Source organism: Caretta caretta, chromosome 3 (genome assembly GCF_965140235.1).
Source record: "Caretta caretta isolate rCarCar2 chromosome 3, rCarCar1.hap1, whole genome shotgun sequence".
Classification (NCBI taxonomy): Eukaryota; Metazoa; Chordata; order Testudines; family Cheloniidae; genus Caretta; species Caretta caretta.
The window spans coordinates 200,356,807-200,428,895 of NC_134208.1; the positions used below are offsets into that span (position 1 = coordinate 200,356,807).

Consider the following 72,089-nt stretch of genomic DNA (forward strand, 5'->3'; position numbering starts at 1 on the left):
TGTGTGACTTACCTGTAATATAATTAGCTTAAACTCTGATGCTGTTTGCATGTGACTTGCTTCATTGAAATTAGATCAAATGGGAGTTTGTCCTTATTTTTTTCATGCTGTGCACACAAAAAGTGTAATCTTTAAAAAAAAGGAGTACTTGTGGCACCTTAGAGACTAACCAATTTATTTGAGCATGAGCTTTCGTGAGCTACAGCTCACTTCATCAGATGTAAGTGTACATCTGATGAAGTGAGCTGTAGCTCACGAAAGCTCATGCTCAAATAAATTGGTTAGTCTCTAAGGTGCCACAAGTACTCCTTTTCTTTTTGCGAATACAGACTAACACGGCTGTTCCTCTGAAACCTGTAATCTTTAAATTCCCCTGCCTCCAGCAAATCAATTTTAGAAACTGCTGAAGAAATTCACGTTTGCCTGCTAAATGGTCAGGAACTCAGCAGTCCTGTTTGCAGCAATACTGAAAGCTGCATATTGTAGAAGGAGCAAAAGTCACATTTTAAACTGATTGTGCTGTTATGGTGGCTGCTTAGGCGGACCATGAATCTTAGACAGCAGCAGTGGCTTTAGAAAGAGGCAAAATAATACTGGTATCAGCAAAATAATACTGGTATCAGCAAAGTGCTGTTTTCCTTGCAAGTTGTTTTACAGATTTTTGGGAAATGTTATTCACTTTTGCTTCCTGATTTTAATAGTAGAGAATTGCACAAATATCAGAATTTCTATAATTTTCCTCTTTTTATATATATCTGTTTCTTTATACTAATATCAGTATTTGTACTCTCTGCTCATCAGACTCTTCTTCTATTGAGTTACAATCTCTATACATTCTGTAGAGAGTGATATACAGTAATAACCCACACTGAGAGCCCCTCCCTTATGTGTCAATCTTTATTCTATTAACTCTCCCTACAGCAGTGTTGCCCTTTTGTAGGAGCTTTTTCCCAGCTTGCTTTTCTGTGAGCTGGCCCTTTAAATTTGGCAGAGGCAAACAACTGCTACCATAAATTGGCCATTTTGCAGCCAGCTCCTGCTTGGTATGGTTCTCTCTTCCAGCTAGTTAAATAGGCTCAATTCCTGATCTATTTTCACGGTCTTATTCCTAAAGGAGATAATACTTATTCTCAAAAAGAAAAGGAGGACTTGTGGCACCTTAGAGACTAACCAATTTATTTGAGCATGAGCTTTCGTGAGCTACAGCCAACTTCATCGGATTCTGTAGCTCACGAAAGCTTATGCTCAAATAAATTGGTTAGTCTAAGGTGCCACAAGTACTCCTTTTCTTTTTGCGAATACAGATTAACACGGCTGCTACTCTGAAACCTACTTATTCTCAGTATATCACATATCCACAGACAACTAAATTCTGCCCTCAGATATCCACTGAACTCACAGAGTTCCCTAGAATTTGTGAGGACTATCAGAGGAAGGAATTTGGCCCCGTGTACTATCTATGCCACATGCTAGTCATTAAAATAATCACCAACGCCTGTGTTTCATGAACCAGGATGTAAATTCCAAGCCATTATAGAAACTGACTTTATGGTGCATTTGCAGAGGCCAAGCGTTTGTTACTCTGCACCAGAACTAGAGTGAGATCTTCTGAAACAGGAACTCCACGCTCTTCCTTCCTGTAGCAGGACCGGTCCTATTGGGAGATGTATTATAAGCAAAGCCAGCTGTGCGCTGCAGACAGCTTGACCTTATTCTGAGGATTGATTTCTGCATTGTGTGTCATCTCAGTGCAGCAGACTGTTGATCCTCCAGCAGCTGCAGATAAAATACAAAAGGTGATTGCCTTCAGAGGAAGGATGCTCCAGTGCTTAGGGTACTAGCCTGGGACTCAGAAACTGAGGTACACCACAGACTTTCTGTGGGCCTCATGTTCTTCTGTGGTCCCTGTTCCCACAGTATCTTTAACCTCAGAACACCCGTGTGAGGTAGGAAAGTATTATCCCCATTTTACAGATGGGAAAATATCAAATTAAATAAGAAAATGAATCATTCACTAGAGCAACCCTTCTGCAAGTTGACTATTACATTCATTTTATTTTACACTACTCCAAAATTTTAATTTTCAACCTGCTGCAGAATATTGTATTGAAAATGCACAGCTGTCTTATAGAGAAGTTGTCAGGGGGAAGCTAGCATTTCTGTAGCTGGATAGGAAACAGGGTTTGTGAAACCTGCAGAAAAGGTATGGGGAGACAGCTAGGGTCAGTGAATGAAGCTCACTAGCTGGATGTTAAAATGATCAGCAGTGAAATGTTGACAGTGAAATTTACTTCATTAGATTTCAGAGTGAACACCCAGTTGAAATAACCGAAGGTAATTTGCACTTCCTTTAGGACTATCGTTCCAAGGTAGCTCCAGACCCAGACTAACCACACTGCACGGCTTTGCATTCTGGTCACATTTGAAAGGTTTCCTTTTGAGTGAAAACCAAATGTCAGCTCTGACCAAAGCCATAGGTGTTAGCTAAGAATGGACAAACTCATAGCTGGAAATCAAACCAGTTCACCTGTATGTTAGTCTTGTTCAAAATAGTATGAGTCTTATAAGAATGTATTTAGTGTTTAGATTCTGTGGAATGCTTGTGAGCTGCTACATGCATGAATTTCAGTTGCAATGACTGTATCCCATGCTATAAGGAAATATGTAAGTTTTCCTTTATAGCTTTAAAAATGTCTGCTCTGAACTTGTGAACCCAGGCACATGAATGGCTGGAGCAGGGAGGATGATTCAGGACACCTATCAAGATTAAACAGGCCATGAAGAAATATCACAATACAAAGGATTGGTGAATGGCCCTATCACACCTTGGAAATGCTACATGCAAGGAAGCTTGTCTCATAGACTGAAGGCCAAACAGGGTCTCAAGAAAATTTGTCATCTCTTTGCTGTTTGAACTCTCACAGGGACAGAGTGAAGCCAGAGATCTCCAGAGGCTACCCCAGGATCCTCCCTGAAAGATGTTTTGAATTGACAGGTTTCAGAGTAACAGCCGTGTTAGTCTGTATTCACAAAAAAAAAAAGGAGTACTTGTGGCACCTTAGAGACTAACCAATTTCTTTGAGCATAAGCTTTCATGAGCTACAGCTCACTTCATTGGATGCATGCTGTGGAAAGTATAGAAGATCTTTTTATACACACAAACTATGAAAAAATGGGTGTTTACCACTACAAAAGGTTTTCTCTCCTCCCACCCCACTCTCCTGCTGGTAATAGCTTATCAAAAGTGATCACTCTCCTTACAATGTGTATGATAATCAAGTTGGGCCATTTCCAGCACAAATCCAGGTTTTCTCCCCCCCTCCCCCCATACACACAAACCCACTCTCCTGTTGGTAATAGCTTATCTAAAGTGATCACTCTCCTTACAATGTGTATGATAATCAAGGTGGGCCATTTCCAGCACAAATCCAGGGTTTAACAAGAACGTCTGAGGGGGGTGGGGGGGTAGGAAAAAACAAGGGGAAATAGGTTACCTTGCATAATGACTTAGCCACTCCCAGTCTCTATTCACGCCTAAATTAATAGTATCCAATTTGCAAATGAATTCCAATTCAACAGTCTCTCGCTGGAGTCTGGTTTTGAAATTTTTTTGTTGTAATATCGCAACTTTCATGTCTGTGACCAGAGAGATTGAAGTATTCTCCGACTGGTTTATGAATATTATAATTCTTGACATCTGATTTGTGTCCATTTATTGTTTTACGTAGAGACTGTCCAGTTTGACCAGTGTACATGGCAGAGGGGCATTGCTGGCACATGATGGCATATATCACATTGGTGGATGTGCAGGTGAACGAGCCTCTGATAGTGTGGCTGATGTGATTAGGCCCTGTGATGGTGTCCCCTGAATAGATATGTGGGCACAGTTGGCAACGGGCTTTGTTGCAAGGATAGGTTCCTGGGTTAGTGGTTCTGTTGTGTGGTATGTGGTTGCTGGTGAGTATTTGCGTCAGGTTGGGGGGCTGTCTGTAGGCAAGGACTAGCCTGTCTCCCAAGATTTGTGAGAGTGTTGGGTCATCCTTCAGGATAGGTTGTAGATCCTTAATAATGTGTTGGAGGGGTTTTAGTTGGGGCTGAAGGTGATGGCTAGTGGTGTTCTGTTATTTTCTTTGTTAGGTCTGTCCTGTAGTAGGTGACGTCTGGGAACTCTTCTGGCTCTATCAATCTGTTTCTTCACTTCTGCAGGTGGGTATTGTAGTTGTAAGAATGCTTGATAGAGATCTTGTAGGTGTTTGTCTCTGTCTGAGGGGTTGGAGCAAATGCGGTTGTATCGCAGAGCTTGGCTGTAGACAATGTAGACCTATTTCCCCTTGTTTTTTCCTCCCCCCCACCCCCCGACGTTCTTGTTAAACCCTGGATTTGTGCTGGAAATGGCCCACCTTGATTATCATACACATTGTAAGGAGAGTGATCACTTTAGATAAGCTATTACCAGCAGGAGAGTGGGGTGGGGGGAGAGAAAACCTTTTGTAGTGGTAAACACCCATTTTTTCATGGTTTGTGTGTATAAAAACATCTTCTGTATTTTCCACAGTATGCATCCGATGAAGTGAGCTGTAGCTCACGAAAGCTTATGCTCAGATAAATTGGTTAGTCTCTAAGGTGCCACAAGTACTCCTTTTTTTTTTTTTTTTGAATTGACAGATCACTACAATTCTGTCACTTAGGAGTTAGATTGCAACTCATTTGTGTGTATATGTTTGCATGCTTTGACTTGTAAATAACTCTCTTATTTCTTTTTCCTAGTTAATAAACCTTACATAGTTTATTACAGGACTAGTTATAGGCTTTGTCTTTGGTGTAATATATAGGGTACCAATTGATCTGGGGTAAGTGACTGGTCTCGGGACTTGAAGCAACCTGCATATTTTGTGATTTTTGGTGTAAGTAATAAATGGTCACTTACACCAAACTGCAGCTTGCCTGGGTGACAAGATAGACTAGAGAATCTAAGGGGACTATTTGTGACTCCATGGTAAGACTGTTACAGTGATCCAAGAGTTCACCTTTGTCAGTGGTTTAGTGAATTCTAATAATCGAAAATACCACTAGTTTGGGGGGCGGGCTGGTGTCTGCCCTGAGCTCAGCACTCACAGTCTTGAGCCACTCCAGACAGCGTAACACACACATGGAGGAAAGAACTGAACAATATACAAGATATGCATTGAACTGGAATCCCCAGGTCAAGACGCCAGGGACAACTTAGAAACACATAATAGAAGCAGAACTAAAAGCATCAAAATGACACGGGAAGAAGGTAAGACTGGAGCAAAAGACAGCCAAAGATGGAAGGCAATGGGGAAGGCCCTATGTTCCACAGGCATAAATCAGTAAGTCAAATTTGCAACCCTTTGGGCTTAGAAACTTAGGGTCAGAAACTGAGATGGTGGAAGCTGGCATGGCCCTGCTCAGTGAAACTACACGGACTTATATCAGTTGAGGATCTGGTCTGTAATTTTTTTTTTTAATGGATGCTGGAGATCACTTCTGTTGCAAAGGTGGATTCTGCAAAAAAGTCTGTGGCTCCCACTTTTCAGTGTACATGGAACTCTCCTTACTTCAGGGTATAAACTGATCACTAGGTAGATTGGGAAGAAATGTTCTCATGGGATCGTACTGCACAATGTTCTCCCTTTAGTACCACGTGTGCATCACAAACAGCTGAAAAATACATTTCATATGTGAATGTTCTTTCCACCATGGGTTGGTAGCTCTCTGGAGATCTTTCATTACCACAGCTGTAAATAATGCAAAGGTTCACAAATAGTTAACAACTCGTGCAAGCTTAGATTTGACACCTTTTCCCCAAGATTAAATAGGATACTTGCAGAGAAAGACAACTCACCAACTTCAAAGCTTCCTGTCTTAGTAAAAAGGAACAAATTGCTTCCCCAGTGACTTTTCTGAAGGGAGCAACTGAAGGATAAAACTGTGATATTTGCATTAATTCCTCTTTAAACATAAATCTTAGGAGATTTCTTTAAAATATTTTCACATTATTTAAAAAAACAGTAATATATTTGCTATGGGGATATTTTTCATTTTGTATTTACTTTTGGGCAGGCCATTCATTCTTATAAAAAAACAGCTGAATGTAGGTGATTAAGGATTACAAAGATTTTAGAAAGGATTTCCACCTAAATCCACCTTCTTCCTGATTTTCAATAGGGCTAATTTCCAAGGTTTAGTGACATCTGCAGTACTGCCAACTTCAAGAGATGAAAAATCAAGAGATTTTTTTTAAAAAAGATGATCTTGTGTTTTTCGGTCGGTCTCTTGATTTTTGACCTCCCCCTACCCATCCACAGGGTGTGGGCATGTGACAATTAGTGTTGCCCACTCTCCCGCGTGTCCTGGATAAGGTGATTTTGGCCCGTGCTGCAGGAGTTCACTCCCATATTTGCACATCTCTTGCCCAGCAATTAATCCTGTCCCCCATCAGTTCCGTCCCCACCCAACCCCCCTCAATTCAGGTCCCCCTCGGTTCACCTTCCCAGCACTCATCCAATCTGCTCAGAACCCACCATCAATACAGTCCTCCCACCCCGACAGCACCCAGCCTCCTCACGTCAGTCCCCCTGCAGACCCCAATCTACCAACACCTCTGCTCCCCCTAGGGTTCTTCACCCTCCCCAAGTCTGGGGCGGGGGGGGGGGCTGCAATGGGGTCCCCTCTCCCACTTCCCAGGCTGGCAGGGGAAACCTGGCCACCTGGAGCTGACAGCAATTTCTTAGTAAAATTAAGCCTCACTCATGATCTCAGGATAGAACTCTCAAATGTCAGGATTTTTTTTTCACCAGTCTCTTTCAGGCTCAACGGAAAGAGCAATCCAACTCCTTTACGTAGTCAAGTCAGCTGTAAACAAAGGAGGCTACCACACAGAGACTAGACAGGTCAAAGTTAAGCTGTGTGGACTGATGGGTTTCCCTGGTAACCAACCTAGGGGCTAGGATATTTGGTTGTGTGTGCTGAGGGAGAAAGCCTTGCGAAGAAGTTGTGAGCATTATCCTGAGAGGAAGCAGAGGGAAAGGGCTGCTTGAGCACAGAGTTCGCCGAGCGCTTCCCATGCAAGGAAACAGGACTTTGGCCCGAGTAACCTTGCAGGGTTGTATCCGTCAGGATGAGACAGGTATATTCTTGGCGTAATCTTGCACCGATACAAAGAACAAACACAAAGAGGCAACAGGGTCTCACTGGTTGGGATCAAAAACGCCTTCACCTTGGTACCATCCTGAGCACTTGATGCTTGTGTTCTGATTTGAACGGTGATGGTACCCTCAATGGTAATATTTATCATTCTCTACACAGCGCCGCGGATGGATCAGCACTCATGGGTGGATGCATTGTTGAAGCGCCAGCCCTTCATTTTCTTTAAGACAATCATGAGACACCAGCTATCAGACAGAAATCAGACTGTATGTATGCTAGGATCAAACCGTTCAGCATGAGTCAAAGAGGCTGTTCATGTATATTAGGATCTCTGCATTGTACTCAGAGAAGGTGGCTTGGTGATTGCTTATTGTGAAGTGTCAGAAAACAAATAGTGCCTTGATCACTGAGCCCTGGTCTACACTGTGGTGGGAGTGCGAATTGATCTGAGTTACACAACTTCAGCTGTGTGAATAACGTAGCTGAAGTCAACGTACTTAGATCGACTTACCGCGGTGTCTTCTCTGCGGCGAGTCGACTGCCGCCGCTCCCCCCCGTCGACTCTGCCTGCGCCTCTCGTGGCAGTGGAGTACAGGAGTCGACGGGAGAGTGCTCTGGGGTAGATTTATCGTGTCTGGGCCAGACACGATAAATCGATTCCTGCTGGATCAATCACTGCCCGCCAATCCGGTGGGTAGTGTAGACATACCCTGAGTAAAAGCCTTGAGTTCTCTATTGTCTTTCAGATTTCCTGTTTAGCCACTTTGATTCCTACCATGTGCAAATGTTTCCAGTATTAACTAGAGAAGAGTGATTTGTAGGCAGGGAACTGGAAACATTACATCAATTTAACTGGGCCATTTGGGGTTAGTGCAAAATGACAGAACAGCAGGAAGCAGTTAAAAGCTTCCCCTCAGCAATCAAAGCGTTGCAATTTTGTGACTTTCCTCCAATCAAGTGCTGTATTGACAAGAAACCATTTCTGATAATGACCTTTGAAAGACCTCTTGTTCTGGTCTTCTGGGGTAATTTGTTTTTCTCACTAGGGTGCCATAGCAGAAGCACGGGGAAAGCATGTTTCATGTGTTCACTCACTCGATGCAGCAAGTCACACAGCACGGACCTGGTTTATTAGATTCCCCCCACCCTCAACTGTCCAAATCCATTTTTAAAATTTATTTTTATGTGCCCTTATTTGGTCCTAGACATATGATGTTGCTTTTTCTGCATGTATCTCCCATAAGTGATACACTTAACTCTCTGTACTGGGTCACAGAAAGTAGAGATGGAATAGACTTATGAATTCCTCATTTCTGCTATGCCATTCCCCCATCTCCCATGCATGGTTGTTCCCTGCTGTATATTTTTTTTATTTTAGTTCTCTAGGTATTATTACTACAGGACTGTTTCCCAGATCAACTCGTGCTCATGTCAGCATTTCATTCCAAAATTCATTTCAACTAATCCAATTTTCAGGATTTTTTTTTTTTAAATCAGATTGAGTTACTGAACAAGGATGTTGCAGACACACTGTTGTTAAAACAGGGATCCCTTAATATCCACCCCACTTTCTTTTACCAACAAAGCAAAAACTTTGGATCATGAATGTCTGAGCTAGCTTTTCTCTTGGTGGAAGGTGGTAGGTATTTGCTATTAATCTCAGGGATGCTGGCATTCAGGATTTTCTTCACACACCACATTAATGGAAATCAATATTCACCCAACGATAGCACCAATTCATTCTGTAGCTTCAGACATGCAAAGAACTAGAAAGGGTTAAATAATCCAGTGTAATAATCTCTCACCTGATTATTAAGCACACCCCAATTAGCTTTCTAAAGCCACGTTTTTCAGGATGTGCCTTGTCATAATACACTGGAGCTGATGGCATCAGTGCTTAGCATGACCACAGAGCAAATGCAAAGGCCAGCATCTCCCTAGATGTTGGACGCTGATGCCCACTGCTAGGCCAGGCTGAGAACTGCAGATGCTATGTGTGTTAATGTAACATCTGTGCCAGGAAGAGCAAAGTGTATTATTTCTTGGCTGACAGAGACGGGAAACAGGAGCCAGCAGGGTGCATGAGACTGTGGCTGCTGAAATTGCCTACTCAGGGTCTGCTCCTGCATCATGTCACTGAGGCCTTCAAGTCCAGGATGCTGTTCCTATTGCCTAAGGGAGGAAAAACTGTCCTGGCGTGGAAGGCAACAAACCAGCCAACCAGCACCCTCAAAAGAGGAACCAAAGCTGTTCCTGAAGAGTGAGGTGTAGAGCCCTCCCAGGCAGGGGAAGGACCATTATTTCAATGAGCTTCACCCTTCCAATTCTTGGGCCTTCTCAATGTCCTCATCAGATACCAGTCTCCAGGAGAGAGACTCAAAGACTGCAGTACCATCCTATGGGGTGGCCAGGTTGCACTTGGCTCTGCAGAGGGGTTTCTTTTTAAATTAAAACAAAATCCATCCCTGGGTGAAAGGAGGGCGGTGTCCTACCATTGAACGTCTGCGACGGAGGAAGGGAAATCCTCCTTCAGTTGCTGCTACATGACTCCACCCTGCCATCCTCTTCTGGGGACCTTCTTCACTGAGGGCCACAGTGGTTGTGTCTGGACAGGGAGGGTGGATGCTTGGAGTTGCAGTTGTTCTGCCAGCAGCAGCCTGACAAATTCAGGTTACAGCGTCTTTAAAATTATTTCCCAGCAGGCTGAATCTACTGGGCAACAATTCTGGCAAAGAGACCTGCTCAGTAAATCCACCCCACATGGTTTCAAAGAGCTCATTTGCCACATTTTGGGAAGGAGCAGTTAGGAGAGAGAGAGGGAGAGAATATGCTGTTTATTTTAAGAGGCAAAACCAATCTCCACGAAGGTCTCTGTGTCCCATCAAGCATGAGAAACAGGGCCAAAATGATCAATGGTCATGCCTTTGTAGTCTTTACCTTATGTCAGGTTATTGGCTCCTGAAACGCCTGAACGGCTCCTCTGAAGCCAGTGTTTTGTCTATTGTTTATTGTCTGTAACTGACAAGAGCTGCCGTTAACTGGTGGGATACATTTTTTCTTATTTCTCAGTTTCCTCCTCCTTCCAGCTCTCTGACCTTCCTTTCTCTCCAGCACTTTACCCAAAGCACTAATGTTGTTGGACACAAGTAATGCTGCTGGCATTGTCCCCTGATAAAGAGAGTGCACCAGGTTGTTTCAGGAAGAGGGGAGGAGGAAACATAAATAAATAAAAAAAAGCACACATTGGCTCAACCTTGCATGCCAAGGGTCCCAATCCTGCAACCTTGCATCTTTGTAATGTGAGAATTGAACCCCTGAAGAATATCATTCAACACCCAGATGAACAAAAACTAATCTGAACCCCTTAATTATAGTTCCCTTTAAAAAAAAAACAAAATAAAAAACAAACATTCTTTTAATTTACTAGAGTTTAAATTCCTGTGAGATGACATTTGGCTTTAGGCTGGGAGTGGATATTTTCCCCCCACATTTGAAAAAAACCTTGTAAATTCAGTTTACTGCATTGTAAAGTCCTAAAATCAAGGTGCTAGAGAGGAAGGCCCTGATCCTGAAAAGACAACTTTAAACATGTGTCACCCTGTTGAACCCATTGAGTTTATTCATGGGCTTAATGATAAGGCATGCATAAGTCTTTGTAGGATCAGGGCCCTCACACCCTATAAAACTTTTGTCCTGGACAGTATTGTAAGAGAGAATCAATTGTGGATCAGTTCCTCAGCTGATGGAAACTGGTTCCAATGGAGCTATGCTGATTTTTTTTCTTTTTTTTACATGAGCTGAGGATTTGGCCTTGTGCCTAAGTGTACAAAGCTAAATTATTTTATTGAGGACTGTTGCATCTTTCAAACAAACGGCAAGAACTCTGCATCCAAGGACAGGCCCGGCTCTGTGGAAGTGAGGTGATGAGTAATCCCATAAAATTCACTTAGATAGCAGACATCTTATGTGGTTGGCTGGAGCCTGAGGAAATTAGTCCTATATCTCATTTGCATAGTAAAATAAATGCGAATGAGCTCTGTAGGAGATAAGCGCTCTAGCCAGGAAAAAATCCTGACGGAAGCCCCAGAAAAGACATGTACTGAAGCGAAGCTTATTTTCTTTGTTTTTACAGTAGTGAAACGTTAACAGAGCTGTGAGAGTCCTCTCTCTTCCACTGGACTGTTCATGGGAATCCGCCATACCAGTCTTCTCTGCCTGAGGTGACGATCTGGGAACATGAGGCCTATCTCACTAGGTTTTCATCACTACCTTCATTTAGAACCTCTCTTTCTGCTGCTTAAGTCCCTTAACACTCCCCCTGTACTACTGCTGTACCATATATGTGACTTTCAGCCTGCTGCTGAAATTAACCATGGGATGGTGTGAAGGGCCACGCCCTCACACTGGTATGGAGGAGACTAAGGAGCTTTTCTGGCCTGTTCACCCCTAACGAGGTGCATCAGCAACGCTTGGTCAGCCTGGAGTGGGAGGAGCGTAAAAGAAGAAACTTACCCCAGGAAGAGGCAGAGAAAACGAAGAAGGCTGCCCCACTCAAAAACTGCTTTTAATAGAGGCAATCCACACAAGGAGGAGACAGCCGCAGGCTCCCAAAACTGCCCTGAATGGTGGCAAAACAGTACCCCCCAGGAGGAGGGACAGAAGGAGAACCCCACAAATTCCACAAAGGGCCAGAGACTCTGATAGACTAAGCCCATAGGGCTAAATCCCCTGGGACTGCCTGAGAGACTGGCCATCTTTCCAGATTCTCCTCTCTTGCCAGGGGAGAAGCCAATCCTTTGCTGTGCGTTTGCCTCAGAGTTCCCCAAGTGCTGCCAACTGGGGGAGGGGGCAAAGAGGGTAAACAATGGACAATGGGACTGGGGTGGGGGAGGAGGATCCAGGAAGCCCCTGCTTCCCCTGCACCAGGTGGTGGATAAGACAACACAATAAGGAGTGTCCACCCTAAGGGGGACAAAATACCTTGTCCACAGCATTTCCTTGTGGCATTGCTGCTGAACTCATCCCCCTCTTCCAAGTTCTAGCTTGTTTAGTCTAAAAGCCAGCCCGTGCTCTTCTTGAACCACTGGCTCTCCCAGAGCGGCAGCTGAAGTAGCTAGAAAGCTTTAAAGTGAGATCTAGAAAACACCACCGCAGCAAAACATAGGATCCCCTGATGGCCAACTACACTATTGCTGTCTCTAGCAACCAATTAAAAAGTGAATGTTAAAATATTGTTGTTAAAGGATTAATATAAATGCATTCCTGACGCTGTTACAAACTAAACGGACTTTAAGAGATTCTTTTAAAAGGACTGAACCTTGGAGCAAAGTAGCTAAAGCCTTTCTATGTTTTTCCTTCACTTTGAACAGGTCTTTTGAGCACATGAAGCTTTGCAATTCAAACATCTTCTAATGGGAAAATTACTATACCCAGGCTAAACCTTGTGTGCTATGAATTCTAAGTACTGCTTGTAAAAATGTACATAAAAACATATGCGAATATCACTGTGGTTTAGGATAAATTATTTCATGTTATTGTTTGCCATATGCCCTGGAGGGTTATTTTAAGATTTATTATGGGATTTCTATCCTATCACCTGTGTTATACAGGGAGTCAAACTAGATGATCACAGTGGTACCTTTTGGCTTTAGAATCTATGAAGTTTTGATGGACTTCTAGATAATCAGTTTACAATGTGGATTTTAAAATTTTCTATTCCCTCAGCAATGGTACTGATGTTATTGATGTTAACGGAACTCTGTGGGTGAAATCCTGGCCACACTGAAGAAGAGGCAAAACTCCCATTGGCTGGGATTTCACATTATGTATTTATAAGGGGAAGTCTTGGGAAAAGGAGGTCCATCTGAGGCAGAAACAATGCAAGGAGAGAATACCTCTCTGGGCGAAAGGATAGCTTATTCTTCACACTCATTCAATGCCGAGTCTCAACAGAGAGGCTGAAGGTGCTGGTTTTCTGATGCAGTCAGTTAGTCCAGTTAAAACTGGACTGACACTAATTTATACTTTTTGTAGTTGATAACATAGATACCGTATGGTATGTCTCTCTAAGTACTGATGCAGTTAGCATAGAACAAGGCATAGACAGACCCTACTGGAAGAGCTTACAACACAGCTAATGGGATGCAATGGGAACACCAGCAGAGGAATAAATTTGAAATAATTTAGGGGTTTTTTTGTGGTTTTGCATCTCAATGTGCACATCGTATGTTTGTGGATTAACAGTAGTAAACGATTTTAGAAAACCCATCACAAGTGATACTAGATGGAATGTTTAAAATGTATTTTAGTTTGCATTTTAGGATCAAGTTAAGAATTCTCTCTTTTTCATGAGGGTGGACTTCTCCAGTTCTCTTTAAATGTCCCTTTCTTGAGTCTTTCCTAACCCTCTCTTTAGCTGGTTTGTTATTAGATCCAAAATTCGCAGAAAGGATCATAGAAGGGTAGATTCATCTTCTTGGATGATTTTCTGTGAAGAAATATAATGAACTGATATTCAACTCTGTTGGGAAAGAAATGGTTGAATGAGAAGACTCAAATTTCCAACAGGGAACAACCTCTTTCCACTAAGCCTGCATGATAAATCTTTCTGAATTCTATCAGTGTATCCTGTTCCAGAATCTTAAGGACTGACAGCGACGGTCACTTTCAGTACCTACTATCTTTTAGAACAAACAGAATGACACACCAGCCCCCCCACCCAGCTTGGTAATAGTAATAGAAAATATTAAAATGCTAGTAGACAAGAAATTTCATAAAGCATATAAATTAATTCATTCACTCCATCTCATTAGCTTAATCGTCACTCTTAACAATGTAACTGATTAACATATTCATTGTTCTTCCTTGGTTTTGCCTCAGACTTTTACTTCTTTTGGGTTCAAAAGATCCCAGAATACCTAAGCTTAACAAATACTCTCGCACAATTATGTGGAACAATGGAAAACACTAAAAAGAATAGCCAAAGTAAGGATTTCACTATTTATTCCATGGATGCTTCAAAAGTACCACAGGAAACAACTATATAAGAACCAGTTTTATTTATGTGTTTAATGTGATTATACACATTCATGTGTCTAACAAGATCTGCACTGTTACATTAAAGATACAGTACAATAACATTCAACATGAGGTACTTCATATTTATATATCTGTCCTTCATAAATAATGCTGTAAGCCTAAGGTCAAGCATAACAGGCTGCTGTGACCTGAAATTAGCTGACTTTATTACAACAATTAAAAAAAAACAGTTCAGTGCAATAAGTATGTAGAAATTAGAACATTAAATACTATTTCATATCTGCTTAAAGCATATTACATGACAATGCCCTATCTTAGTTCCCCTTACTAGCAAAATCAATATACAAGTAGTAAAGACTGCCATAAAATTCCATTCACATAATGTTCTTTTTGCTGAAGTTGTATTTATGTCGCAGCTTGATACATTGGGTGCTTCCAAAATATAGATCAATATTTTCAAACTTGGATACCTCAAGTTAGTTGACCAGACCTAGATCCATATTTAGGCACCTAATTAAGTGGCCTGACGTACAAAAGTATTTGGCAACAGCAGATTCTATTTACTGCAATAGGCTTGCTGGTGTCAAGCACCTCTCAAAATCAAGCCACTTACTTAGGTGTCTATATTTACTGATCCAAGCTTAAATAGTTTGACCGTAGGCAACAACTTTAATTTATACCTAGAACAGATTAAGAGGAATTAAGCAAGAAGCAGAGCTTTCATTCCACTTTGTCAAAAATATTCAAGGGATAACAAGTAAAAAAAAAAAAAAAAAAAGCTAATTTTCTACATATCACAGCTGTACATTAATTTGATCCCATAACTATCTGTTCCAGCCAGTCAGTTTAATAGATGCTAAGCCTTTATTTGTAGATAAATTAAAAGCACCAAAAAACTAGAGCCAATCAGAGACTGGCTTGTCCATACTAATAGAGTACACTTTTTGTCCCACTGTGAGGCACGTAAGTCTGTTCTAAACGAATCAGAATGCAGCTATTTAACAATGTTACAGCAAGTAACTGTCACTCTACCCCGTAGCATCATTCAGACAGGGCCATTATGTTCGTGTCAACCATTTCATATACAGTAACATGGCCAGTCTTTGCTTCAAAGTTTATTTTAAATAAATTCAACTACTGTTCAGATAATGTCTAAAAGTAGATGACTATTATCCCATGACAATCTTACATTCCTTCGTTGTCTCTTCAATAAATATTTCCCCAATCCATAAAATTATACTGCACGTATATTTTTGGTTGCAGAGAGATCTAAATATAATTAACTGGAGCTTTAAAAAAAAAAAACCCTTCAGTTTTCCAGGGAGCATACTGTCCAAATCTCGCTAACAGTCTGGTTTAGGTACATCTGTTATAAAAAGCATTTTCTATATATTCTGAGGGTATTTAATACTTCAGAAAGAACGTATTTGCTCATATATGTAAAATTGTAACCATTACAGTGAATAAAGAACATGGTACTTGCAGAATAGTCTTCCCCTCGCTCTTCTTTTCATCATCCACGGGACAGGGAAGAGACTGGCTTTGGCCTTCGAGTTTTTGATGCCTACTCCAATCCAGTTATCATTACTCCAGATCATGTTTTGGCCACTGCAGAAACATACCAGCACTTGAGATGGCCAGAGGCCAAGATTCCAACAGTCAAGGAGTAGGTGGAACAATAATATTAACTGATAAGTAACCATACGGGAAAAGCGGTTCCGTTGTAAAACTGATGATTACATTTAGTGTAGCACAGACATTAGTCTTTAGCCTGGCCAAAGACTCATTTGGTCCTCTATTTTAGCTTAAAATATGGAAAGCAAGTATAACCAATTCAGAGATATTATAAAGGTGAGACAAATTACCTCGGCAGTGTCCTCTTTGTAAGCAAATGTTCATAATCTAGTGACTAAGGATTTTCTTTTCCAAAGAGTGGATTTTATAAAGTTTAAATGGTTCTTGGATCTTTAGTTACACTGATTTCCTTCCCTCTTAAACAGCAATGAGTCTGTAGTCCCTTCCTGCTAAAAATAGACAGGGCTACAGAAAGCTTGAAAAGTAATTCAGAAAAAAAAAAAAAAAAGCTTTTGGACCACACAATCCTCCATTCCACATTTAAATTAAAACTAATTGCAACAGATTAGACATAAGTTTCCCCTCACTGTATTACATTTGGTGCTCACCACCAGACATAATCCACTCTTGGGAATTTCCTTGTTATCATCTATTTAATTATCTGCTGAGTCAGAGTGTGTAGCAATAATATAATAAAGCTCACATTACAGAGAAAGAAAATGTAAATCAGGACTAGTACGTTACTCTGCAGTGATATTTATTTTCATTTTTACAGGGGAAACCCCCGCCCCCCTCCAAATGCTGTAGGACTATATTGGATAAAGAAATGTAAATTAACCTATCCTTTGTCTCATGCTGGATATCATCACCCAGCTATTTAGTAGTGGGCCAAATGAGAGCAATTTTAAAAGCATCTCAGTATAAGTATTGCAACATTTGGTTAAATGGGCAAATGCTTCAAAGCCACCTACACAGTTTGTGTGTACACACAAGTATGTCCCAGTCTTAAGGGAACGAGTCAAAGGAGCTCAAGAGGGTGCTGATGGGAAAAGCTGCATGAGCCCAGTTCATCCTGGCTGCAAGTATGATCCTGCAACTGTATAAAGCAGCGTGTAGCTCCTTGAATGTTGCCTGCCAACCCTCACTCTCTTCTCTTTCAGCCATCCCCAATACAGCTGGCCACATCCAGGACTGGCTTGCCTCTATGGGGCTTCACGTTCACACACAAGCTTCTCTTCTCTTCTCTGCCTCATAACACTTGACTCAGCTGTAACAATTAAAGCAGCCCAGCCTTGTGGAGCCCCTTCCCTGACTGAGCAGCATGTAGCCTTCTGGAGAGTTGGGGAGCAAAAAATAATGAGAAGCAGAGAGAAAAAGACATGAGACGGAAAGAGAAAATGGACCAAAAGAGGCAGCATCCAGTGTATTGGGGGGCACAGTCCGTAGGAGATATGAGGGAGAGCATCCATCTGCTGATCCATTGCAAGTAAGCGCACACCAACAAGACAGGCTGGGAATCATGGACGTAGGTATATCTGACTCAAACAAAGCTTTAGGAACTTCCTTGCTCTTAAGAGATTCCAGTTAAAGTTGAATATTACATTTAAATTTCATCACCAACAAGGCTACAAGTCCAGCAAGCAGTAACTATCCACAGCTTTTAATTACATATTCTCTGTACTGATCACAGCTGCAGATAAGAAGCTAAGCAGCAGTGGGTCTGAACCAGATGTGTACTTCAGGTCAAACTCTTCCTCTGGAAACACTTTTGCTCAGGCGTAAAATATGAGTTCTGGAATCTGCCCTCCCTGCACTCCCGTGCCATTAGTACTGTCTGAAGAGCACTGGAATTGAACAGTTACCTTCCCACACTGAACTTCAGTCATTCCTTCTTGTCCAAAATAGCTTAGTTCATTGCCATCCAGTATCACACTAGCTGTATAAAAAGTATCGGGCTCAATCTGCACTGGATACTCAAACCACACTGGGAAAGTGTTGCTCGATCCATCTGAGAAATACTTGCTCAAGTTCTGGCCTAGGATAACACCTTGGCGCTTAAGTTCGATCTTTGCACTGTATTCTGCTGATCCACAACTAGAACCATACAGCCCAAAGCCGGCAATGAAAACTCTCTTATCAACAGCAAACTGGATGCTGTCACATCGACCCCTGTAACGCCACTGGTTGCTGCGGTAGGCGCAAGACTGGAATCGGTGGCAACGCTGGGGGACAAGGCCTTTTCTGGCATTGCTCACAAACTCTAATTCTGGCTTTTTGGCAGCTGTATACCAAAGGAAGATATCATTGGTTTCATTGAGCGTCAGCACCCCGGACTGAGCAGCACCATTTGCAAAGTCGTCGAGTGCCATCGTAGGGATGCGAATCAGGTAGAGAGCTTTCCCTAGAACCTTGCGTTTATTTTCTATGCTAACAGGTAAATCTTGCCGTTGACACTCAACTTCAGCCCAGTTAAGTGCAGCTTCGAAAACAACAATTTCTTTGGCATTCAGCGTCTCCCTTCGGAGGATGCTTTCAAGCGTCTGAAAATCAATATCACAGAACCCCTCAGATTTCAAAGCCAGCTCTGCTTGGGCATCAATCACTTCCCAGCAGCGCTGGGTCAGGTCAGGTTCCTCAAATAAGCAGCTCTGGGATAGCAGCACACAGGCATTCTTTGCACTTAGGCTCGTCTCTAGGAAGTTGACACACGCTCGGGCAAGATGAGGAACGATGTACTTCTTGGCAGCATAAAGAGTGGCCAGCACAGTATCAGCAGCTAAGTCAATTTCATCACAATAGATGTATCTGAAATAAAATATGCACATGTAACACTGCTCTTTAGCAAAAAGACATTGACTGTCAATAACACATGAAAACTCGAAGCACAGGGCACTTGAATGGTGCAGTGCAGTCTTAAAACTAAGAAATACCTTCTGGAAAAATCAAATCCTGCTTCAAATTACACGATAAAGAAACTACAGGCCAAAGTCATCCATGGGTTAAGCTCATCAAAGTCAGTGGGCTTATGCTAACGATGAATTGGGCCTTTCATTTGGGTCACAAAAAAACTGATAAAACTATGAAGTGCTACCCCTTCAGTCCCATTTTCTTCCAAGTTCAATAACAGCTGCTTTCAATAATGAGGTAGATAGTGCACTCTAAACAGTCAATCAGCAATTGCAATATGGTAGTGACTCTAATGTATCCATATCCTAGCAAACTTGGGTGAACAAATTCCAAATAAATGACTTGATTAATAAGATTTTTTCACCCCCAAAAAGGGTTCATGTCAATCAAGGTTCTTGAAGAAGGGTTGGTTTATATGGCTATAACAACAGTTAATACTGTCTAAGAACTTCAAGTGGGCATACATTGAACTTCCTTTTGTGGTGAACTATATGGTGACTTTATTCAGACACATGTGCAAAGGAAAAGAAAAGGGAAGTTTTCAGCAGTAACACACACTTCACATCAGACATGGGTGCCAAGACAAACTGGCTGAATATCTAGGCTCTCAGAAGTGTAACACTGTCTAAATACATCAAATACCATGCATCATCACGCCATAGCCTCTAAGAGTTGCAATCAATTGATGAAACCTCTTAAGACTAACTAACCTCAAATGGTAAAGGGAAGGATTTCATGTGTTTATTGATGCTACAACATGCTAGCTTCCCCAGAAAAAATGTATTCTCACACTTTCCTAGGGAAGAAAACTTGTTAAGACCCACTGCCATGTCAAAACAGAAGAGATTCAGCTAAAATCTGTTTACATGATAAAATTCCTGAGGTCCACTACTATTGGGGAAGTAATGAATTAGGCACTTTGTTTTTAATCTCTCACACATGAGGTCCGATCTATTCAGGGTAAATGCATTCTGTTAGAAACAATGTTAAACATAAGTTTGCCTTTATAGTGAACAAGGGAGTTACGTTTAAAAATATGCTTGTTGGTTGTGGCTGATGAAAGTCCTTGTCCACACTAAAGGGAAATTGCATTTCATGCTAATGAAAATGTGTTAGTTAACTGGTTTTCTAAAAAGATGCATTTTCCCAGGATATACAAGGCCTAGGAGAATAAATGATAAAATGACATTTACTGGATTAGTATCAACCCTGATCTCATTATGGCTGTTTTTGTTTTTACTGTAAATATGTATAAATCTTGTTTTGTTGTTTGGTTTTCATGAATCAGGATATGGCAGATTCAACCTGCCTGGGCAGATTTCCAGTTAATGATGGAAAACTAGTAATGTACAACATGTAATGGGGCAGAGAATTATGAACTCAATTATGAGTTCTAGAGAAATTGGGGTCAAATAAAAATTAGATATATTTTTCATAGTAATGTGCCTCTAAAAACTCTAAGTCACACTTGAAAAATTCTATTTAGAGTATATAAACACCAAGGTGATGCAATGAAATATAGGAAGTAATGAAGAAAAATATTAATATAGGACTGAATCTTGCGACCTTTAGTTCTTGACTTCAATGAGACTACTTGCAGGAGTAAGAATTACTCATGCAAACATAAATTTCAGGTTTGCGTCCCTAAGGGTCTATATATTTTCTTGTTTTTTCTACCATAGTCTCTCCAAATTTGTTCCATTTTATAATTCTCCTCCTCAATTTCCAACTTCTTCTCCTTTCTATTCTCCTTCTCTGCTTGTTAATACAAAAAAGTAGGGCAGCATCTGTTTTAAATTTAAACAGTACAAAAACTGCGAGTTTAATATTCATGGAAGTGGAGAACTAATATCACTGGTTTAAAGCAGCCATAGCACAGATAGGCTGTCTGTAGCATTCCACATTTCTCATCCTGTCAACACATCTCTATCCTGATCTGCAACTGCAGATATTCCAGTCCTAGCCTATTCCTCAGCAAAGTACGTTACAGCTGTATAAATTGTGTGATGTGCACAGGCTGAGATTAGAATGAGACCGTGAGTCTAATTTTAATTTATTATTTGAATCCTGGTCTTCAGTGTTAAAGACACTAACTGAGTGTGCCAACCAGGATATGCATTTAACAACATGTAATTGTTTTGCATTTGTAAAACTACAGTGAACAGCTAATCGATTTTGCTGGGGGCATAATTACTACATGCCAATAATAGACACTACTGAAGATTCTGCATCTAATAATAGGTTTACTGGTGTTTGTCTTCCATGTGTCCACTACAAAATTAACCAACTAAACTAATACACTAATCTGTATTTGTGTGTATCACATAATAAGAGTTCGTCTTAGAAAAAGATGAGTATTTCTAACTCTTTCTTTTCTTACAAAAGATTACACTGTACTCCTCCTGATTGTTGAAAAGGGGACCTGGTGAGAAGACGGCTCAACTAAATGCTCCTCTCATTCCTGCTTTGCAGGGACAGGTGCAAATTCTCTTCTACTCTTCTTCCTGTAGCCTAAGTGTTTTGGGCCTTCAGTCTCAGGCTGCTGCTTGGAAATGTTTTGAACATCAGTAGAGATACTAGAGCTTTCTGCAGATTCAGGGAGACAGCACCGCATCAAATTCTCACTTGGAAGGTAATCTGCACGACCATAATAACTAGATCTTTTTTTTTTAATGAAAGCTTGGATTCTGAAGAAGTTGATGATGGAGTCCTCCCACTGTTCAGAGAAAGTTTCCTAATTTGCTATTGTCAAGAGAATTCATCAGGCATTGGATTTCGGTATTAAAGTTCTCGTTTTTTGTTGTACAGTTTGCCCCACTGTACAAATCTCTTCAAGCAGATTTCAAAATCCATTTGTTCTTTAAATGATAGGGTTAATGTAGCAGTAATAAAATTATGTAGAAAGAGTTGGTGTTCCAATAGAAAAGAAAAATTCAAGTACCTTATATTCGCCCCTTGCAGAGAGAAAGTCTAACTACATCTCACTCTGTAAAGTTAAAGTATTAACTGTATGAAAAACATGTTTTAAATAGCAATGTGGAAAATAAAGATTGTAATGTATCTATTCACATGTGGTGGTATATCATAACTTTGTCTCAATTCCATATTAAAATTGCTGAGTGACCTTTGAGCTTCATGGAGAAGCTTTTGTCAACATGCAGCCCAAATATTTCTGATGTGTTCCTGCTGACAAACTGAAAAGTCTGCATCTGCATGCAACTTTGTTACATTTCAATGGTATGATATAGTGTTCAAAGTAATTGTTTGCAATCACAAGCTAATCGAGGCAATCCATGAAGTATATTTATAAAGTTGGTAACTAGCAATTTCACGACTGCATGCAACAAAACCAGTAGCATATTAAAAAGGCCTGGATATTGATCTCAATTAAAATGAGAAACAACAGGGTCCAGAAGTAACCAATGACAGTGTTAAATACTGGAGGAAAAACCTCCAAATTATAGAGTTTGATTTTCAAATGGAAATTACATCATGCAAAGTTTATAGTCACAGTCCAAGGATAATTCAGCAGGGGAACAATTAGTATTTCATTCCGTTCCCTTTCATCCAGTGAAAAAGCAACCAAGTTCTGATTCACGCTGACAGAAAGAAACCAGATATAGAGGGAAGGGAATAAGTTCATTTAAACAGCCCTTTTATTTTTAATACTTTCCAAATGCCCCAATAATAAATAAAATAAAGAAAGCTTTTACTTTTCAGGGCTGCATTCAGTAACTCAGAGGTGTTTTGAACAGACAAGAACTCTGTACAGTAAGCGTACAAAAGAGCTAACACAATGTCAGTGTATGAACCCAGAAATTCCAATTTTTTACTTTTCACTATACTTTAACAAAAAACCTATTTTACGCTGAGAGCTGACAATTCTTTTTAGTAACTCCCTTCCTTTGTGTAGCAAGTGTAGGGACAAATCAAATCAATAGGCATTACGATATACAATGTGCTCACAGATCTCCTGTCAGTCATTATTTATACAACTGCCTGCATTAGCCTAACGTTTCCACGTCTAGAAATAGAGGGTGGGAGAAGAGTTCAGTGAAAATAAAAGTTTTAAACAACAGAAATATAGCTGAAGGCATATTTTTGAACAATTACTTCATTTCTAGTTTTATGCCTCTGTTTAGATGGCTATCCGGTATTTTAACTGTGACACTATTGCTGTGCATACACAGCATAAACAAATACATTTCCAGCAGAAGAATGATGCTTACTTCAGCATAGCGAGAAAAGCAGCAGGCTCAACATCTGGTATACGAATTTCATCTTTGTCCTCAGCAAGCTCTCCGTAAAACATTGCATGGAATACAGAGCTCCCAACAGCTAAGACATACTGTTGAGAAAGGGAAATCTTATTTCATGCTATAAACTTCAAGCATTGCCAACAAAAACAACGAGAGACAGCCACTACCACTACGAGGATACTAGCTTCATGGGCACAGAAATTCAATACTATTATGTGAGAACGAAGACAAACTTACTAACAAAATTACATGTTTTCCTACCATTTGCCTCGTACAATTAGATGTTTTATCTTCAAAGAAACAAGTGAATTTCTGAACTTTATTACTTCTAGAAAATCTTCACAATGCTAACCATAAAAAGTTACAAAAAACAGTCTTCCCAACTTTACATAAAGCCTCTTTTATCACAACACAATGTTTAATTGGAAATACAAAGAAAAGTAAAGTATTTCACTGGACAAAGGCATTTCAAAATTTATGACTGTCACAAAGATTTGGAGTCTCCCACAGTAAGTTACAATGTTACAGTTGAAGTTACTCTTCCTATTCCCACATCTGAACTGATAATGCAGCTGTTGCTTACTTTGTGTCCTGGCAACCGCTGGGTCCCACCTGGTGGCCCAACCACAAAATGAACATCTGCCATCAAGTCATTGTTGAACATCACTGCATTTCTACAGACAGAGGCAATGTGTTAATTTATGTAATCTGGCATCCGATTCCCACCCCAGACCCATGAGATTAAACTGCTTAACATCTTTAAGTAGCATTTCAGTAACAAACCCGCTAAAGAACAAGAGAACAAACAAAAAAACATGTCACACAATTTGCGATCACTTTGCACATGATCACACACAAATATACCAGGGGAAAACAGATCCAAGAAAAACTTGTGAAAACTTTTCAAAAAGTGAACATTAAAATCAAGAACATGTATTACTAAAACAAACAAACATGTAAGTCTGCATGCAAATACCTATCAGTTTAAAGTACTGCAGCTTACAACAATATTTGTACTACTTCAGGAAAACAGCTGCACTGTCCGGAAAGAGATACGAAAATTTTTCCATGACCAAATACTTGCTTTGGGGAAAGGAGTAGCATGTTTTATTCAATGTGTATAAATGAGAAACTAAATTTAACATTGCAAACCCCTTTTGCTACAATTCAACGCTTCATTTAAACATCAAAAATCAATTCTCCTCAACTTACCTCTCTCGGATGGTGGGATAAAGCCCTTGCCAATTGGGGGCAGGGATAGTGTTGTTGTTGTTGAGATTTTGTTGGTGGTATTGCTGGACAGCAGTTGTATTAGGGTTGGCTGGTTTCTTTCTGGGAAAAATATCAGCAGCCATCTTCTTCTTCTTTTTGGTCTTCAAGGTAATGATTTCATAGCAAACTGGAGGCAATTTACTGCTGCTGCTGCTGCTGCTATTTCCTTTCTTAGAGCTTTTCTTGGACCTGTTCTTGACTGTCTCTGGAAGCATCAAGAAGAAGGTGAGACATTTCATGTTCTTTCCCTTGTCATCTACCATGAGTATCCTTGTTTGTATAGCTAGATAGCCTAACTAGGTAAGAACATGAAGAAAATTTAAGTGGGAGGCAAGCTGTTAAATAAAAAAGCAGCAAAGCTGAGATTTTGCTTCTTTTCCAGCAAGACAAGGTGACCTTTTCAGTGTACTGAGTAAGAAATTGGCTTTAAGTTTGATCCAGGATTTGACTTGTTAAATACATCTCCATCATGACTCCCAGTTTTATTTACTTGCAAGCTCTTTTCCAAATTCCCTGAAACTGAATCACCTCAAAGTGCTACACTGTGCAAAGAGAGTATGCATCTAGCTATCGCACTGGCTTTTTGAATTAGGCTAGCAAGATGTGCCGTAGCACTGCTAGGCTGTTCAGCTGGCTGAACTTGTGTGTTGAATGGATCTAAACAGAGTAGGTATTACAGCCCTGCAGATGGAGTCAGACAACCAGTGTTTTGAGCCAATAGCTGAAGTCACCGATAACGATTGGACCCAGCAGCACAGTGACACCTATTGTAATGTGCATAGCTCTAATATTAAAGGGAAAGCATTTCATGTGTAGTCTATGTAATAAGGGAAATTGCAGTTACATCAGGGCATGACTAGACAGGAATGTATAAATTCTATGTATCTTTTAGTTGTCCTTGATGGTACTCAGATTTTCACAATTGTAAGAAGAGCCCCACATTAAGTAAAAAGATGAATAGCTTTCTATTTAAATATTTCTGTTCGAGAGACACTTTGTGAAGTAGTGAATATTCCATGGAGCTCTACTATGTATTTCTGTTGAATTCTCCCAACCCATTATTACAAAAATATAATGGTTAATCAGAGAATGATATTAATATCAGAAGTAAATTAAAGCAAATTAATTTGCAGCATAAAAGAGAAAGATGAAGTTAAACAGTGCCTTTTGGTACAGTTTATACTCTGGTCCAACATGAATAGAGAGGAGGTCACAGCTTTAGCTTTAACTCACTATGTTTTTGCTAACATAAGAGTCTTTGATACCAGTCCCAAATCACTGAGCAGAACTAATTAAGCCAAGTTACACCAGACATGGTTGCACTGCATCAGAAGAAAACTTCTAGATGTGCAAATCAGATTCAAACAGTATCCATACATTTTAATCATTGTTTCAAAGCTTTAGATAAAAAAACTTTGCCTTATCTAAGGAGTCTGTCAAAATCATAGTTTTAGGTGTGAATAAATGCAGATTTCATTAATAAACACATTCTGAAATAACAGGAGAATTACATAACTAAGCCTACCTAAGCCAACCAGTTTTATTATGAAAGAATTGTACTTTTCAGCTACCGACTTGCTCAACAATCTAAATGTAGAGTTGGGCGGCCTTAGTGTTGAGCTGAGCATCATGAAAGTTGACAGACATAACTAAAATTGTTTTTTTTCCCCAAACAGAAGGACCCCAAAATATCACATTAAGCTATTTATTTTTTAAATGATCCACTACTCATAGACAATTTCACTATTTTCTTCACGATTTTTTAGAAAATTAAATCTAGTGATTTTTAGGCCAAACCAGTTTCCCAAGACAATAGTACAGCTGTGGAAGAGGGAGCTAAAAAATAGAAAGTGAGATCCTGGCCCCATTGTAGTCAATGGAAGTTTTACCATTGGACTTCAATGGGGCCAGGATTTCACTCAAGGTATTTAATGGAACCTGGTTACAACCCCAATTCTTGGAGTCATCACCATGATTCTATAACAAACATGTTCAAAATGTCTTTAATTCCCATTAATTACAAGAACTAGCTGCAGGTTGTTCATTGACTGTATGTTCTCCCTGTCCCACTCCCTTCTCCAAAAGAGTATAGGCTGCATTAATAGAATGGCTCTGTGTTTGCCTTAGGCCAACAACAGGATTGCATCCCAGCAAAATGACAGAAATGTAGTAAACTCATGGAAAGTATCACAGATGCTAAGCCTTTTCTCTTTAGTAGGATAATACTACTACTTCACACTTACATAGTGTCTTGCATCTTAAAAGCACTGTACAAACATTGAGAAACAGGTTACGCAACCTCCAATGACAGATATATCCTAGCAATATGGTTATAGTCTGCCACAGATGGAAGATTGTCAACAGAAAGATTGGGGGGGGGTGGAATTGATAGTCTAGGTCATGTTAGTCGTCAATGAAAAAAAAATACACTCTGCAGAAATTTCTCACTATAACCCAGATTTAGGGAATTTATAACACGGGATAAGGGGCAGTGACTTTTGCAAAATTTGAGATTTTTTTTTTTTAAACAAAATCTTCTAGACTTTCTGGTTGTGACGATAACCTTCTGGATGTGCACTGTCTTCTTCCAAAGTCTCCCTGGGAAACACATTTCACAGGAAGAAGGTTTCAAGCTTTTACAGATACAACTAAATGAATGTTCTAGCAAATATTGCAATGATCTGGTCTTCAATGTATCAGTCTGGCAGAAAGGGAAAGAGAAAATAACATGCATGGGGAGTCAGAAGATCTATAGAGGAGATTAGGTGTGAAAAGGTCCCTTTTATAAAACAATATTCAAATACACTATAATTGAAAAAAAAAACCACCCATGAAAATCCTAATTTATTTGCCAAAGGTAATCCAGAAGTTATGCCCAGAATTATTTCCAGTACATTTCCAGCGGCCCTGTCTTGTAACTGTTTATGTATTTCTTAAGGCAAATAGAACAGGCAGATCTAATGAACTCAGTCTTGGAAAAAGAAACATTAAACGCAAACTGGCTGGAGTCAACCATACTTCAAACTTCTGGAAAATATAATGCATGTATAGTAAGTCTAGGTGCAGTCCTATGCCACACTTTCTTGGGAAAAGAGGAAGAAGAAAGAGCTGATGTATATTCAATCTAAATAAATAAACAATCAGACAAAACCCTATTAAACAAGAAGATAATATCTAGATAATAGCAGAAAGCCCTATCACAATATACAGAAAATATGCCTACTTTGACTACTTTCCTGCCATACAGCAAAAGCTGTCATGTGGTGGCTGGAAGAACTGACGGTACAATAGAGACCAAGAGCTATGACAGATTATGGAGCTATGACATTTCTTTGTTTTTCCAGCTGCCATAAAACTGGTTTTATTTACTTAAGTATATAAAAGTCACATGAGGGTCACTCTTGTGTAAGATAGGAAACCATAGCAAAGTTATGAACGAGAGTACGTGATCTAGGAACAGGAAAAACTAACATTTAATTTTGGGATTTGCAACCATTGGCCTCCAATGCCAGTGGAACAGAACAATTCCAGTCTGTCCAAGGACAGAAATACGATCTGTGCACAAATTACTAAGGTAAACATCATTAGCATTCTGTATAACGCTGACTGTTCTTTCCCTCTTCTGGGGCTGTTTTAAACCATGTTCTTCTGCAAAGCTGTACTTTTCTAGCCCACATACACGTCAGTAACCTCACAAAGTAGTACTTTGACCATAATTAATACAAGTTACCTCTCAACTGCTCACTATTGAACGACTAGTCGAGATCATCACAACAAATCAAGAAGTCTGCCTCTGGTGACAACATCAAGCAAACAAACTGATTATCTTCCACACTCTTCTCTGCGGAATCTAAGATGGTTTTCTAATGTTCTAATAGCTTTTCTTTCTTCGTTAATTCCCTATTTTATATTACCAGAGTGGAACATTCGTTTTAAAAACAGATTTATCTTCGTTTCAGGAGCAAAGCATTATAACTAGATATAATTTTAAAGTTAAAATATGTAGGAAATTCACACTTAATTCTTCAAGCACAGGCAGGCAGAGTCCAAAACACCAGATGTTAGAAATAAGGAAGAAAACGTTTCAAGACTGAGATATTGTGCATTACACAATTCCCTTACAAACTGTTAAAGGAGAGTTATAAATCTATGGAAATCAGCTTCTGGTCACAAGTCAAAAAACTAAAGGCTATTTTAAATTCAAATTTAAGTAATATATGTGCAATGCTTTTTTTAAAATTAGCTTTTTAAGATTATAAAGTGCCTTGTGATTATTGAGAAGGATGCCAGAGGGGCGTACTACGCTGCAAATGTTAATACAACTTTAACTATGTTGGTGCCATTATAATGACATCATTCAAAAGTCTACACATGCTATTAAAAAAATATTTTCAGGGACTGATGGCATTTTTCCCGAAAATCTGTCATGCTGTGGTAGCAGTGATAACTAAGATTTCTAAATCACCCTCTCTTATTAGGCTGTAGTTTTATCTCTGTTTTAATAAGCAGGACCCTGAATCAGAAGTAAAAACAATATTTCATCAGATTTCGCAGCTCTCTATCACCACAAGATCATGGTCACGGGAAGATAATTCTAAGTGAGTAATGAGAAAATTCATACTTCTCTTTTGTAAAGTAGCCAAGCATCTCCTCATTTGGTGAAGTAATTATTGCTATGCATTATTAAAATTATTTGTTCAAATTCTACATTTCCATTCACAGGCAGCATGTCCACATTAAAAGGTACATCTTGATCTATACCGTGAATGAATACTCAACATCAGTGCTTAACAAAATCTGCCCACTGCTACTTTTCGCACAATGTCTGCTGAATTTAAGCTTTGATTTTAAAACAATGTGTAAAATTTGCCAAAGTACCTAAGTGGCTTAGGATCCTAAAATCCATTGATTTTGTCTATACTACAGCAGCTGCAGCGGCATGGTTATGGCACTGCATCTGCGCCACTGCAGTGAAGACCCTTCTTACACCTACGGAAGGGGGTTTTCCCACTGATGCAGTTAACCCGCCTCTCCCAGAGGTGGTAGTTAGATCAGCAGAAGAACTCTTCTATCCACCGAGCTGCATATTTATGTTGACCTAACTACAGCACTCAGGCAATATGCTTCACAGTCCTGAATGATGTACCCAGGCTGATCTCATTTTTAAGTGTAGACCAGACTATAGACTCCTGAACCACGTACCCAGTTACCTTTCCCACCCTTTTTATCGTGAAGGCCACGTTTGAAGATACCTCCTGCAGTGTCACCTTTTTGAATCTGAAGAGAGAGATGCTTGACTTCCCCCAAGTAGCAAATTTTCAAAAATCTTTCAATTCCACAGTTCTGAACGGCTGCATGGAAACTGTCCAGAATCACGCAATTTCAATCTGGTGTTGCACTGGAGAAGTGGCTCTGAAGCTGTATTCACAAAGGACCCTCCAGAAAGAGAGGCTACAGAAAAGGTAGAGTAGTCAAGACCTCTGACACCAGCCAGGAATGTGGGGTAAAATAGCAGAGACCATTCCTATCTTAGAAAGGTTGAAAAGTTGGGGGAAAGGTAAAGTAGCACAGGAAAATGAATGGCAATATCAGACCAGCACAATGGTCCATCTAGTGCAGTAGTTCATCTTATGAGGGCCAATACTAATAATATATCTACTGGGAAAAATTCTTCCTAACTCTAGTTAGCAGCTGTCTTATGTCGTCAAGTAAGAGCTGATACCCCCTTATAAATTCTATCCTGGCTAGTCTAATTGCAGAAGATATCTTCTCTGAATCCTCCTAAGATCTTTTCTTCAGTAGTAACCTGTTGAACTCACTGCTCAGCGTAACACAAAGTTGTGCTAAAAAATTATCAGTTTTCAATTAGTTGCCCTTGATTTTCCCATTTTTTGTCCTCTTGTACTTGTATAGGGAGGGTGTGTGATATCTCTCTCCATGCCATCTCTTACGGGTCTCCTCACTAAACCAGGGTTAATATTTTTAACCTGCCCTCATACAAAACTTTTCCCAAGCCTCTAGTATTTTTCACCACCCTTCTCTGGATCTTCTCTCAGATATCCTTTTTGAGATGGAGTGACCAAAACAGAACACAATATTTAAAATGAGGGAATAGCATCGATTTCTATAATGACAGGATATTTTAAGTATCTTCTGGTTTGATTTCAATCAGATTTTAAATGCGATGCAAGTGTAAGGTGATAAAGTGGGGGGCATATGGGTTTATCAGTTTAATCACATACCTACTAGTCAGAGGCTGATATGAGCCCCCAGTAGGTTCAAGGGACATGATGAATCTGGTAGGGATGCTAACACCCAGGTGGAGGAGAAGTCATTGTAATGCACCCCCTCCCGATGCTTTCTATATTAGCTTCCGGCTAGCAGTTTTAAAGTTCTCTAGCTAGTAGTCCCCTACATTTTCAAAGCCCTTCTGTACATGTTAAAGAAGACCATTACAAATGGAGGGCTGGATTGTGCAACTACTGTTGACTTCACTGGGAATTACTCCTATTCAGTGGCTGCATAATCGAGCCCAGAATGTGACATAGCCCCCCCCCCTTTTTTTTTGGTAGTTGTAGCTGACAGTACACAGTGGAGCAATTGTTTTACCATTAAATTAAGAGCTATGGACCCATTATAGGTATTATGCTTCGAATCAGACCAGATAGTTGACTACCTAGCCACATTAAATCTACACTATGAATGTTTAAAGCTAGCCTTGTGTGCTGATTTTAATAGAATTTGCTGCATGAATGTAGTCTGTCTGGACCATAGCTATAATGAGCAAGGTTTCTGATATCATGTGCTACAGGGATGCGGTCCTCAAAGTTGAAAATACTGTTAAGACTTCTTAGCCCACAAACATTTTGTTCCATCTGCATGTTGTAAACGGCATAGAAGAATATTAAAAGTTATCGCTACGCCACGTACAGTTTTCCAGTGTGCTGATACATATCATCTACTGCCAGTCAGCCTGGGGAATATAGGTAAGGAATATCCCAAATACAGTATTTAGAATTCAATCTATAAACACTAATTTGTTTCTTAATGGATCCAGGCAAAAATGAGTGACTAAAGACTACAGTTAATCTTAGACAAATTCTTGGATGAGTAAATCTGCAACTACACAACCTCATGATGAAAATTTACTTCAAGGTCTATAGAAGCTATAAAAAAAGATACAGTAATTTAAAATACTTAATTTCCAAATTGAGCAGAAAAAAATAATTCCTCTTTATGCATCCCCAACCCCCTCAGTCACTGGAGTGTAAAGATTTTGGTTTCATTTAACCTCAAATTTTGCATAGTACCTTGAAAAACTGTAATTTTCCTCCACCAAATCTGTTGGGTCAAAAAGTAAGTTCTCTTCCTTAGTGATCGTCATTTTTGTTTCTAAAAACAGACCTGATAACATTCAACCCTTTTTGTAGTAAGTGACAAACAGATCAACTTTAATTCTATCTTGCCTCTTACAAAACGGATGTATAAAAGAGAGACTGGATAGCTCAGGAAATTGGTAATGAGATACAGAGCTTTTCATCTCTAGGTCACAAATTCTAAATTGACAGAGGTCAGTAGTAATCAAAAGTCATTAGCATTTAATGATTATTCAGTGCCCTATAAGAAAGGAGCTAGTGATCACAGCGTACTTCAGTAACTCCACCATTACAATTAGCACCCTTTCTAGAGTCTCAGTGGAGAGGCTGAGTACTGAATGTCTATTCAGACTGAACTTCCCTTCTTTTCTTAAAGATAGGTCTCATCAACACAGTTTTATATTGATTTAGCAATTTCAGTTAGCGGTGTGATTTTTTTTAAACAAAATAATTACATATATGTAATTCCAAATAAAGGTGCCTTATACTGATATAGCTTATCCCTTCCCAATGGGAATAGCTACACAACTCTAAGGCAGCTTTATATCAACATAATGGTGTCCAGGAGATCTTCCACTTTAACTATACTGATATAGCTAAAGTATTGCAGTGTTTGCACGTAGAGTAGATCTGTAGTTTCATCAGGTTTCAGCAGGGTTAAGGTGCACTGGCAGAGTAGACTGGGGAAGCTCACATTACCATTGCCAAGTTTCAGAGGAACAGCCGTGTTAGTCTGTATTTGCAAAAAGAAAAGGAGTACTTGTGGCACCTTAGAGACTAACCAATTTATTTGAGCATGAGCTTTCGTGAGCTACAGCTCACTTCATCAGATGTGTACCGTGGAAACTGCAGCAGACTTTATATACACACAGAGAATATGAAACAATACCTCCTCCCACCCCACTGTCCTGCTGGTAATAGCTTATCTAAAGTGATCAACAGGTGGGCCATTTCCAGCACAAATCCAGGTTTTCTCACCCTCCACCCCCCCACACAAATTCACTCTCCTGCTGGTGCTAGCCCATCCAAAGTGACAACTCTTTACATAATCAAGTCGGGCTATTTCCTGCATAGATCCAGGTTTTCTCACATCCCCCCCACCCCCATACACACACAAACTCACTCTCCTGCTGGTAATAGCTCATCTAAACTGACCACTCTCCAAGTTTAAATCCAAGTTAAACCAGAACATCTGGGGGGCGGGGGGTAGGAAAAAACAAGAGGAAACAGGCTACCTTGCATAATGACTTAGCCACTCCCAGTCTCTATTTAAGCCTAAATTAATAGTATCCAATTTGCAAATGAATTCCAATTCAGCAGTTTCTCGCTGGAGTCTGGATTTGAAGTTTTTTTGTTTTAAGATAGCGACCTTCATGTCTGTGATTGCGTGACCAGAGAGATTGAAGTGTTCTCCAACTGGTTTATGAATGTTATAATTCTTGACATCTGATTTGTGTCCATTTATTCTTTTACGTAGAGACTGTCCAGTTTGACCAATGTACATGGCAGAGGGGCATTGCTGGCACATGATGGCATATATCACATTGGTGGATGTGCAGGTGAACGAGCCTCTGATAGTGTGGCTGATGTGATTAGGCCCTGTGATGGTGTCCCCTGAATAGATATGTGGGCACAATTGGCAACGGGCTTTGTTGCAAGGATAAGTTCCTGGGTTAGTGGTTCTGTTGTGTGGTATGTGGTTGTTGGTGAGTATTTGCTTCAGGTTGCGGGGCTGTCTGTAGGCAAGGACTGGCCTGTCTCCCAAGACTTGTGAGAGTGTTGGGTCATCCTTTAGGATAGGTTGTAGATCCTTAATAATGCGTTGGAGGGGTTTTAGTTGGGGGCTGAAGGTGACCGCTAGTGGCGTTCTGTTATTTTCTTTGTTAGGCCTGTCCTGTAGTAGGTAACTTCTGGGAACTCTTCTGGCTCTATCAATCTGTTTCTTTACTTCCGCAGGTGGGTATTGTAGTTGTAAGAATGCTTGATAGAGATCTTGTAGGTGTTTGTCTCTGTCTGAGGGGTTGGAGCAAATGCGGTTGTGTCGCAGAGCTTGGCTGTAGACGATGGATCGTGTGGTACGGCTGTTCCTCTGAAACCTGTCATTATGCAAGGCACTGCATTTAGCCGTATGGAGTGGAAATCTATCAACTGCATGAAAAAACTTGTACAGATACAGACAGACATCATCTTCCTTTCCAAATGCAAACAGATGGACATCGTACCAAAAGGACTGAAGGTAAAAAATCCATTACAATCTACATACCACACAGACTATGCTGATAGCTTGTGCCTCACGCTCTCAAAGAAACTGCGGAATCACCTGATCAAGATCCTCTACAGCAAACAGGGAAAGATTAAGAATGAGCTCTCAAAAATGGATACTCTCATAAAGAACCAACCTTCCACACAAACTTCCTCGTGGCTGGATTTTACTAAAACTAGACAAGCCATTTACAACGCACACTTTGCTTCTCTACAAAAGAAAAAGGACACTAAACTTTCTAAACTACTACATGCTACAAGGGGCCACAGCAATGGTTCCCTCAACCCACCTAGCAATATTGTTAACCTATCCAACTATACTCTCAGCCCAGCAGAAGCAGCTGTTTTATCTCGGGGCCTCTCCTTCTGCCCCTCCACCCCCACGAACATAATACAGTTCTGTGGTGACCTAGAATCCTATTTTCGACGTCTCCGTCTCAAGGAATATTTCCAAAATACCTCTGAACAACATACTAATCCACAGAGGTCTCCCTGCCAACACTACAGAAAGAGGGATTCTAGATGGACTCCTCCTGAAGGTCGAAACAGCAGACTGGACTTCTACATAGAGTGCTTCCGCCGACGTGCACGGGCTGAAATTGTGGAAAAGCAGCATCACTTGCCCCATAACCTCAGCCATGCGGAACGCAATGCCATCCACAGCCTCAGAAACAACTCTGACATCATAATCAAAAAGGCTGACAAAGGAGGTGCTGTTGTCATCATGAATAGGTCGGAATATGAACAAGAGGCTGCTCGGCAACTCTCCAACACGAGTTTCTACAAGCCATTACCCTATGATCCCACTGAGAGTTACCAAAAGCAACTACAGCATTTGCTCAAGAAACTTCCTGAAAAAGCACAAGATCAAATCCGCACAGACACACCCCTGGAACCCCGACCTGGGATATTCTATCTACTACCCAAGATCCATAAACCTGGAAATCCTGGGCGCCCCATCATCTCAGGCATTGGCACCCTGACAGCAGGATTGTCTGGCTATGTAGACTCCCTCCTCAGGCCCTACGCTACCAGCACTCCCAGCTACCTTCGAGACACCACTGACTTCCTGAGGAAACTTCAATCCATCGGTGATCTTCCTGATAACACCATCCTGGCTACTATGGATGTAGAAGCCCTCTACACCAACATTCCACACAAAGATGGACTACAAGCCGTCAAGAACACTATCCCCGATAATGTCACGGCTAACCTGGTGGCTGAACTTTGTGACTTTGTCCTTACCCCTAACTATTTCACATTTGGGGACAATGTATACCTTCAGATCAGCGGCACTGCTATGGGTACCCGCATGGCCCCACAGTATGCCAACATTTTTATGGCTGATTTAGAACAACGCTTCCTCAGCTCTCGTCCCCTAAAGCCCCTACTCTACTTGCGCTATATTGATGACATCTTCATCATCTGGACCCATGGAAAAGAAGCTCTTGAGGAATTCCACCATGATTTCAACAATTTCCATCCCACCACCAACCTCAGCCTGGTCCAGTCCACACAAGAGATCCACTTCCTGGACACTACAGTGCTAATAAACAATGGCCACATAAACACCACCCTATACCGGAAACCTACTGACCGCTATTCCTACCTGCATGCCTCCAGCTTTCACCCTGACCACACCACACGATCCATCGTCTACAGCCAAGCTCTGCGATACAACCGCATTTGCTCCAACCCCTCAGACAGAGACAAACACCTACAAGATCTCTATCAAGCATTCTTACAACTACAATACCCACCTGCGGAAGTAAAGAAACAGATTGATAGAGCCAGAAGAGTTCCCAGAAGTTACCTACTACAGGACAGGCCTAACAAAGAAAATAACAGAACGCCACTAGCGGTCACCTTCAGCCCCCAACTAAAACCCCTCCAACGCATTATTAAGGATCTACAACCTATCCTAAAGGATGACCCAACACTCTCACAAGTCTTGGGAGACAGGCCAGTCCTTGCCTACAGACAGCCCCGCAACCTGAAGCAAATACTCACCAACAACCACATACCACACAACAGAACCACTAACCCAGGAACTTATCCTTGCAACAAAGCCCGTTGCCAATTGTGCCCACATATCTATTCAGGGGACACCATCACAGGGCCTAATCACATCAGCCACACTATCAGAGGCTCGTTCACCTGCACATCCACCAATGTGATATATGCCATCATGTGCCAGCAATGCCCCTCTGCCATGTACATTGGTCAAACTGGACAGTCTCTACGTAAAAGAATAAATGGACACAAATCAGATGTCAAGAATTATAACATTCATAAACCAGTTGGAGAACACTTCAATCTCTCTGGTCACGCAATCACAGACATGAAGGTCGCTATCTTAAAACAAAAAAACTTCAAATCCAGACTCCAGCGAGAAACTGCTGAATTGGAATTCATTTGCAAATTGGATACTATTAATTTAGGCTTAAATAGAGACTGGGAGTGGCTAAGTCATTATGCAAGGTAGCCTGTTTCCTCTTGTTTTTTCCTACCCCCCGCCCCCCAGATGTTCTGGTTTAACTTGGATTTAAACTTGGAGAGTGGTCAGTTTAGATGAGCTATTACCAGCAGGAGAGTGAGTTTGTGTGTGTATGGGGGTGGGGGGGATGTGAGAAAACCTGGATCTATGCAGGAAATAGCCCGACTTGATTATGTAAAGAGTTGTCACTTTGGATGGGCTAGCACCAGCAGGAGAGTGAATTTGTGTGGGGGGGTGGAGGGTGAGAAAACCTGGATTTGTGCTGGAAATGGCCCACCTGTTGATCACTTTAGATAAGCTATTACCAGCAGGACAGTGGGGTGGGAGGAGGTATTGTTTCATATTCTCTGTGTGTATATAAAGTCTGCTGCAGTTTCCACGGTACACATCTGATGAAGTGAGCTGTAGCTCACGAAAGCTCATGCTCAAATAAATTGGTTAGTCTCTAAGGTGCCACAAGTACTCCTTTTCTCATTACCATTGCCTGCATTGTACCTGTTCTGTGGATGAAAGACATCAACTCCCTGGACTGTCAGTTTGCCAGCCCTTACAATTGGTAAAGAAAAACATAAAGGGAACCTTCAAAAAAGTCCTGTGTTAGGTCCTGTAATGTAAATGTAATTGTTCCGTCATGGGTAAACTAGATAATGTTAATTTTGTTTTAAATTACAATTCCCGAAACATTACTACAAATAAAAAGTGCAGTTTAAAAATCTAAATCAAATCAGTAACTTGGCAGACTTGTGTTTATAGTGGGAGATTATACCTGGCAGCATTCAGTGAAAGACATTTTAAATGAGTTTAAAAACAGAAAAAATTGGCAATGTCTGTTATTTTCGATGAATTTTAAAAGGACAGAAAAGGAAAGCAAACATTAATCCAAACAGAAAAAAAGAACATGTAGCTCCATGGTCATAACCGTCAGTTCACAGCTGTTGCACTCAAAGTGTGATGGAAATTTTTTGTTTTGTTTTACTGACTCTTACTTTTCACAAAAATGAAGTTCAGGGTGCATAAATGGTCAGCTGGTAATATATATATATATATATATATATATATAGAATACTATATACACTTTTCATCTGAGGTGATAATTTCTGGTCACTGCCAACCTGAGCTGGATCTGAAATATTCAAGTTATTAGAGGTTTCAGAGTAACAGCCGTGTTAGTCTGTATTCGCAAAAAGAAAAGGAGTACTTGTGGCATCTTAGAAACTAACCAATTTATTTGAGCATGAGCTTTCGTGAGCTACAGGATGACCCAACACTCTCACAAATCTTGGGAGACAGGCCAGTCCTTGCCTACAGACAGCCCCGCAACCTGAAGCAAATACTCACCAACAACCCATACCACACAACAGAACCACTAACCCAGGAACTTATCCTTGCAACAAAGCGCGTTGCCAACTGTGCCCACATATCTATTCAGGGGACACCATCACAGGGCCTAATCACATCAGCCACACTATCAGAGGCTCGTTCACCTGCACATCCACCAATGTGATATATGCCATCATGTGCCAGCAATGCCCCTCTGCCATGTACATTGGTCAAACTGGACAGTCTCTACGTAAAAGAATAAATGGACACAAATCAGATGTCAAGAATTAGAACATTCATAAACCAGTCGGAGAACACTTCAATCTCTCTGGTCACGCAATCACAGACATGAAGGTCGCTACCTTAAAACAAAAAAACTTCAAATCCAGACTCCAGCGAGAAACTGCTGAATTGGAATTCATTTGCAAATTGGATACTATTAATTTAGGCTAAAATAGAGACTGGGAGTGGCTAAGTCATTATGCAAGGTAGCCTATTTCCCCTTGTTTTTTCCTACCCCCCCCCCCCCCGACATTCTGGTTAAACTTGGAGAGTGGTCAGTTTGGATGAGCTATTGCCAGCAGGAGAGTGAGTTTGTGTGTGTGTCCCCGGGGAAAAAAGGGGGGGGGGGTGAGAAAGCCTGGATTTGTGCTGGACATGGCCCACCTTGATTACCATGCACATTGTAGGGAGAGTGGTCACTTTGGATGAGCTATTTACCAGCAGGAGAGTGAGTTTGTGTGTGTGGTTTTTGGAGTGGGGTGAGGGGGTGAGAGAACCTGGATTTGTGCAGGAAATGGCCCACCTTGATTATCATGCACATTGTGAAGAGAGTTGTCACTTTGGATGGGCTATTACCAGCAGGAGAGTGAGATTGTGTGTGGGGGGGTGAAGGGTGAGAAAACCTGGATTTGTGCTGGAAATGGCCCAACTTGATCACTTTAGATAAGCTATTACCAGCAGGACAGTGGGGTGGGAGGAGGTATTGTTTCATGATCTCTGTGTGTATATAATGTCTGCTGCAGTTTCCACGGTATGCATCCGATGAAGTGAGCTGTAGCTCAGGAAAGCTCATGCTCAAATAAATTGGTTAGTCTCTAAGGTGCCACAAGTACTCCTTTTCTTTTTATTCAAGTTATTAGAAACCTAAATTTAAATGGCCCTTGGTCATATCACAGTGAGCTGAATTAATCTTTGGCATCCAGGTGAAAGACTTGGTATCCTATTACCTGTTCATAATTTTAAAAGCTTCCCGCAAGAGCTTTGTTATGTGGATTTTTTGCTAATTCAAGTTCAGAATGAGAGTTCCAAAGGTAAGATGAAAATTAAGCAGTATTTTCCTTTGAAACTACTATTTTAGAAAGTTACATTTATTTTCTCATGATCTAAATATTTCAGTCACATTTTACTTAATAGATCAGTCATGCTCCAGTATTTTTATTTCAATATTTTCCCCTCCTTCTCACAATTTAGTGGCATGTGCTTCATTTTAATGAATTTTCACGATAAACAACAGAATTAGTTTTCTGAATACACTGTTTCAAACTAAAGATTTTTTTAAACCATTTTAGGGGTAGTTGTCCAGCAATGATTACCTAAATATAGGTTTAATTTCCCTCCATGGTAACTCTGCCTAAGAGACCCCTGGAAATTCCATGGGCCTTGACTTCATAATGAGACAGAAATGGAAATAATGATAAGCTAGGAAGGAACAAATCCTTGTTTAAACAACTAATCAAACATGAGACGTTAAGCTATTTTAAGAGACCATGTGAGGTGAATGGATTTCTGTGTTAGCTTGAAATATTAGAAAGTTTTATCTAGTATGAAAAATCTTTATTTAAATTGTGAAATACTTTCCTCAAGTACAACTTCGTCTGACAGGACAGCAAGTGTAAAACAAGACAAGTAGTACTAAAAATGGAATGTATATTTCGTGCCTGGGTATACTTTTTTTAGCACACGTTAAGTGAATCTTTAAAAAAAAATCTTTAAAAAAAGGGAAGAAGGAGGATCCTGGGAACTACAGGCCAGTCAGCCTCACTTCAGTCCCTGGAAAAATCATGGAGCAGGTCCTCAAAGAATCAATCCTGAAGCACTTGCATGAGAGGAAAGTGATCAGGAACAGCCAGCATGGATTCACCAAGGGAAGGTCATGCCTGACTAATCTAATCGCCTTTTATGATGAGATTACTGGTTCTGTGGATGAAGGGAAAGCAGTGGATGTATTGTTTCTTGACTTTAGCAAAGCTTTTGACACGGTCTCCCACAGTATTCTTGTCAGCAAGTTAAGGAAGTATGGGCTGAATGAATGCACTACAAGGTGGGTAGAAAGCTGGCTAGATTGTAGGGCTCAACGGGTAGTGATCAATGGCTCCATATCTAGTTGGCAGCCGGTAACAAGTGGAGTACCCCAAGGGTCAGTCCTGGGGCCGGTTTTGTTCAATATCTTCATAAATGATCTGGAGGATGGTGTGGATTGCACTCTCAGCAAATTTGTGGATGATACTAAACTGGGAGGAGTGGTAGATACGCTGGAGGGGAGGGATAGGATACAGAAAGACCTAGACAAATTGGAGGATTGGGCCAAAAGAAATCTGATGAGGTTCAATAAGGATAAGTGCAGGGTCCTGCACTTAGGACGGAAGAACCCAATGCACAGCTACAGACTAGGGACCGAATGGCTAGGCAGCAGTTCTGCGGAAAAGGACCTAGGGGTGACAGTGGACGAGAAGCTGGATATGAGTCAGCAGTGTGCCCTTGTTGCCAAGAAGGCCAATGGCATTTTGGGATGTATACGTAGGGGCATAGCGAGCAGATCGAGGGACGTGATCGTTCCCCTCTATTCGACATTGGTGAGGCCTCATCTGGAGTACTGTGTCCAGTTTTGGGCCCCACACTTCAAGAAGGATGTGGATAAATTGGAGAGAGTCCAGCGAAGGGCAACAAAAATGATTAGGGGACTGGAACACATGAGTTATGAGGAGAGGCTGAGGGAGCTGGGATTGTTTAGCCTGCAGAAGAGAAGAATGAGGGGGGATTTGATAGCTGCTTTCAACTACCTAAAAGGGGGTTCCAAAGAGGATGGCTCTAGACTGTTCTCAATTGTAGCAGATGACAGAACGAGGAGTAATGGTCTCAAGTTGCAGTGGGGGAGGTTTAGATTGGATATTAGGAAAAACTTTTTCACTAAGAGGGTGGTGAAACACTGGAATGCGTTACCTAGGGAGGTGGTAGAATCTCCTTCCTTAGAGGTTTTTAAGGTCAGGCTTGACAAAGCCCTGGCTGGGATGATTTAACTGGGAATTGGTCCTGCTTTGAGCAGGGGGTTGGACTAGATGACCTTCTGGGGTCCCTTCCAACCCTGATATTCTATGATTCTATGAATGGAGCAATTTTACTATAATCCTAATGATAGTAACACCCTTTTTTTTTTTTTAAAGTGATGTTTCTTAGTAAGAGCTGAGCAAACTGGTTGATAGTGGCGGTGATTTTATAGCTATTCTAAATCCTTGAATTGCATTATATACAGAGGATTTTACAGAAGTGTTATACTCTGTGCTAAAGATTCACAAAATGAGTCAAAATTCAGCACTAGTTTAAATGGTCTCAGTTCCACTGAAATCAACTTGACACTGAAATCTACTGGTCTTTGTGCTTACACTGTCAGTTCTGCAATTGCAAAGAGTTACTTCAGTAACAATTATGAAATGCCTAATGTGACATTTTTACTGTGTATTTAATTATGTACACAAAACGGACAGCACAATGATGGGCACCTTATACATTTGTTATGAGTAATATGTGGCTGCCAGCAACTCCACTCTGATGTTGCAGAATAGACTCTGTGCATCCTCCACCATACTATCATGTGGGCTAGGTGAGTCACTGGTTAACTGATATTCAGCCGACAGAGGAAAGATTTAGAAAGGGGTCCTGGCCCTGAAAACATTACAAACCCAAGGATAAGAGATTCATGGCTATTAGACAGAGAAAAGCAGTTGGCCCAGTGGACTGAAAACTTGCTTGGCTTTCACACCCTTGAAGAAAAAGTCTTTGGGTCAAAGTGGAAAGCACAAAACTGTCGTCTTCGGGAATAAGAAAAGGAGGACTTGTGGCACCTTAGAGACTTACAAATTTATTTGAGCAAAAGCTTTCGTGAGCTATATCCAATGAAGTGAGCTGTAGCTCACGAAAGCTTATGCTCAAATAAATTTGTTAGTCTCTAAGGTGCCACAAGTACTCCTTTTCTTTTTCAGATACAGACTAACATGGCTGCTACTCTGAAACCTGTCATAGGGAATGTAATGTTTTCAAACAAAATTACTCATATACATTTTTTTCCACCAATTGAGTGAATATTGGTCCAATGAACTGTCTGACCGGCGAGCCTCCTGGGTTATGCAGCTGTGTAGGCTGCTTCACTTTATGAAGGAGTACTTTCATCTCAGTACTTTCATCTCAACTCCAAAATGTTTGCCATAGCATTTTGTGACTGCATGAGTGCTCTGTAATTGGAGGATGTGCTCAGTAAATAATTAAAAATTCTACTGATTTGAAAGGTGATTCTATCATGCACTGAGGTAGAGGTAGTCCTTCAGAAGTGAAGTAGCCCACAAGACCCATACAGACCGTTCATGGGTCAGCAGCACCCACTGTCCCCCTCACCGTTTAAAAAAAATATCACTAGCTTATTGGCTGGCAAAAACACCAGACTCCTTTGTTCTTCTTTCATAATAATTTCCATAGGCTACAGAGTTCCAGCAAGTGGAGGGTGAAGAAAGGAAGACAGGCCCAAAATACAGAGTTTGAAAAGACTGGAGCCAGGTGTACATGTGCCTAAACTTTTCTCCTCAGGTTTATAATAGGATGGTTTTGTGGTTAAGGCATTGGATTGGGGGATTCGTAGCTGGGTTCAATTCTGTGCTTTGCCATGGACTTTTTGAGTGACCATGGGCAAGTCCCTTAATCTCTTTGTACTTTGGTTCCCCATCTGTAAAGTGAGGATAATAATAATATTTTGTTCCTTCATCTCTACACTTTTAGCAGCATTAATGGTCTCTTAATATGTATATATTCAGTGCCTGCCACAATAGTGCTTCAATGCCAGCAGGAGCCCAAATCAGGGGTAGGCAACCTATGGCACGCGAGCTGATTTTCAGTGGCGCTCACACTGCCCGGGTCCTGGCCACCGATCCGGGGGGCTCTACATTTAATTTTAAATGAAGCTTCTTAAACATTTTAAAAACCTTATTTACTTTACATACAACAATAATTTAGTTATATATTATAGACTTACAGAAAGAGACCTTCTAAAACGTTAAAATGTATTACTGGCACGTGAAACCTTTAAATTAGAGTGAATAAATGAAGACTCAGTACACCACTTCTGAAAAAAGAAAAGGAGTACTTGTGGCACCTTAGAGACTAACAAATTTATTTGAGCATAAGCTTTCGTGAACTACAGCTCACTTCATCGGATGCATTCACTTCTGAAAGGTTGCCAACCCCCGCTCTAGATGCTTCTGTAATACAAATAATAATATGCATGTTTGTTTGAGGGTTTTTTGGGTGGGGAGGGAGGAGTGTGTGGGGTTATTTTGATCTACCACAGAAAACTAGCTTTTGTCCTGAATAGATCACCTTGCTACAGAACCAGTATTACATTTACACAAGTTCACAAAACAGAAACAACCCAATTTCTCATAATAGAATATGAGCCTGTCACCACTAGATCTCCATCTTTAACTCGCCAAGAAGTAATTCCATGTCAACATCATCGATAGCTGTTTGGTGACATATCAGAAATGTTGGTTGTATGCAGGGTTTAATGGGCAAGTGTCCACACAATAAAAATCACCATCACAATTAGTATCTCTGCTGTCAGCCTCAGCAAATAAGCTGAGGAGTCAGAATTACGCTCACTTCTGCAGATGTTTCCTGCAGGTTGGAGTGGAGACATATTGGAGGAGCAACATAAGAAAATGTAAAGTGCTTTTGGCCGTACTGAACTGCAGAGGATAAACAGAGGACTTCAACCTCCAAAAGTTGTCTATTGCTCATCTTTCACAAACACAGCAACATTGAATGAAGTTAAAAGTTAAAAGTTTTGAAACTAAAGAATTAATTTGGAGAATTCATTTCTATAATTAAACCAGAGATGTCATGTTTCAAGACAGAAACACCACTCTTCATAGAAAATAGTGAGACTAGTTCTTGTCTGCTTAAAACAAGCACCTTGACATAGGTGGTGCGTAATGGAGGCCAGGGGAGGCTAAGCTTCCCCAAACCTTGTGCTGCCAGAGGTGGGGAAACAGTGGATTTGGGGGCCCTGAAGAATCTCCCCCTGCCATGGCCCCTGATCTGGAGAAGCTCTCGCTCCATGCCAAGCTCCAGGGCCACAGTAGGGACACAAAGCTTTTCTGGTCTAGGGACAGCAGGGTTGTGGGGGAGCCTCACGGGGAAGAGGCAGAGTGGGGGCAGGGTGGTGGATGGGGCAGGGCCGCGGGTGACAGGCCAAACAGGGGAGGGGCTCTGGGCTTGGCTCTCCAGCCAGGGCAGAGAGCTCCATCACAATCTCGGCCAAGCTCTCAGCCCCCCCTTCTGCCCCCAGTGGGCCTGACTGAGCTTTCAGCCCTCCCACCCCCAGAGGGGGAGGGGTTGAGCACTGAGTGGGGACGGGGTCTCAGCCAGAAGAAGCGGGCTGGGGCTAGCCTCCCTAAGGAGAAGCTTCACCCACCACCCATGCGCCCTGCGTCTATGAGTCTCAGATTAAAAAAAGATGAAGTGAGGCCACATATAGCATTATATACAATTAGCCCACCAACACCACCTTTCTCTACAAAGCCCTAAATGTTAATGTTTGAGACTACACAACTGCTAATAAGGTATGGTAAGACTACTAACAGAGCAAACCAGCTCTGTCACTCAGACAGAATACCTCAGTGTACATGGACAATATTTCTTATTTTGATTTAGATGCATTAACAATTAATATTTAAACACGCTTAAATATCAACATAATATCAAATCAAAGACTTCATCATTAGAGGAAAAACAGATCTTCATTTGTTCAACTCATCCCCACTCAGGAAACAGCCTGTTGTGAAGATCAACAACTTTGCTTCTTCCCATCCCTTTTGGTGAAACAGAGTTCAAATTCCAAAGTTACTGGCTCTCAAATTACTAAAAATGCCCAGCCCCCCCAACACACATATCTAAGGACTCTCAGCTGATTAGAACTTCTGGGGTAGCAGAACACATGAAGAAAAGTGGTCTTTAAGATAAACAGGATCCAAATCCCTTACTACAAACAGCATGAAAATTACTCTAAATTAACTTTTCTACTAAACTTGTAAATCAGTACCTTGGCTTGCCTTAGATGCTCCAGTTGCCTTCTCTGCATTTTTCTTTTAAAAGGAACATGGTCCCAGGTCAAACAGTATTTTAAGTTACTATAGTTAGCATCACCATTTTGGAAACTTACAAATAATATTTGTTTTCCAAATCAAGGGTGTAACCTTGCAAACACTTACGTGCAGGAGTAACTTTATTCTCCTGAATTTATCTTCAAAAGGACTACCCTGCTGAGCAAAGTTACTTGTGTGTTCGCAGGATCAGGACACAAATTTATATTACTTCCACTTGTTATTTGACTGCAGAGTGATGAGCAAGTTAAAGTCGTTTATTTCTTGGTTCAGTCATACAGTATTGTGACAACAGCTACCTGAATTGTTGCCTAAAAAGTTGCACAGGTTTAGCTAAATGCAAGTTTTAAACCCATTAAATTAAACTGGGCATCCAGACACTTCTATTTCAATTTAGTAAACTTAAATAAATCCCCCCCGCCCAGACGTTTGTATCAGTTTAGCTAAAGTGGTTTAAAAACTGGCCCAACTTTCTCAAGTAGACAAGGCCTCAGATTCTCCTTTGGGAGCTTTTGTCCACTTCCATTTCCTTCCACTTTTAAAGAGACCCAAAATACCTCCTGGAACACATTACAAAAAGAAGGCATTTAATTTTGGAATAACGCAATCTATAGCTAACCACTTACTTTCTTATTAGAGACATTGGCAACAAGCTTTTTAAAAAAAAACAAAAAACAAAAAAACAGGAATTCATTTGCCCAGGCCCCGCTGTGTGACATCTGAGGACTTCCACAACTCAGACGCGTTTTCATAAACAACCAGCACAAGAAGTTGTGACAACCCCCATCGCCACCCCCACCAGTTATTTGAGCTTTGCAAGGGGAGGTTTTGCTTTGCCCTTTGGCAGCTCCTTTCCAAGCGTGCAGGAATGAAGCTGCAGGATCACAACACAGGGGGAAACTTCACCCAGCCCAGCCATTGCTGGGTGCAAGCAGGGGAAGAGGAGAATGCAGAACCAGCCCGCCCCGACCCTTCCCCAGCAAGAAAACACCCCCCTCCAAATAGCCTTCCTACCCCAGCAACCACCTGGGCCTCAGCCAGCCCCCTCCCCACAACCAAGAACCCCCTCACCCCCCCTTAGCCCGCTCCCCGGGGCCCAGCCTCTTCGGCCCCCTCCCCGGCCCCTTCTCCCGCACGGCGCATCCTCCCCCCCGCCCGGGCGCTACCCTTGTCCTCCCCGCCGATGCCCGCGGGAGGGAGGGTCGCCGCGCGGCCCCGCTCCCTGCACTGACCTCTCTCTCTCTCTCTCTCTCTCTCTCTCTGCGGGGCGGCAAGTCCCAGGCAGGCGCCAGGGCACCTCGGCACCGGGAACGCGCCCGGCCCGGCGCTCGCTCTTGCGGCGCGCACGCGGGGCACGGTCACTCGGGCGCGAGCCAGCCGCCAGCCGCTTGCGCGGTGCCGGTCCGCTGGGGTGCGGGGCGGGGGGAGGGGAATCAGCGTTCGGAGGTCAGTGGCCGGGCGGGGGAGGGGGTCTGAGGCGGAAGGGAAGGGGGGGGTGATGTTGGGGGGAGGTGGGGGCTGTGTCTGTCTTGGGGGAGGGAGAGGAGGAGGGAGGGTCTGTGGCTGGGAGAGGAGGAGGGAAGGGGTCACTGGTGGGGGAGGGGAAGAAGGCGGGGGATGTGAGCTGGGGGGTCTATGGTGGAGGAGGGGGATCTGTGGCTGGAGGAGGGGGTGATATTGGGGGAGGTGGGGGCTGTGCTGCAGGGGGAGGTGGTGGGTCTGTGGCTGGGAGAGGAGGAGGGAAGGGGGTCACTGGCAGGGGAGGGGAAGAAGGCGGGGGATGTGAGCTGGGGGGTCTGTATGGTGGAGGAGGGGGAGGATCTGTAGCTGGAGGAGGGGGGTGATGTTGGGGGGAGGTGGGGGCTGTGCTGCGGGGGGAGGTGGTGGGTCTGTGGCTGGGAGAGGAGGAGGGAAGGGGTCACTGGTGGGGGAGGGGAAGAAGGCGGGGGATGTGAGCTGGGGGGTCTATGGTGGAGGAGGGGGATCTGTGGCTGGAGGAGGGGGTGATATTGGGGGAGGTGGGGGCTGTGGTGCGGGGGGAGGTGGAGGGTCTCTGGCTGGGAGAGGAGGAGGGAAGGGGGTCACTGGTGGGGGAGGGGAAGAAGGCGGGGGATGTGAGCTGGGGGGTCTATGGTGGAGGAGGGGGATCTGTGGCTGGAGGAGGGGGTGATATTGGGGGAGGTGGGGGCTGTGCTGCAGGGGGAGGTGGTGGGTCTGTGGCTGGGAGAGGAGGAGGGAAGGGGGTCACTGGTGGGGGAGGGGAAGAAGGCGGGGGATGTGAGCTGGGGGCTCTGTATGGTGGAGGAGGGGGATCTGTGGCTGGAGGAGGGGGTGATATTGGGGGAGGTGGGGGCTGTGCTGCAGGGGGAGGTGGTGGGTCTGTGGCTGGGAGAGGAGGAGGGAAGGGGGTCACTGGCAGGGGAGGGGAAGAAGGCGGGGGATGTGAGCTGGGGGGTCTGTATGGTGGAGGAGGGGGAGGATCTGTAGCTGGAGGAGGGGGGTGATGTTGGGGGGAGGTGGGGGCTGTGCTGCGGGGGGAGGTGGTGGGTCTGTGGCTGGGAGAGGAGGAGGGAAGGGGGTCACTGGCGGGGGAGGGGAAGAAGGCGGGGGATGTGAGCTGGGGGGTCTGTATGGTGGAGGAGGGGGATCTGTGGCTGGAGGAGGGGGTGATATTGGGGGGAGGTGGGGGCTGTGGTGCAGGGGGAGGTGGTGGGTCTGTGGCTGGGAGAGGAGGAGGGAAGGGGGTCACTGGCGGGGGAGGGGAAGAAGGCGGGGGATGTGAGCTGGGGGGTCTGTGTGGTGGAGGAGGGGGATCTGTGGCTGGAGGAGGGGGGTGATGTTGGGGGGAGGTGGTGGGGCTGTGGCTGGGAGAGGAGGAGGCAAGGGGGAGGATCTGTGGCTGGAGGAGGGGACAGGGCTGGGCTGGAGGGAAGGTAAGGTTGTGGCTTGGGGGTAGGAATAGGGGAAGGGGGGCTGAGGCAGGGGAGTGAATGAGTGATGGGAGGGTCTCTGGTCAGCAATGATGCTCTTAGATGTGAACATTGTGGGATGTCACTCCCCAGTCCCAGCTATCCATGCCCCTCTAGATCTGCAACTCCTGACAGGTTAATGGGGAAAGCAGATGGTTTTGAGGGGTTTATCGTTTAATTATACCTGGGATGATAAATGGAACCATCCTCTGCTCTGAGTGGGTAAGGGACCAAAGTCAGCATTTTTGCATTGGTCAATAGGAAGCAGCAATAATAGGAAAAAGCAGCATCTCAGCGTAGAGAAAAAGATTGTGCCAAGAAACATGAGAGATTCACTGGGGAAAAAAAACAAAAAAGTACCCATTGACTTCAGTGGCAGCAGAGTTAGGCCAACACTGAGAGCTTCTTGAAATCCTGCCAGTCAATCTTCCATATGCCCAACTTGAAATCAGTGCATAAAATTGTGTGTGTAAGAAACTACAAGAATAACAGAAGTTGAATATCTCCACAATATATGATGGAGCTGACACAGAACAATTTAAAAACTTGAGTACCTATGTGAATTATTGATCTTCCATGCTGGTCATTCAAATTGGTACTTTAGTGTCTAAAATGGATAGCTATGGAATTAAGTGTCAATATGAACACACAAGTGATAGAATTAAGGCATCTAATTGATCAGAAAGATTAGAGAGACATTAGGTTCTAAAGTCTGAAAACAAGGCCTGAATTTAAATATAGAATCGTAGCAATAAAAGGCTGGAAGGGATCTAAGTCAGGACCATGTACATCTGCACCTTCCCCAAGAGATGTTTATCCAACCTGTTCTTAAAAACCTCCAATGACAGGGATTCCACAACCTCCCTTGGAAGCCTATTCCAGTGTTTAACTGTTCCTATGGTTAGAAAGATATTCCTAATATCTAATCTAAATCTCCCTTACTGCAGATTAAGCTCTTTACTTCTTGTCTTGCCTTCAGTGGACATTCAGAACAATTCATCACAGGCTTGCTCTGTGCTATAGTTAGGTCGACATACAGCACCTTACGTTGACCTAATTATGTCAGTGTACACAGTACAGCCTTGCTTCCGCAAGTGGAGGTGCCCTACTACAGTGGCGTAATAACTCCACCTCCATGAGAGGCGTAAGGCTTATGCTGATTTAGTTAGGGCGATGCAGTGTCTGTGTAGAAATTGTTACTTACATGGGCTGTTGGCTGTCATTCTTGTCAATCTCAAGACTCCATGTTGGAGCCAGGAAATTGACAAGAAAGCCAGCCTATCCACCGGAGCAGGTGGAGGTGTGACAGGTTCCCCCCAGGGTGTCACCTGGAACTGGGGTACCACTGAACCCCTCTGACTGATCAACCTGGGCTCCCTTTTACACTACCGTGGTGACAAGCTGCCAAACCCTCTGCAGGCTAGAGCTCGCACTTTCACCAGCACACATATAGGTAAAGACACACCCAGCTGCAGTAACATGCAGATACTCTGACCAGCCCCTGCACGGGAAGGCTCCAGCTGGGGCACCTCCCAGTTCCTAAGGCACCCACCCCCCAATCTGGAGTGTAAACCCAAAATTATACCATCTTGCGCTGCACAGGGGACTGTACAGTGTAAGCTTATGAAATTCACCCCCTTCCTCAATGTGGAGACGAATATACAACACCTTCCTGCTCCAAGCTATGACTCCCACACGTTGGTTTTAGATAAAGCAAAAACACGTTTATTAACGATAAAAGATATCTTTTAAGTGATTATAAGGGATAGCAAACAAAAAGACGCAAACTAAGCTTAATATACTACATAGATCGGATATGAATAGCCAGTTCCCAACCTAAGTGATAATACAAGCAGGCTGCAGATTCTTAAGGGGCCAGCTGCAGCTTAGAATCCCCAGGTGTTCCATTCACAGGCTAAAAATCCCTTTAGCCTGGGTCCAGCACTCTCCTCCCTCCCCTCCCCCCGGTCAGTCTTTGTTCCTCAGGTGTTTCCAGGAGTCTTCTTGGGTGGGGGAGTCAGTAAGGAACCACGATGATGTCACTCCCCTGCCTGTGCATATGGCAGGAATCCTTTGTTTCAAAGCTTGGGTCCCACACCAGTCAGTGGAAAAATACTGACATCCCAAGATGGAGTCCAGCACCAGGTAACCTGGTCACATGTCCCTGTAGTGTAACAGCCGCCATTACTCAGAGGCTGTTTGTAGCATCCTCAGGAATGCTCCCCAGGAGGGAGATAAGCTTCTCCTAAGGCCTGTTCTTCTCTAAACTGAGAATGGACTTGAATGGACCCTTCCCAGCCAGCCATCTAAACTGAGAGCCTTTTGCCTAGTGGGCATTGCCCAGGAATAGCTACATGTGAAATAGATACATAGTCAATATTCATAACTTCAGATACAAAAATGATACATGCATAGAAATAGGACAGTCATATTCAGCACATAATAGCCTTTCCAGTGACACCTTGTGATTTATCTTGCATAAAATACACCATAACTATGTCATAGTCATATCATCATATCACTGTGAAGAATAAGGGGTGCAGTGTCACAGGGGGCTCCAGCTAGAGCCCAACTTCCCCCAGGCTTCCCACTCCCAGCTGAGCTGCACCCACCTCTGTCAGAGCCTGGCTGCCCCAGATGCCTGTTCTCAGCCCAGCTGCTGCTCCGGCTCCCCACTCCCAGCCAGGCTGCTGCCTGGGCTCCCAGCTTCCCCATAGGGAGCACGGCTGTATGGAGGCTCTCCACTCCCTGTATGGAGTCCGGCTGCTGCACGCACGCTTTCAGTTCCCCTTTGCCAATGAACCCCTATGCATCCAGATCCACCACTGAGCCTCCCGCACCCAGATTGCCCCCTGCAGAACTCTCTCACCCCACACCTGGATCCCTCCACACTAAGCCCCTCCACACTTGGATCCTGCTGGGCTGAGCTTGCCTGCCCACACCTGATGCATCTGTTGTGGAAAGGGAGACCCTTGGGGTGTTTCTGAGGCAGGCCCAGCCCTTGTGCTGGGACAGGGGCGGGTGCAGCCTCCCTTTTGAGTCCCTGTCCCAGGGTGTGGGGATGCTGCAGGGTGATCTCCCACTTCTGTGTAGCCTGGCCTGGCCCCACTGCCATGTTAGAGCCTCCACATTTAAATGCCTTTAAAACTCTGGCCCCAAGTGACCTGTCCAAAATCACACAGGAAGCCAGTGGCAGAGACAGGAACAGATCCCAGGAGTCCTAGTCCTGCACCTTACCACAGAAACGCCTTCTCCTTTCTGTTAAGGATTCAGCATCTCCACCCCTTAAAGGCTGAGAGAGCTTTCAGCTCATGTATCTGAGCCAGGGACTCCTGCAGAAAAACAAGGAAGACCTGACATTTGTACAACAAGAAAACATGGAGCTTTTTCCCTTATAAAAATCAACCAACCAGCCAAGCTTTCTGTCTAGAACAGGGGCAGGCAAACTTTTGGCCTGAGGGCCACATTGGGTTTCCAAAATTGTATGGAGGGCCAGATAGGGGATAACTGGCATAATAATGCCTATGTGCATCTATCCCCTCCAAAGTGGTAAAAAGCACATTGCACAAATTAATGCTGCTTTAACTAGGCTTAAGTGCCCTTGCCTTTTCCAGCAGCAATTGGATGAGTTTCATATTGGAGAATACAAAGTAATGCTTCTTCCCACCACTCTTACCTCCCCGCCCCGCCTCTCAACCCATGTCTCCCTCAGGGGCAAAATTTTGCACAGCCCCAGCAGTACAGTATTTGCATGGTATGAAAACAAACTGGGTTTTTTGAGGCTCTTTAAAATAAAAAGTATGTTAAACAGTTATCATCTAATAAATTAGGTAGCATGTCTTAGAAAAACAAATTAGACCTGAAGTGCTGCAGGGTTCTGAGGCTCACTCCAAGAACAAAATAAGAACTGGAGCAGGTAATTCAGACTGTTTTTAATATATAGTTTTAAATGTTTGCTTGGTGTTTGTGAAATGATTTGTTCTATCCTCAAATACTCAGTTTATCTACGGAACCTATATTGTACAGGCATAAATAGTTTACAAAAACAGTTTAACAACAGTGGTTAAATTCTGAGGACTATCTAGGTTATAATCTTTGGTCCCATCTACAGTCCAGTTACAACCAAGTCAGGAGACGCAGTTACAGTATATTTCCATTTTGTAGAGCAGACGAGGTCTTAACAGTGTTTTGTGACCAACCTAAAACTGATTACAGGTTTACCCCAGATATGGAATATGAGTATAGTCCTAATGCACACTATAAAATTTGGTTTTATTTGGAATCCAGACAGACTCTTTGTGGACAGAGATCAATTGTGTTACAGCTAGGTTAAAAAAACTCTCCTTTGCCCAAGTCTCTACCAAAGCTAACACATAGATTTTTCAGCCTGGTTGTAACATAGTTTTGCCCTGTCCACAATTGCTAGGCCAATCTGTAGCATAACTTGAATAAGCCACAAGAAAGTCCAAACCACTGGTAAAGTTCTCATTGTGTGAAGAGACCTAAGTTTCCCTGTACTACATCACTCAGATACCTTGACCTGGAAGAACCACTCCTAGATGTGAGAGAGAGTTCACTCTCCAGGCTGTCTATGGTACGACTAACAAGGGCTCCAATTAGTGCTAATTGTGGTGGTCTTTTTGTACTATGGATTTCTGTTTAGTAGATACTTAACTGAGCCCAAATTCATTCACATAGACCAGCAAATGGTCACCAGATGGTGATATCTTTCATTAAGTATTGACCTGGGCAGTATTAAAATAGAAATAGAACCTAGAAATGAAAGGCTCTGTATCCCATTACCTGTCTCTCTGACTCATTCAGGCCCTTAGACTGGTGAATAAATGGCAGCATAGTCCAGGCAGCCATGCTTTTGTGAGGGAGAAGGGGGCATGTGGGAGGGCTGCCATTTTGTGTGGCTGGGGCCAGTATCCTGTACGGATCCCCTGGCTCACTTAGGTAATCATAAGGAGTTTTCCAAAGCTTGGAAGCTTATTAACTAACATACTTCCCCTTCCACACACTTTAGTATGTTTTTGTGGAAGAGAGTATGATTCAGTCCTTTGCCTACAATGTTATCTACAGTTTTAGATGGAGGGCCTGATGGTTCAGGATTGGGTGCATGCAGTTACACCCTCCCATATGATAGTGTAATTGTCCATCTAATTTGGGTGTGTAAATGGCCACTGTGAAGTTGCACTCCATATGATTTTATGAAAATATGCTAATGAGTGTAAATATAATGTAACTGGAATATGCTTCATGCAAAGGTCTCTTGTAAGATATCATTACAAAGCTTATAATCTACTGAGTGTGGTCATCCTATTTGTATAAACGTATCATTCTTGTATCTGAAACTAGAAATATGAAATATAACTCTGAGGTCCTATTGTAATTATGCAAAGTGTGGGCCATTAATGATGGTTTGGAAACTTGATGGCTCCCATCAACTAGGACAACTGGTTGGAAATGGCTCTGTTTACTTGCAAGCCTTCCTGTGAGTCAGGCCAGGAAGAATGAAGGCTTGGGGTCTCACAGGACATATGACCATGTCACCTGGTACTAGAATCCATCTTAAACCTGGTGCTTTTCCATTTAGAAGTGGGGTGCGGACTCAGAGAAACAAAAGATTCCCAGCTTGTGCCAAAGCTATACAAGGGGGTGAAACAGAATAAAGGGGGCTCCAGTCATGACAAATCCCCTAGCTACCACCTGAGCTGGAACAAGGACTGTACCAGGGGAAAGGATTGGGCCCAGACAAGAAAGAAGTCTAATCTGTGAAAGAAACTGATTGGAACATCTCTGAGGGTGAGATTTATCTGTGATCAGTTTCTTAAGGTATTAGGCTTAGACTTGTGTGTTTTGTTTTATTTTGCTTGGTAACTTACTTTCTTCTGTCTGTTATTACTTGGAACCACTTAAATCCTACTTTTTATACTTAACAAAATCACTTTAGTTTCTTAATTAATCCAGAGTAAGTAATTAATACTTGGGGGAGCAAACAGCTGTGCATCTCTCTCTATCAGTGTTATAGAGGTCTGACAATTTATGAGTTTACCCTGTATAAGCTTTATACAGAGTAAAACGGATTAATTTGGGGTTTGGATCTCGTTGGGGTCTGGGTGCTGGAGGTAGGTGACCTGCTGAGCAGTTTTTGGTTAAAGTCTGCAGCTCTGGGGGCGTGGACCGTTGCAGCAGGCGAGTGTGTCTGGCTCAACAAGGGCAGGGTTCTGGAGTCCCAGGCGGGCAGGGAAAATGGGCTCAGAGGTAACTTCACCACATCAGGTGACAGTCCCAAGGGGGTCTCTGTGACCCACACAGCCAGTTATGCATCCAACTGGCTATTTGTATCTGCAACACAAAAAGGTAACTACTCACACATATTAGGTGGGGAATTGCATGGGCAACCTTTGCACACATTCATGCATGCCTAAGTTGATAAACTGCACGTTACATGGCCTTCAGCGTGTGAGCTGAGTTGTACTGAGTATGTTGTGGTAACAATGAGTGATTGCTTTCCACCCTGGCACTCTCACAACAACAAGAGGTGAATCACATGTCCAGTGAGCAAAAAAATTAAATGTTATCAGACTTTCTTTCTATTTCCCTCCAGGAGGATTGTGTATTGCTATTTGGCAGGGTGTTTGCTTCCCTGCCTTTTTTGCATAATGATACGTTGTTTGTGTTTGAAACTATTTTAATGTTATAGCATCTGAGCAGAATGGGTTATATCCTTGTTGGGAGAGAAAAGAGTTGATGCAGATGCAAGATGCTGCCTGCTACTGTAATTTACTCACAAGTACAATATGTACCAGAACAAGTATATTAGACAGGAGAAGGAAAGGACCGTGTTTGCACAAATTTAGCACAGCATTTTCAGAACTGCAGCATATCAGTGCTGTGTTCAAATTTTCCGTGGTATAAAAGTCATTCGCCATGAGCCCTGAATCTCCTGACATTTAGTCCATGCTGCATGCCCATCTCTTCTCCTTAGCTTTTGTGGCTGGTAGGGAGGTTGTTAAGAGATTACAGTGAGGAGTGATTTTCAGGAGTGCTGTACCTCCATAGCCCCCATTAACTTCAGTGTGTGCTCAGCACTTCTGCCCCCCCGGCAGGTCGAAGACTGGATGAATGGAAAGGGGGCATGTAGCCACTTCTTCAGCAGTGCTGAGCTTAAACTGAAGATCCGGCTTGCAAATGATTAAAAATATATTTTCCTTTAGACAGCACAGCACATGCTATTCGGGGCTAGCTTTTACTGCTTTGAGGCACAGGGAAAATAAGAAGGGTCTTATTTTTAGAACAGTCACATTAAGACACATCTGTTCTTGCTTGACAAAGATATATTCTCAGGTAAAAGCAAGCGATGCTCTCCTCAGAGCTTGAAGAGCTATTGATTGATTGATTTATTTTCCAAGGAAGCTTGCGTGCTGGGCAGGTTTTTCCGAGTGCTCTGGGGTGTAATTAGGACACCTTTGCAGGCATCTTCCCATTAAACATTGTGCTAGCACTGACCTTTTTGGTTTTGGGTTTTGTTTCTCCTTTATTTTTTTTAAAGCTTCAGTGAATTGTATTCACAGCATAGGCTTCCTGGAAAGGCTGTCATCCTATGTTTAATAGGGGAGGGCAAGACAGAAGGAGAGATTTACTGCAAATGGAAGCCATAACTGGCGCAGTTAGCAAATGAAAGAACAATATAATAATGTCTAGTACTAAAGATAGGAAAAGTTGCCTGCCTGCCAGCCACAAACACCTGAGCTATTGTAAAATTAACCTTTGCAGCTGCTGCTCTCTCCTCTGTTGTGTCAGGCAAAGTGAGTGCCACATATGGGCTATCATGCAAGCCCGAGGGGTAAAAGCCAAGTGTTTAGAAACCATCAGCCTTAAACGCAAGCATCCAGACTTGGCCCGACATAAGGGACATGCATTGGCAACTATCCCTGAGCCCCCCGACTGCAAGTGATTTGCACAAAATGGAGCAGATTGCAGTCGCTGTAGCTGTAAGCCATAATCCTGTGGGGTGCTGGATGCCCCTGATGTGGTGCTGAATACCCACAGTTTTATAAGGACCCCAAGAGGAGCTGAGTACACTCACCATCTCACAGGACTGGGCCCATTATCTTAAACAGAGAGGTGTAGCCCATCAAGGCTACAGGTCCTAACATGTAAAGCTCTCGAACCATGTAACTAGTTACAGGCCAAACAGTAAAGTTCTTTGGGGCTGTAGTTTTGGCCATCCCTGATCCCGTATACTAAAAGATTGAAGGTCAAACCCACAAGCCAGGAAGTTACAGCCAAAGATAGTGATTTTCCATGCAGTGTTTTGGTGCAGATTGGTCTTTTCTTACACCCCCCCTGCTTTTTTTTTTTTTTTGTCTTCTAGCAGGTTGCATAGCAATTCTCTCAGGTTCAATTGCAGTAGTATTAACTGCTCTGGAAAATACAGACTAATAGATATTTGAGTCTGTTACAAGGCAATAATTCATTTGACAGGTTCTGCTGACATTATAAAATGTGAAAGGCAGTTTCATTCAGTAGCATGGAACTATCCCCCAAAGTGAATTACCGCCTGTTAGCCGGGACTGGTGCATTTGTGACCAGACTACTTTCATATGAAGCAACCCGAATTTGCTTTGAAGAAAAGGCTTGGGATAAAAAGGGACCTTTAAGTAGCAACTATAAATCTTTGTCTTCAGAGATGGTCATTTTTCCTCCTGGCATTTAATGTCTGAACTCAAAGAACATTAACTCCTTTTGCTTCCTCCAGGCCTGTCTCTCTAAAGGTAGGTGATAGGGCCAATGGAGACTGCATAAGCAGTAAGCCAGAATACTGTGCACTACTTCATGGTCAAACAAATGGAGGCACTAGAGGGTCAACCGCATCGGCAGAGCCATCCCTGATGGGGAGCCATGTCTTCTGTACTGCACAAGATGCAAAGGATATAGGACTTGGGTGGAGAATGACCTGCTCTTTATTCTTCAGTCCCATCCTTACCATAGAGTTTATGTGTGCAGGGGACAATCTGACCCACGGATGCTACTCCATGCTCTTACCTAGATCAAGAGACAGCAGCAGCAAGCCCAGGGACCCAACCTACTTACATGGCCCCATTGCCTTAAACATTAATGGATATATCCTCACAACACCTGTGTAAAATAAGGAAATATTCCCGTTTCACAGATAGGGAACTGCAGCACTGGTCATGCAAAATGTGTACACATGCTTAATTTTGCTCACCTGACTTGGATTCAGAGGCACTACTCTTGTGGGTGAAGTTACACAGCATAAGGATCTGGGTTTAAGTGACTTGCCCAAGGTCACATAGAAAGTCTGTGGCAGAGCTAGAAACTGAACATAGGTCTCTGAAGTCCTGGTTTAATAGCTTAACTCCAAAACCATCCTTGTTCACCCTGGAGGAGATACCTGTACACATTATCTACATCTCACCCAGCAAAGTCATTGGACTTTAAATGCACACTCCCTTATTTAGCAAGAACCTATGGAGAATATTCTCACACTCTCTGAAGTGGCTCTTGACTATGAGTGCTGACCTCAGGGCAGACTGTCAAAAACAAGGCAGACTCTCCAAGCTGGTGGTGTGTTCTAAAATTAGTTTTCACCAAACCAATAACAAATGTGAACTCCTGGATCACTAACAATTTCATCATGGCGTCACAGACAGTCTCCTTAGATTCTCTAGTTTATCTTGCCACATCACACTAAAGATGCCTGTAGCCAATTCTGTAATGAACTAACTTACATGTTTATTAACTAGGGAAATAAATAAGAGAGTTATTTATGTTTAAAGCAAGCAAACATATACAGATGAGTTAAATCTAAATCCTAAGAGTGATGGAATTGTAATGATCTATCTAGTCAGAGTGTCTTTCTGGGTGGACCCAGAAGTAACACCGGAGGATCTCTGGCTTTGGCTCAGTGTCTCCGGCCCTCTGAGAGTTTAAACAGGAAAGAGATGGAAAATTTTCCTGTGTCTTTGTTTTTATTTCCTTCATTCAGCCTCCAAGTCCAGAGGACAAACTTCCTTGAATGTAGCATTTCCAAGGTGTGATAGGGCCATTCCTTTGTATTCTGATGTTCCCTGTTGGCCCATTTGATTTTGATTGTCCTTCTGGCTGGGGGAGGAGGAAACACTGTTCCCATCTGAGTTCACAGGTTTAGACCAAACATTTTCAACGTTATAAAGCAAAACTTGCTTTTTCCCTTATAGCACTGAATACAGACATTACAAACAAGATTAATGTCTGCAGCCAGCAATTTACCAGTGTTCGACAGAGTGAAGTGAGCTGTAGCTCACGAAAGCTCATGCTCAAATAAATTGGTTAGTCTCTAAGGTGCCACAAGTACTCCTTTTCTTTTTGCAAACACAGACTAACACGGCTGTTACTCTGAAACCTACAGAGTCTAAACACTAAATACATTCTTATAAGACTAACACCTATTTTGAGCAACACTAACACATAAGAGAACTGGTCTGGTTGCCAGCCATGAGTTTGTCAGTTCATAGCTAATGCCTGCAGCCTTGGCAAGAGCAGCCACTTGGCCTGCCAGTGTCACAAATACCATTCATACAAGTCATGCAGTGAAAGGGTACAGCTGTGCCCAAAGATCCTTGTACAAAGCCGAAGCATACCAGTGATATCAATATTGCTCCACATGCATGGTCTTGGGAACCATGATTGGCTCGGTGCGAGTGGTGAATCAGGGATGCTGGCACTCCCCTGCCCCCATGATGCTTCAAAACCTTCTCATGCCAAGCTGAGCAGCTCCATCGGTGTCCTGCGCTTTGTACCTGAAGATGCAATAGAATGTACTATTTATCTGGAGCATGGTGCACAGTTAGTTCTTCTTTCCTGGAGAAGTGCCGGACTGCACCCTATCTTTACAGAGGCAGAAGCTAGCAGATCAGTTTTACTTTTAATGCTGTGGTCCCCAAATTGTGGGGTGCGGCCAGCTGGGGGTTATAGAGGTACATTCAAGGGAGCGTGGCAGGCCTGGGCCCGCCCAGCCCTCACAGGGGGTGGGAAGGGAGTGCCATCCAACCCAGCTCTGGCCCTAGCTCTGCCCCTAGCTGCAGCCCTGGCTCCAAGCCGTGGCTCCAACCTCAGCTTCAGCCCCGGCCTCGGTCCCTGACTCCAGGCCTCAGCCCTGGCCGCCAGCCCCAGCTGCAGCCTGTGCCCAGCTCCACTCCCAGCCCCAGCCCCGACTGCAGCCCGGCCACTGCTCTGCTCCTGGTTGCGGCCCCAACCCCGACCACAGCCCGGCCGCGGCTTTGCTCCTGGCCCCAAATCTGCCCCCAGCAGCGGCCCCAGCCTCGACCCCTGGCTCCTGGCCTGCCTGCGGCTCTGGCCCCAGCCTCAGCCCCCATCCCCAACCATGGCCCCACTCCTGGCCCTGGACCATGGCTCCAGGAGGCGGGGGGCATGATGTAAAAGTTTGGGACCACTGTTTTAATGAAATGCAGTTACAGTCATTCCAACACTTCTGAAGGTACAGAAACACTTAAATAGGGATGTGGGGGTTACTGCATGAAACAAATAAATACCACCCAAATACTTTTACTAACCATTCTGATTCTGATCCTGGTCGCACAGGCTCTGCAGGGAGGGTTTCCAACCCTCTACATCTATGGCGCTAACTCCTGATTCAGAAGGCAGAAACGTCTGTGATTCATGGCCATTGAACCCTGCCTATTAGCATCAGTTCCGCTCCTTCCCCCTAGTCATGTGGATTCTGTAGAGGTGCCTCCTCCCTTTGTAAGTGAAAAGGACCTTCCTCTAATGCCCTCCCCATGAAATGGCTGGGTGAGGTCAGCTGTCAGTGTGAGATGCTGAGCGGTTGTCAGAGGGGATTGAACTTAGAAGTTGGACTTTTAACTGAAAGGTCAGTCTCTTACCACTTGAATTAAAGGTCTAAGGTTTGGTCCCCTCCAATGATCCATAGTGGGAATTGTTACATCAAGAACCCCTAAAAGGACAGAGCAAAAGTTTCAAACTTGAGTGCCTAAATTTGGACACCTAAATAAGTGGCTTGATATTCAGTGTTCCCAGGAACCCACAATTCCCACTGAAATCAATGGAAGCCAGGGCCGCTCGGCACCTTGAACATGAGACCGCTTATTTAAGTGTCTAATAGTTAGGCACCCGCATTTGAAAATGTTGGCCACAAAGACCTTAACCAACATTTTTTCACTCAAACTTTTTTGAGGGCATTATTATCACCCCTGTTTTACAGATATGGAATTCTAGTGACTTGCCCAATGGCACTCATATAAAGTCTGTGGCAGAGCAGGGACCTAAACTCAGGTCTCCCACATCCCAGGCCAATACCCTAACCACTAGACCATGCTTCCTCTTCTTCAGGACAGGGGTCCAGGAAACAGTCCCTGAAGTTAAAAAAATGTTACAGGTCTTGTTGACCAGAGGAAAAGGAGAAGATTGTGCTAGACAATGGTGGGAGAGAAAGGAAAGTGTTCGTGATCGAGGTGCTCCACCCAGGATAAATAAGGAATCGGACAAGGGTCAGCTGACACATCCTCTCCCTGGCAAACACCATCGGCTGCAGCAAAATTGCCGACCTCCCTTCAGGTTAAACTTCTGATTTTGCTTTTATTTTTGTTTATTAATTAAGGCAATTACAGGCAAGTGTGATATAGTAAGGCTTGTGTTGGAATAGCAAGGTATTGATTTAAGAGCCTGGGGGTGAAGGGACTGGCCCTGCTTTTAAGCTAGGGGGCTCTGTAGCAAAGTGTCTGATTGGAGTCAGTTTGCAGCCAGCCAACATAAGGTAAGGTGGCCTGAGCTGTGGCTCTTCTTTGAGGGAGCAGCCTGCTTTGTGTCTCTCTCTGTTTAGGGGTTTTTGTGCGTTATTGTTCAGGATTCTAGGAAATACAGCAGTGTTACTTTGTAGGCGTATATGTGGGTTTTTATCTAATTCCTTTGTGTGAGCGTAACAGCACTGAGAAAGCACTGTATGGCCTTGAGTCCTAATAGTTACTTTTAGAGAATTGGGGAGTGAGTTAGAGGTTTTGTAGATGAGGGAGTGTCCTCCCTTCAGAAATATTTAAAAATTACCTGCTTTTTGATACAGTGTGGTGGATTTCAGAGACATAAAGGTTGCTCTTCTGATGTGTCTTTTTTAAGGTAGGGTTGACTGTCTTCCAGGCAGGGAGTCTGATTGTTTGTGGAGAGGGGCTGAACATGGGCAGGGGTATCAACCTACCCGGCCCTTTTAGTCTCAACAGTGGCTTAGTTGTCATTCAGATTACAAAAAGAAAAGGAGGACTTGTGGCACCTTAGAGACTAACAAATTTATTTGACCATAAGCTTTCGTGAACTACAGCTCACTTCATCGGACCTCGTTACTCAAATGTGTATTACCAGCCCTTTGCTGGTGGATCGCCTTTTACCCTTTCCAATAAAGAAACAAAAAGGTCAGTTCTGTGTTTCATTCGCCGATCTCTATGAACAAACATGGGCCACATTGATTTCCTGGCACAGAAATGCCGGGGGGAGGAGGAGCAATGAGAAAGGAGTGGTGGTTTTCCACTAAGGACAGGCAGCAGACTGGTGCAAAGAGATTACCTCCATGAGTTTGTATCCTTTGGGAACACAGACAGCTTAATAAATGATAATACTTAGCTCCAATATAGATTAAACAACCCTTATTATACCCCCAAAAGGGGTTCTACACAAAGGGTTTGTCTAGAGGTTCCTTTGCACGAGTGTAGCTACATCAGTGACTTACACCACTGGAGCGGAGCGAAACTGGTGAGCTGTCCTGCTGAAGCCACACTGACATATTTGCCTGCACACACCTGAAGTATAGACAGGGCTAGAAGACTGTTTTTGCTACTAGTGAGTTAGGTGGAAAGGTTTTAAGAGGCTCATTATAAACTCACCATGACTTCAAAGCTCTCTGTGGGCCTGCTTCAAAGCCCACTGATGTCTATGAAAGACTTCAATTGACTTCAATGGCTTTGAATCAGCCCCCAGGGGAGTCACCTGCAGAACTAGCTAAACCTGTTTCCCTAAACCCACTCCTGCTAGATAGCTCAGCCAGGTGCAGAAACAGGCTCCAATTGCTTCAAAGCAAAGGAGGCACAACTCATCAGCTAACCAGGGCCTGGAGCTTTAATGAAAGTAACATGGTGTTTTAATGGAAAATGAGAAAGGAAGATGATTATTGCATTTTATGACAACACCCCAGGGCAGAACAAGAAGTAAGATGTAAAATGTTTAAGGGAATTGAACTGGCAATAAGGAAGGGCAGTGTGTTAACAGCAGGTTTAATTATCATACTTACAATGGGATTAACCTGCAGTAATTTTCAAGTATCATTCAACTGATCGCCATAGATTTGACCCAGTACTATATATATAGGGATCTTAGCCCAAGTATTACTAGGCTGGGTAGCCAGTTCTGAATCAAGCCTTCTCTGTCCAATCCCACTTCCCCTGAAGCTTCTTGTTTTCTTCGGCTGCTTTATAGTGAAGCAGGCTCCCCTACTGTGTCTATCACCAACACCTACTCTATTCCTCAGACATTCATACACACTTACACTGCTCTTTATTCTTCAGAAAACATACCACAGCTCTGTAGCGTCACTCCACTTTCCCGCTACTTTCCCTCACCCCTCACAATATAGTCTCATAAATTCTTCTTATAGTTCTTCTTGGGAACACTACCTACATTCCCACAGCAGGCAATCAACTGTTTCTTTAACCTTACATGTGTTACATCACCCATCTTTGTTTTTATTCAATAAATATAAATTATTCAAACCATAGTCATCTTGCATTCTTTTTTAAAAAATCCTATTTTTCTGTGCCTCAGCTTCCCATTTGCTCACCTGCTGCCCCTAGCCTGCAGCAGAGTTAGGCTAATCTGGCTCTGTCAGTCATTAATACCCCCTCTCTCCCCGGCCATCCGCACAGGTGTATGCATTTGCCTGCTTGTCCATTCCCTAGGTCTTTGGGTGGGATTGAAATGCTACAGTGATTAACAAAATGAAGAAGTAAACCAGAAGAAGGCGGCACCTCCATTCAAATTTCATTCCTATCATTCACTCGCATATCCAGACCACACAAAACAGGGGACCCAGAGCAGGAAAGAGAGCAGCATCTCTAAGGGGGAAAAAGAAGTAAAGAAGCCAGACATTCTCTTAAAGAGGCAGACCACTCTGGTTACAGCTAGACCAGTGGTTCTCAACCTATTTACCACTGTGGGCCGCATATGCCGATCTCCGTGTGTTATGTGGGCCACATCCACACTATATATACGACCTGTCTGGCCCTGAAGATGTCACATGTGTGCTGATTGGGCCGCAAGAAGCCAATGGGCCGCAGGTTGAGAACCACTCATCTGGACAGTAGCTGGGAGGGGTAATTCCCAGAAGTGATAGTGTCTAAAAATGGCAGTGTTGCCATGGGAGCTGGGGCTCACCTGCCAACTACGATCCTGCCTGACCCTGAGCGTCCGTACTCAGCCTGAGTCACCATCTGTGCTGCCCCCAACACAGCGCTAACGTTAGGCGCTAGCTTGAATAGAGCTAGTGTGTGTCCATCTACCTGAGCGGGAATAACACCTCCCAGCTGCTGTGTAGACGGAGCCATTCTGAGTCTTTTAAACATTGAGTGTGATGGCGGGTATTTAAAGATGTATATGTCTTCGATCAACAGGTCGACTTCACTGATTAGAGATCATAGCGGTATAAGAGATGAAATGGACACGTTTCAGACACGATGTTCAGTTTTAAGTGTCAAATTTTCTTCAAAACGAGACCTTGCTGGTTAAAATATTCCACATTAATGAATCCAAAGTAGCAGATGAAATGGTGTTAGATGATTAAAAGTTAATTAAGTGCTGCTATAAGTGGGATTTAAATACGATATATTGTAATGTGATTCTGATTTTCACTTCTAGATGTTCAAAGGAAAACCATGGGCTAATGAAGGGTGCAGAGATATAGTAACACCTCACTCTTATAGTGCTTTACAAAGGAGGTCAGGCTCACGATCCCCATGTTAGAGATAAATAATATGCGGCTGTCTTCATATCACAGCAGCAATCACGAAAGTAAATGAATACAAAGGGTAACTTAGAACCACAAGCTACATAACTGGTGCAATAACCCCTCCCACCCACCGACATTTCATTATACAACAAATCCCTGAGTCCAGATGCTAATTGTTACAAACAGAATCCACGTTATGCTATAATGGGAAAAACCATATGGTCTGTAATTTTAAAATTACAGACCATGGACATTGAATCTCATGGCAGAAATGCATGGATCTTCATCCTAGAGATGGACCCCTTGAAATGAGCCTGAACCCAGCCCACATAGCCAGATATCTCTGAACATTGTAGGCATTGGGAGCTAGACCTGGAAATTGTCTTAGGGTTATCTCTAGTCTGAACTTAAAGCAGAGACTAAGGGGCCTGTAACTGCTTCCCCTGAAGTCCGTGAGAGTTTTGCCAGGGTCTTCAGTGGGAGCAGCTATAGGCCCAATGGGAGGAAAGCAGTATTGCCAACCCCAAGGATTAAAAAATCATGAGCTAGGTCCTCAGAATCATGAGACTCAAAAAATGGACCCACATTCTAGGTTCTTTCCATTTGCCTTGTGGGTTCTGAGCTTTTAAAGTGTATGTAGTTCACATCTTTGAGCTTTTCTCTGCAACTGGGAGGTCTAGACACTGACTTCATGTTTAAATGGAATATTTTCATGAAATCACTTGCCTCCGGGAGCTGAGGCTTGGGGAAAACCACCAAATATTGCCATACTCATAAAACCACAGAAGGTGGCAACACTGGACTAAAATGAGTATAATAAGTCCCCACAGAGCCTGATTCTTTACCACTGATGTCAACAGGAGTTTTGTCATTGTCTGCTCTGGGAACAGGAGTGGGACAATAATGGACAGGGTCCTGACTAGTAAGGGCTGCATGAACTGACCTTTTATGATAAAGGATATTAACTGTACTATCTCATTTTAAAACCAGTATAAGAGATAGGCATCAAGGTAATATGGGCAGGCCAGGTTCTGAAATAACTCTATTACTTATCTGGTTTTATTACCAAATGCATGTCAATTTAACAAACCCTTGTGTTTTTGTTCTGTCTTTGTACAGCACCTTGCACAATGGGGTCCTGGACCATGCCTGTGGCTCCTAGGGATCAATATAATAATGAGAGAAGAAAGCTAGTGAGTTGAACACAGATCCAATCCTGCAACCCCGTCTCTCCCAAGCAGTCCTGACACGTTGGCAGCCACACTGAAGACAATGAGACTGGTTGTGTGCATAAGAGTTTCAGGATCAAGTCCCAAGATTGCAAGATCAACCTATTGTCCGAAGGGATGAGAATGACAATATTTCAAATAGGCTTTAAAATCTCAGCTGAATAGGCTTGCAAACAGTAAATCTTGCTTCTGAGATGCTGTTACCCAGGAGGAGGGTTTCTGTTTAGAACTGTAGGCAAAAATTATTTACAGAAGAGGAAATCAAATTTCTATTGAAAAAATTAGCTGGAAGGAATTGGGTACATAAGGGTCCTTTTTAAAAGGCAGTCCTCAGACTACTGCTCTTTGTTGTAGGGAAACTGTACACAGTACGCTCATGCTAGCACTCCAAGAGTCCAAGGTGTCAGAAAAGTGAACGTTTGAAAGAAAAACAGTGTGAGACAAGTAATGTGCTTATAAGAAAAAACCTTTGAGTAGCATGGGTCATCAAACAGCTCCTGTGTGATCAGAGAGCAGAGTGCTCTCCATCCCTTCCTGACTGACAGATTTCCTAATAGCCAAGAAAAGAATACAAGATCCCTGCCACAGCAGCTGTCAGAACCATGAGATGGGTGTAGGAGGGAAACACACTTGCTTTTTCAGGCTTCATTTCTAATGTTCTCTCTATTTTTTAATGAGCACTCATTTAAGAGAGTAGTGGCTTGATCCAGCTCACGTTGAAATCAATGGGAGTCTTTCTGTTGACTTCAGAGGGAGTTGGATAAGGATGCGAACTGTGTGAGTTGTACTTAAGAATTAAATATAATAGGGACCTGAGCATACTAGGGACATGAACTGGAAGTTTCTAAGCTTATAGAAATCCCCAGTTGATGGTCTCTGCCACAAGGTTTGTGGGATCAGGCCCCAATATCTCAATAAAAAAATAATATGTTAAGAAACAAAATAAGCCTGTGTATGTAATGTAATGAGAAGATGACTCTATGGTAAATTATCTTGATAAGAGTTGAGGGGTGCTGTTAAGGATACCGGCTTTGAGAACCACTGCTGTAGTGTATCCAAATGAAGAATACAAAGCCTGAACAAAATACTCAGCTGGCGTGAGTTGGGCGCAGGCCCACTGAAGCTGTACCAGTTTACACCAGAAGAAAATTCGGCCCAGGATTTGTCACAGCTGAGCTCCAATGAAGCTACAAGAAATAAAACTAACACTGGTTGTCTTTTCTCTGATTTAAAAATTGATTCCCCCCCCCCCCCCCGCGAACAGACAGACTAATGGAACCACAGGACCAATATTGTCTCTTCCCAGCCTGTCTGAACTCGGCTGTTGTCTCTCATCTTATACTTAGACTGGGATGGGGCAGTCTCTTTGTTCTGTGTTTATACAGCACCCTAGCATCATGGGGTCTTGATCCATGACTGGGGCTCCTAGGCACTCTGGGAATACAAATAATAATACATTTCTCTTAATACGAAGCTGGTCTAATGGCCTGTCACCAGCCTGCAAGGCAATGAGTGCATTTTTATGGAAATAAGTATTTTTAAATTTGTGCTGGCTTCCAGTCAGCACATTGTAATACGGGGCAGGCAACTATCAGAGAAACTAACTGAAGGACCAATCAAGTGACCAACAGTTATAGAGGAAAATATGGTATCTGAAGAAAGATGGAGGATATTTATTTGAGGGTCCAGGGAAAATGGGTTTATGTGAAGGGATGTGATAACAACTCTAGATCTTAGTAGATATTTACAAAGGGAAAAGAGGAGTGAGAAGAAAATGCTAATCATATAAGTCCTGATCCTATAAACCTGTAACTTCACTCATGTTAGTAGCAGACATGCCAAACCCCCCAAAAAACCACAGAAATTAGGCTTGTTTTTGGCTTAATTGGCTTGTGAGTTGCTTGTTTGGCTTGTAGCTTTTTACAGCTTGTTGCTTCTTCTTTTTTTATTGGCTCCTGACAAGCAGGGGCAAGGTAGGAGAGAGACAGGGGAGCACAGCGGGCCCACCACAGTGCCAGACTGTACACCGGGGGGATCTAGTCACATAGAGTGATGGGTTTCAGAGTAGCAGCCCTGTTAGTCTGTATTCGCAAAAAGAAAAGGAGTACTTGTGGCACCTTAGAAACTAACAAATTTATTTGAGCATAAGCTTTCGTGAGCTACAGTTCACTTCATCAGATACATTCAGCTGTAGCTCACAAAAGCTTATGCTCAGATAAACTTGTTAGACTCTAAGGTGCCACAAATACTCCTTTTCTTTTTATAGAGTGATGGGGTTCTTAAGGACTGGATTGTTTTGGCCTTGTTTTGAAATGGGATTAGCTTGATTTTTGGCTTATTGTGAAAGTCGGGGTGCTTATTTACTTCGGGAAAGTTGGCAACTGTGGTTAGTAGCCCCTTTGAAGACTGTGGTTTTTCTACCACCTGCAAGGGGGTGGTGGAATCTATTATTAGATCAGAGAAAACATCACTGTCCCTTGAAGATAATGGAGACTACCCCCCTGGATAAAGTTGAGCGTGTGATTAAGTATTTTCCGGGTTAGAGCTATTGATGAGAGAACAAATACAAGAGGTAAAAGTGAATGAGGAATATAGAGACAATGGTCAGGTGAAATGCTGCCTTTTCAGATTATGTACAAACACCACCTTTTATATCTTGCATATGGCGTAGCAATAACAGGAGGTGAATCAAGATGTTTTGGTTACGTTGCTGGGATTCCATTTCAGGCTAATCTGCATGATGCATATACCATACAGGAATATATATAAAATAAGATCTTCCTGCTCTATAAAGTGCCTTCATGTTTATCCAAAAGGACTGAAAAGCGACAGAGCATATCAACTTCAGCAGAGACAAAAGGCAAAATAAGGACACTGGCTCGGATTCTTCATCTGGAATGTTTTGATCATTTTATTATTCAGAAAGAAGTTTGCTAAATTCGCACTCTAAGTGGAAAGACGATGGTTGGGGAGGAGACAGTTCCCAGACCAGCTAGCCTGGTCTCTTTGCATTCCATTTCCATACGATTTTCCACTTCACTAACGCCCCCAGAAGACTAACTGGCCTAGTTTTGATCACTTCTAATGATGGGGTCTTGTGTTACTAACTTATTAGAGAGGGAGAAATCATAGTAATCAGGGCAGTTTTACAGCATCTAATGATCACAAATCACTGTAGCAGCACAGGAATCACTTCCATCCGTCAAAGCTGAGGGATACCTTTGGGTTGGATCATGTCAGCTGTTTATCAGCCACCCGAGGGTGAAGAAGAATATTGTCCAACTGGTGTTAGGAATTTAGGTAGGCAGACTGTAATTCCCCAAGCTGGAATTCGGACAGAGCAGCAGGATTGAGAGTCCAGTTCGTGCAAGAAGAGCCTTGGGATCTTTAATAAGCAAGAGCAAAATCATTTATGAAAAGCAGTGTTCTCAGCAGCTGGCAGGACCATTGATTTAGTTCAGCTTCAAAGGGAAAAATCTGCCACATACTGACAACATGAAAGCCACTCCCTGCAGCACACTAAATTTGCCTTAAAGAACCCCCACCTAAGTGCTGACCAAACCCCCATCCTTGTATGATCGAAAAGGAGTGCACCCCTAATTGGTACTGCTGCCTCAGTATTAAAAGACTTCATGCGTACATCTCAAGGATAAATTTGAAACTGACTCTTATTCATATAATCAAAATATCTTTGATCACTTCCCACTGCTGCTGTGCAGTTCTAGGGATATAAATAGCTGTGTTTTATACAAACTAGACTTGCTAAATGGCATCTTGGTAGTTTCCACTATGACAGGACAGCTCCATCAGGGATGGTAGTCGTTCTATTACTGAGTATGAAGGGAATACTGAGTTTAATGATTTGTTTTTATTCTGAAATCTGCAACACAGATGTGATTTGCAATAGCAGGGCAATCTGGCTCGTCAAGACAGGTGGGGAAGAATTAGTGGAGTGGGCGCTAATCTTCTTTCTAGATATTTTGCCCTATTTCTTAGGCCAGGTAATACAGATTGCACACTATTCATGCATACAGTGAATAAGCCTGGTTTACTGTAAGCATGTGATAGTAGGAAAGCACTAGATGTTTCAGATGCAGGTCAAGTTTGTTTTGTTTACCAGAGAGATTTTAACTCTTTTTCATAGAATCATAGAATATAAGGGTTGGAAGGGACCCCAGAAGGTCATCTAGTCCAACCCCCTGCTCGAAGCAGGACCAATTCCCAGTTAAATCATCCCAGCCAGGGCTTTGTCAAGCCTGACCTTAAAAACCTCTAAGGAAGGAGATTCTACCACCTCCCTAGGTAACGCATTCCAGTGTTTCACCACCCTCTTAGTGAAAAAGTTTTTCCTAATATCCAATCTAAACCTCCCCCACTGCAGCTTGAGACCATTACTCCTCGTTCTGTCATCTGATACCATTGAGAACAGTCTAGAGCCATCCTCTTTGGAACCCCCTTTCAGGTAGTTGAAAGCAGCTATCAAATCCCCCCTCATTCTTCTCTTCTGCAGGCTAAACAATCCCAGCTCCCTCAGCCTCTCCTCATAACTCATGTGTTCCAGACCCCTAATCATTTTTGTTGCCCTTCACTGGACTCTCTCCAATTTATCCACATCCTTCTTGAAGTGTGGGGCCCAAAACTGGACACAGTACTCCAGATGAGGCCTCACCAATGTCGAATAGAGGGGAACGATCACGTCCCTCGATCTGCTCGCTATGCCCCTACTTATGCATCCCAAAATGCCATTGGCCTTCTTGGCAACAAGGGCACACTGCTGACTCATATCCAGCTTCTCGTCCACTGTCACCCCTAGGTCCTTTTCCGCAGAACTGCTGCCTAGCCATTCGGTCCCTAGTCTGTAGCTGTGCATTGGGTTCTTCCGTCCTAAGTGCAGGACCCTGCACTTATCCTTATTGAACCTCATCAGATTTCTTTTGGCCCAATCCTCCAATTTGTCTAGGTCCTTCTGTATCCTATCCCTCCCCTCCGGCGTATCTACCACTCCTCCCAGTTTAGTATCATCTGCAAATTTGCTGAGAGTGCAATCCACACCATCCTCCAGATCATTTATGAAGATATTGAACAAAACCGGCCCCAGGACCGACCCTTGGGGCACTCCACTTGATACCGGCTGCCAACTAGACATGGAGCCATTGATAACTACCCGTTGAGCCCGACAATCTAGCCAGCTTTCTACCCACCTTGTAGTGCATTCATCCAGCCCATACTTCCTTAACTTGCTGACAAGAATACTGTGGGAGACCGTGTCAAAAGCTTTGCTAAAGTCAAGAAACAATACATCCACTGCTTTCCCTTCATCCACAGAACCAGTAATCTCATCATAGAAGGCGATTAGATTAGTCAGGCATGACCTTCCCTTGGTGAATCCATGCTGACTGTTCCTGATCACTTTCCTCTCATGCAAGTGCTTCAGGAAGCTTCACTTTCCTCTCATGCAAGTGCTTTCAATACAGGCAGCCAGTCTTTTGCTGAATGTCTCATTAAAGACCACAAATGTACTTTTCAATGGAAGTATTAATAAGAATCTGGCCATCTCAATGGCTGTTGATATGAGCCAACAAGGTTCTGCTCCGGGTAGAGCAGAGGATTTCTAAGGCTTTGAGTAGGCTGGATTGGTTGGGTTACCCCCAAATCTCTCCATAGCAATGGATGTCACCATATTGGATGTGTCGTTCCTGCAGGCAATGTCCATTCGAGAGGTTCTGGGACAGCTCACAGGTGGCATTAAGACAACACTGCTTCTAAAGGTGGGATCTGTACTTCTGGGAATGGTACAAAACCAAAATTCCCATACCGGTTTAAAGCATCTGCTAGTAGTTACAGGAGGTAGGTAGTTGGGGCCCACTGTCCATTGCGAGGCCCAGCCCACAGTTTATAAAGACAACTGCAATAAAAATTAAGCTGTTCTCTAAAGTGGATGACATTTTACTTACCAATATTTTAAACCTTATAGCACTAATGTAAAAGCCTTAAGTATGTGACCCTTTTTCTCAGTGAAATCTTGCTATCAAGGGAGTTTGACACACAGACCAAGAATGGAATCTGACATTCAGAGCACTTTTTGTCACCTGGAAGATTTAGAAAAACATTCAGGTCTTGGTTCTTGGGGCCAGTCTGGTTGTTCTGCACCCCTGAAACAGAACAAAGCAGCCACAAAGCCAGCTCAACCAGTTTCCCCAGGATTCACTCTTGTGCAAGGGAAGCAATAGACTTGGCATGACATTTCCAAGAGAAAATGGCTCACGGCCAGGGCATTCCTATATGTCCAGATTCTCCTCTTCTAGGTTTGCATCACTGGTTTCTGATGAAACAACAAAGGATTTGGTTATTAAAAGCATCATCCCTTCAAAATGTCTCGGATAGAACTGACCTTCTAAAAACTTGTGAAAGATATTTAGGTCTGGCATGGGTTCAAAAACATTTTGATCATCTGGTCTGAGATGCAGGCAAATTAGCCTCATGAAAGAAGGAGCGTGGCTTCCATGGGCTACACTGACATCAAACTTTACCCAGCCATTACCCTGGGGATCTTGATTTCTCTTGTCCTTCTGGGACACAGTGAACATCTCTTCAGCACTCTGAACAGAGTCAAGACATGGCAACTGTCAACAATGGATAATGACCAGTTGTTTGCCATATGTCTATGGGTGTCCGTCCAGAGAAGATTAGATGAGGACAAATCTGCAGACAGATTAGTGAACTGATCTGGATATAAAGAAAGGCAACTTTAGTTC

The 72,089-nt window shown here is 42.8% G+C and overlaps 1 protein-coding gene across 2 annotated transcripts; it reads right to left on the bottom strand.

The window, feature by feature from the left end:
- Positions 1–14,211: 14,211 nt before the first annotated feature.
- On the bottom strand, positions 14,212–24,904 carry BTBD3 (BTB domain containing 3). Of its 2 annotated transcripts, XM_048842597.2 has the most exons (4): positions 24,162–24,901; positions 23,533–23,623; positions 22,920–23,038; positions 14,212–18,588 (listed from the first exon to the last, which is right to left on the bottom strand). In XM_048842597.2, exons 1-4 carry the CDS (start codon positions 24,482–24,484, stop codon positions 17,556–17,558), a joined length of 1,566 nt encoding a protein of 521 aa, XP_048698554.1. In that variant the 5' UTR covers positions 24,485–24,901; the 3' UTR covers positions 14,212–17,555. The 2 variants fall into 2 exon arrangements, with proteins under 2 accessions (XP_048698554.1, XP_048698555.1); XM_048842598.2 differs by lacking the exons at positions 22,920–23,038; positions 23,533–23,623 and having other exon boundaries at positions 24,162–24,904.
- Between the last annotated feature and the right edge of the window lie 47,185 nt (positions 24,905–72,089).

Coding starts and splice junctions, on each gene's coding strand:
- BTBD3 (XM_048842597.2), bottom strand. CDS start 24,484: ATGGTAGATGACAAGGGAAAGAACATGAAATGTCTCACCTTCTTCTTG. Junction 23,624..24,161: donor TATCCCACCATCCGAGAGAG/GTAAGTTGAGGA, acceptor CTCTGTCTGTAG/AAATGCAGTGATGTTCAACA. Junction 23,039..23,532: donor AGCGGTTGCCAGGACACAAA/GTAAGCAACAGC, acceptor CTTTCTCAACAG/TATGTCTTAGCTGTTGGGAG.